General features: G+C 45.6%; 1 pseudogene; it reads left to right on the top strand.

Moving 5' to 3' along the window:
- Positions 1 to 4,384: 4,384 nt before the first annotated feature.
- On the top strand, positions 4,385 to 53,118 carry LOC138663815 (zinc finger protein 182-like; annotated as a pseudogene).
- Positions 53,119 to 72,089: the final 18,971 nt, after the last annotated feature.

Consider the following 72,089-nt stretch of genomic DNA (forward strand, 5'->3'; position numbering starts at 1 on the left):
ATCTCCTCTTCCCACAATCGCATACAAGATTTCTCTCATGCATCCCCCCTACTCTGGAACTCTCTACCACAACATATCACTCTCGCCTACCATCGAAATCTTCAAAAAGAACCTGAAGACCTACCTCTTCCGACAAGCCTACAACCTGCAGTAACCACTGATTGACCAAACCGCTGCACGACCAGCTCTACCCTCACCTACTGTATCCTCACCCATCCCTTGTAGATTGTGAGCCCTCGCGGTCAGGGTCCTCTCTCCTCCTGTACCAGTTGTGACTTGTATTGTTCAAGATTATTGTACTTGTTTTATTATGTATACCCCTCCTCACATGTAAAGCGCCATGGAATAAATGGCGCTATAATAATAATAAATAATAATAACATTGTGGCCATTCGCCGGATTCTCTGGCTAAAAGCGTGGAACGCTGATCCCGCTTCAAAGAAATCTCTCACTGTTCTGCCCTTCCAGGGTTCTAGACTCTTCGGTAGGGTTGAGCGACTTTTACTTTTTTAGGGTCGAGTCGGGTTTCGCGAAACCCGACTATCTCAAAAGTCGAGTCGAGTGGAATCGGCCGATTATTGCAAAAAGTCGGGGATCGACCGAAACACGAAACCCAATGCAAAGTCAGTGAAATTTTTTTTTCTCTCTCCCTCTCCCTCTCTCTCTGTCCCTGAACAGAAAAGCTGGTGTTACACATTGCTAATCACTACAGCGCACAAGCGAGAAGATGGCAATAGGCGTGCACGCCCCTAAGACCTATGTCATCACTCTGCCCACGCTCCTTCATTGGCTGAAAAAATGGCGCCAAACGCGTCATACGAAACGCGACTTTGGCGCGAAGATCGCCGACCGCATGGCCAATCCCACACTAGGGTCGGGTTTCATGAAACCCGACTTTGCCAAAAGTCGGCGACTTTTGAATTTGTCCGATCCGTTTCGCTCAAGCCTACTCTTCGGCATGCAGTTGGATCAAATGATCTCGGACGCTACAGGGGGTAAGAGTACCTCCTTACCCCAATCCAAGCCCAAACGTCCCTTCAACAGGAGGGGCCCCCAGTCCTTTCGCCATTTTCGGTCCTTCGCCTCAGGAAACTCCAACCAGGATCGTTCTTCCTCGCAGGGAGACCGAAGAAAACCTTCTTTCAGACCTCCACCACGCTGGAGAGCTAAGAGCCACCCCGCAAAACCATCGGGATCTCGGGGCCACAGGTTTTCTAACAAATGACGGGTCGCCCCACCTGGAAATCCCTCCAGGGTGGGAGGCCGACTTCTTCTGTTTTCAGAGGTTTGGCTGTCAGTAGTCGACGATGCCTGGGTCAGGGAGATCGTCACTTCAGGCTCAAGCAGCTGAACCGCCATCTTCGCATTCGGCGCTTCAGGATGGAATACGTATGCTCGGTGGTCGCTTCCATGGAACAGGGAGAGTTTCTGTGTTCCATGGATATCCGAGATGCGTACCTTCACGTTCCTATTTGCGTATGGCATCAGAGATTCCTACGATTCGCGATCCAGGGTCATCATTATCAGTTCACGGCCCTCCCCTTCGGTCTGGCGTCTGCGCCCAGGGTCTTCACGAAGGTCATGGCAGCTGTCATGGCCATTCTTCCTTCGAAGGGGATTCTGGTAATCCCATACCTCGACGACCTCTTGATCAAGGGTCCATCCCTTCGGTATTGCAGCCAGAGCCTCCAGCTTACTCTGGACACACTTCTTCGCATCGGCTGGATAATCAATTACCAGAAGTCTGATTCCAACTCAACGGCTGGCGTTCCTGGGCATGAAATTCGATACCTCTCAGGCTCAGGTCTTTCTTCCCAAAGAGAAGTTCCTTTCTCTTCGCCGGGGGGTCAGAGCTCTAAAGAGCCCAAATCCTCTGTCTCTCCGCCTCGCCATGAGGGTTCTGGGGAAAATGGTCGCTTCCATGGAAGCGGTCCCCTATGCTCAGTTCCACTCTCGTCCCCTCCAGCTGGCCCTTCTGTCTGCCTGGGACAGGAACCAACTTTCCCTGGATCGTCCGTTTCGCCTCTCGCCCAGGGTGAAACAGTCTCTCTCTTGGACGCTGTCCACCTCCATTCTGCGCGGGAGGTCATTTCTCCCTCCCCGCTGGCAGGTGATCACCACAGACGCCAGCCTCCAAGGTTGAGGGGCGGTTTTTCTCCACCTCACGGCCCTGGGCCGCTGGACTGCTCAGGAGGCGTGCTTCCCTATCAACCTCTTGGAAATCAGAGCCATCTTCCTAGCCCTCATCCGCTGGGAGTCTCTCCTCTCGGGAAAACCGGTCCGCATTCAGTCGGACAACGCCACAGCCGTGTCTTACATAAACCATCAGGGAGGGACTCGCAGCAGGCAAGTCATGGCAGAAGTGGCAAAAATTCTGCATTGGGCGGAGGGTCACGTTCCCTCTCTGTCAGCCGTCCACATCCCAGGAGTGGACAATTGGGAAGCCGACTTTCTGAGTCGCCAGGGCATCATGGCGGGCAAGTGGTCTCTTCTTCCCGCAGTCTTCAGCCAGATTTGCCAGCAGTGGGGCGTTCCAGACGTCGACTTGATGGCTTCCCGGGCAAACCACAAGGTTCCCCAGTACGTCTCCAGATCTAGGGATCTGATGGCCGTCGGATGCGACGCTCTCGTGATCTCGTGGACCCAGTTCCAGATGCCCTATCTGTTTCCTCCCCTCCCCTTGATCCCAAGGGTCGTAAAAAAGATCAAGACAGAAGGGGTTCCCGTGCTCTTAATAGCTCCAGTTTGGCCTCGCAGGGCCTGGTATGCGGAACTGATGAACATGCTATAGGACGTTCCATGGAGGCTTCCGGATCGTCCGGACCTTCTTTCGCAGGGCCCCCTCTTCCACCCGAATTCTCGTTCTCTGAATTTAACGGTATGGCAGTTGAGGCCGCGGTCCTAAAGGACGCGGGTTTTTCTCATAGCATCATCCAGACTATGATAAGGGCGAGAAAACCGGCTTCCTCGCGTATTTACCACAGGTGTTGGAAGGCCTTTTTCCGGTGGTGTCAGGACAGCAATCTGTTTCCTATGACCTTTTCCCTTCCATCCGTTCTCAGTTTCCTTCAAGCGGGTCTAGATTCGGGTATTTCCCTTAGCACCTTGAAGGGTCAGATTTCCGCTCTGTCCATTCTTTTTCAAAGAGACCTGGCCTCCCTGCCTCAGGTGAGGACCTTCATCCAGGGGGTCACTCATATAGCTCCCCCTTATCGTCCTCCTGTCGAGCCTTGGGACCTCAACCTCGTTTTGGACGCTCTCCAGCGTGCGCCCTTTGAACCGATTCAGGACATTTCCTTCTCACTTCTATCCTGGAAGGTGGCCTTTTTGGTCGCCATCACCTCCATTAGAAGAGTGTCGGAGCTGGCAGCATTATCCTGTCGTTCTCCCTTCCTAGTCCTGCATCAGGACAAGGTGGTTCTTCGTCCGGTTCCTTCCTTTCTACCAAAGGTGGTTTCGGCTTTTCACATCAACGAGGACATTGTCCTCCCTTCCTTGTGCCCTTCCCCGGTTCATCCCTTGGAGAAATCTCTTCACAAGTTGGATGTGGTCAGGGCTATCCGAATTTATCTCGCCAGAACTGCCTCTTTTCGTCAGGCCGATTCTCTGTTCATCGTCTCGGAAGTCCACAATTGCTCGTTGGATCCGTTCGGCGGTTCTGGACTCATACCGTGTTCAAGACAAACGGCCTCCGTCGGGGGTGAAGGCTCACTCTACCCGGGCTGTGGGAGCTTCCTGGGCAGTTCGTCACCAAGCTTCGGCCTCGCAGGTTTGCAAGGCCGCAACATGGTCATCCATTCACACCTTTTGTAAAATTCTACAAGGTGCATACTCAGGCTTCTGCGGACGCGAGCCTGGGTAGGAGGATACTGCAGGCGGCGGTTTCTGACCGGCCGACCTAACTCCTCTTTTTCTGCAGAATATCCCGCCCTAGGGACTGCTTTTGGACGTCCCATGGTTACCTGTGTCCCCCAATGAGGCGAGAAAGAAAGAGGGATTTTTGGTTCTTACCGTAAAATCTCTTTCTTGGAGCCTTCATTGGGGGACACAGCACCCTCCCTTGAAGTTGTACCGTGCTGGCTAACGTGCCGTCATTGTGGGTTGGTACATAGGTTGAGTTTTATATTACCTGTTCCTACTACTGCTTTTGCACCAACTGAGTTGCCTGGTGCCTGTCGAAGGGTGTATACTACCGGGGAGGAGTTACTTCTTCTTTATTTGCATAATGTCAGCCTCCTAGTGACAGCAGCATACACCCATGGTTACCTGTGTCCCCCAATGAAGGCTCCAAGAAAGAGATTTTACGGTTAGAACCAAAAATCCCTCTATTACATGGAATCTTTATGATTTTATATCAGCTCCATCTTCTCCTCATTCAGATTCCTACAATATTGGATCCTCTGACTGAAGATCTTCTATATAAGAGAATTTTCCTGAGTGACCATACAAGTATGGATAGAGACAAGGACAAGATGGCGGAAAGGCTATTGCACCTAACCCTAGAGATCCTCTTCCGGCTTACTGGAGAGGTGAGAGATTCTGATGACGTCACATTACATCATTCTTATCTATGGGAATAACAGATGGACAGAACTGGAGAGGTGAGGACTCTGGAAATGTCTGTAGTGAAATTTATTATTTTCTCTCCATAACCAGGATTACATAGTAGTGAAGAAGACCTCTAGTGAGCCTTGTCAGGACACTGTGTCTGAGGGATGGGGAAGACCCCTGAGCCCATTCATGGGGTCTCCACCTCATCCCCTGATACATGAGGATATCAGTGACCAGAAGATCCTAGAACTCACCAACAAGATGATTGAGCTGCTGACTGGAGAGGTGACACTGCTGGGAATGCTGGGACATTATACATTAACGCTATGAAGGGATTGAGGGGATGACTTTATTATTGTATGTGTCAGGTTCCTATAAGGTGTCAGGATATCACTGTCTATTTCTCCATGGAGGAGTGGGAGTATTTAGAAGGACACAAACATCTGTACAAGGACGTCATGATGGAAGATCCCCAGCCCCTCACATCACCAGGTAATAGACCTGACTAAATACACACGGCCTATAATTATCTGTATGTAAAGAATGAATTCAGTCCCTATATGTGTTTCCTCCAGTTCTATCCAGTAAGAGGACAACACCAGAGAGATGTCCCCTTCCTCTTCTTCCACAGGACTGTAAACAAGAAGATCTCGATGTTCCTCAGGATTATCAGGTAAATGGAGAGAAGGTGTAATGAGATCTCCTCTATGATGTGTAGATGACTGTGAAGGTCTTGTGCTCAGTCTTGTTTTATCCACCAGTATTATATGTTTTATACTTGTGTAATGAGAACGGTGGAGATGGCAGGATTAGAACTGATTGTAGATGTGACTTCTCTATCTGTCTGTGACTTGTACAATATTTGTCTCAGAGTGAAGATTTGACCCATATTAATACTGATGTTCCTCAGGGTTATCAGGTAGATGGAGAGAAGGTGTCATGAGATCTCCCCTGTGATCTGTAGACAGTTGTGAAGGTCTTGTGTTCAGTCTTGTTTTATCCACCAGTATTATATGTGTTATACTTGTGTAATGAGAACGGTGGAGATGGCAGGATTAGAGCTGATCATAGATGTGACTTCTCCATCTGTCAGTGACTTTTACAATATTTGTTTCAGGGTGAAGATCTGACCCATATTAATGCTACAGAGACACATGTTAGGGGTTATGAGTGGTGTAAAGAGGAGATTCCTACATATGACTACCCAGGTGAGTAGTAACTACTAAATGCAGTGAAGTCACAGATTCTTCATAGTCACTGGCTGTTATGATAATGGTGGAGCACGGCTGCAGTCCAATGGCCAGAGGAGCACGAGTGGGAAACACTAAGCAGTAGTTCCGGTTCTTGAAAGCAGGGCTAGGAATCATAGGAACAAGAGAGGGGGGTAGTGGAAACAGTCTGGGTAAGGCCCCGTTCACACATTCAGTATATATTCAGTATTTTACATCAGTATTTGCAAGCCAAAAAATGCAGAAGTGGTGCACGTGTTTATATTCTACTTTTTCTTCTGATTGTTCTACTCCTGGTTTTTGGCTTGCAAATACATCAGTATTTGGTCGGTATTTTACGCGTGAATATGGACAAACACAATTCTCAGGAGCTGTGCAAGGAACTAATCTAAAGGCTAGACAGAATACTCAAACAATACAGGCCTCTAGTGAGAATGAGTGGATATGCAGCACAATTATGAAAGTGAATAATAACAGCCACTAGGGGTCAATCCGCAGAAAGACATCAGAATTCTGACACCGGCTTTTCTCCTTTATTAGTGGTGTCAGAGGCCTAGCTAGGGGTTTGGTTTAGCGGATGGGAAACTTCTGAGTGGGCCCCTAACCATGTAACCCTGATTACAACTATGGTGGCGCACCCTAATAGTGGATGTAGGAGAAACTCCGCAGATCACTGCTCTGTTACTGAAAAAAATCTCTATACAAAGACAAACAAGGATAATACTTCCATATGGTGACAGTGGTAGATACCAGTCTTGCATAACATGTTAGGCTACGTTCACATTTGCGTTGTTGGGCGCAGCATCGTCGACGCAACCAACAACGCATATACACAACGCTGCGTTTTTTGATGCATGCATTGACATAAACTAGTAATGTTAATGAATTTTGGCGCAGGGAAAACACTACAAGTAGCGTCGTCCGCGCCCTGTCTGGTGTGTCAAATTGATGCATGCGTCATAAAACGCAATACAACGCATACCGGCGCATGTCCATGCGCCCCCCAGGTTAAAGATAGGGAAGCATGCGTCGGTATGCGTCGACGACGCTGCGCCCAACAACGCAAATGTGAACGTAGCCTAAGACTACAGCACAGTTACAGATGGTGACTTACAGTTGGCAATCTTTCTGGTGGAGTCGTTCACTTTTCCCATCTTTTCAAGCTAGCCCAGACCGATATGATGAATTCTCCAGGACTCGTCTGCAATGATTACAACAAAGACACATCTGACTGCTCACATTTCCTGCACCGTCTCCATTTATTCACAACCTCCTCATCCTGGTGATACCTCAACACTGAGCCACTGCTGCCATATGTGTCCCTATAACTGCACCTACTTTGTGGTACTGTGTGCCCTCTAATGTTCCTCCTACTGAAGCCCTAGATTTCCCTTTCTTTGCACTTGTAAAGTATGATGTCAACAAAAGTGCCTCACAAACACTAAGATACGCCCCATAGTGAATTCCGCCATAGTACTCTCCACACACACAGTATGATGACCCTACTGTACCCCATCCCGTAACTGTCCCTAAAAAGTATGGTGACCCCAACACAGTATGATCTCCGAACTGTGACTCCCACACACCTCTCTATGAAGTATAATGACCCCACACCTCTCCACACTGTATGATGGACCCTGCACAAAATTTCACTGTATAATAGTTTGCATACAGTTTAAAGACTCCCACGTAAGCCTCCAAATATTTTTGCAGCCCCACAAAGTCCTCCATACATTATAATGTACCCCATGTCCCATATAGTCTTATGCACCCCATGTCCCATACAGTATAATGCATCCCCACATGGTCCATACATTATAATGGGTCCCCTCCCCTTGGTCCTCACAGCATAATGCATCCCCCCATGGCCCATACAGCATAATGCATCCCCCATTGTCCATACAGCATAATGCATCCCCCCATTGTCCATATAGCATAACCTATCCACCCATAGTGCACACTGTATAAAGCATCCCCCCATGGTCCATACTGTATAAAGCATCCCCCCATGGACTATACAGTATATTACAGCCCCCAATGGTCCATATAGTATAATGTATCCACCCCCATGGTCCATACAGTATAATACATCCCCCCATGGTCCATACAGTATAATACATCCACCCCCATGGTCCATACAGTATAATAAATCCCCCCCCCCCCCCCCCATTTGCCATACAGTATAAAGCATCCCCCCTCCCTGGTCCATACTGTATAAAGCATTACCCCTTATGTATAAAGCACCCCCCATTGTCTATACAGTATAATACATCCCCCCATGGCCCATACAGTATAAAGTATCCCCCCTCCATAGTCCATACTGTATAAAGCATCCCCCCCCCCTGGTCCATACTGTATAAAGCATTACCCCTTATGTATAAAGCACCCCCCATTGTCTATACAGTATAATACATCCCCCCCATGGCCCTTACAGTATAAAGTATCCCCCCTCCATAGTCCATACTGTATAAAGCATCCCCCCTCCCTGGTCCATACTGTATAAAGCATTACCCCTTATGTATAAAGCACCCTCCATTGTCTATACAGTATAATACATCGCCCCCATGGCCCTTACAGTATAAAGTATCCCCCCTCCATAGTCCATACTGTATAAAGCATCCCCCCTGCATGATCCATACTGTATAAAGCATCCCCCCTCCATGGACCATACAGTGTAAAGCATCCATCCCCATGGTCCATACAGTATAAAGCATCCCATCTCCATGGTCCATACTGTATATAGCATCCCCCCTCCATGGTCCATACTGCATAATACATCCCCCTCATGTATATAGCACTCCCCATTGTCTATACAGTATAAAGCACCCTTCCCCCCATTATCTATACAGTATTCAGTACACACACACACACCCACATGGTCCTCAATACAGTTTTATCTGCACACGGTGTTCTAAAAATCAATAAAACACAATACTCACCTCTCCTCCTCGTTCCTCTGCTGCTTTGGTCTCCGCAGCTCCAGCTTGTCTTGTGAAATGTCGCACATCTTAGCGTACAGGACACCATCTTGTGACGTTATCGTGCTGAGACATCAGACTCTGAGGAAGCAGAGACAGCAGATGCTCCCTCCTCTAACTTGCTTTCATCTGTATCAGCTTTCAGCAGATGCCGATACAGTTGCTGGACGGGCTTTGTGTCAGCGCTTTCACAGCCCCTTCCCCCCCAGCTCAGGGACCCCATAACGGCAGAGCAGGGAGATTGTGTCTCCCTGCTGTGCTTCACAGTTTAACTGTATCGGCCGACCCATTTTTCAAATTTCGGAAAATAAATGAAGTGCAATCTGCTGTGTTGGAGGTGAGGCTGAACGTGAACAAAGTCCAATATAGTAGCCAAGAAAGGAAACAGCCGCACTCAATACATTTTGTAAAGTTGCAAAAAGTATGTGTTTATTACATCTACAGGAAAAATCACCACAGAAAGACAAAAATAAGTGGAAACAAGGTTACGTTTCGACCCTACCGTGGTCTTTGTCAAACCTCACTTAGGGGTAGGAAAGTTTATATAGTAGATCCAACTAAATTGAGAGAAGTCCCCGCTGGGGCTTTTTCATGGGAGTATGCAGTATATGGCGTGCCCACCACCGTCTGTGGTATATCATGTGGTGATATACTGCATTCACCCATGGAAGAATCCACCACATTGAAGGAGAAAAAGTGATCCGCACCACTAGAACTAGTATAGTCTAGTTTGCCATCTCGGTGTTTGATACTGCTGCAGGCATGTAACCTGAGACGTCGGGTGCTCACCAAGAAAAAATACAGTACTTTAAGTCCAAATATGTAGAAAGCAGAAGTGGCTTTCTACATATTTGGACATATTTTGGACATATTTATATTTGGACATATTTTCTTCATGCTTTATTGAAGAAAAACAAACGGTTAAAACATCTTCAACAGGAGAACGGGAGATGGAGTATGGGAGTGACAATGGCCGTTTCGCACTGTTGCACTTCTATGGGTCAACAGGTCAGAGGAAATGACGAAGGGTGGAATACCTGCTCGCAGGTATGCTCCTCCCACAAATTAATCCCTGAACATTAAAATGAAAAAAATATAAAAAAACAATCAATCTATACTTGCATATCTGAAACATAGTGAATAAAAACAAAAACCTGAGCATCAGAAGAAATTATAGGAAAATAGACATGTCGATCCTGCCATTAAAGCCCGTGGATTCCATTGTGCGAGTGCACAATTCACCTGGCTTCCTTCCTGAGGAGGAGTTTATGCAGATCTCCCCCTTGTGGGGGTAGAACAACTTTTTCTGAACCTGGGAATGACAAGACGTTGGGGTCTTCCCCCGGTGACATTCCCTGATATGACTAATCAAGCGGGGCACTCCTTTTCCCGAGGTGATGGAATTAAAATGTTCCCTGAATCTAATCTACAAACGGCGTATCGTTTGGGCAAAAAATTGCATGCACGACAAAATTGGTGTTGCATGAGATAGTCAAAAACACAATGCGAGATAGACCCAATATGTAAACAACGGCCCGTGATGTGATATCTGCAAAAAGGACAATGGCCACGCTTGTAGTTACCCTTTGGAACTCTCAAACCAACCGATCACTGCGCTCTTTTTTAATGCGATTCTGCACCAGAATCTCTTTGAAACTTGTGCTACGTCTGACTGAAATTGGTGGGCCCCTTGTCATAATCTCGGTGAGTTCCTTATCACGTTTCAGAATGTGCCAATTTTTTCTGATAAAGGACCGAATGGAATTATCCATAGGACCATACTGGAAGCAAAAAATAAACCTCTTCTCTTTTTTCTTCCTCTTTTTAGACGGTTTGTTCAAAGGTTCCCCTCTAACTCTATTGAGTGCGGTGTATCTGTATACCCTCTTTTTTTGAATCTATCATATAGTTTGGCCGATTGTTTAACAAACTCCTCATTAGTGTTATTAACGCTCTTTAGTCTCAGAAACTGGCTATAGGGTACTGATTGCTTTGTATAATATGGATGAAAACTGTCAAAGCGCATCAAAGAATTGATGGCAGTAGGTTTTCGATAAACCGTGGTGCATATAGCGTCATTCTTAATCTTAACGTCCAGAAATTATAGAGACAAACCACCAAATTAAGATGTGAAGGATATATTCATGGTGTTGGAACGGTTGACTCAATCCACAAAATTGCCAAATGTCTCCTGTGTACATCCCACACCATGAATATGTCATGCACATAGCGTATGAATAACTTAATGTGTTTCAAAAACATGATTATCAGAGGAATAAATGAATCTTTCTTCAAACACCCCTAGAAACAAATTAGCAAAAGTGCATGCTACCGGAGTCCTCATCGCAGTACCAACGTTCTGAAAATACTATGTGTCCAAAAACATGAACGCATTGTGTGTCGAGACAAAATTAATGCCCTCACAAACAAAATTAACAAAATCTGGACTTTTGTCAATGGTAGCCAAGATCTCTCTGATAGCCTCTACTCCCATGGTCTGAGGATAGAGGCACTCCACGTCTAAAGAGACTAAGGAGAACCCTGTTTGCCAAGTGAATTTCTGAATTATTCCCAAGAATTCATTGGTATCTTTTATGTAAGAAGGGTTGTCACCTAGAAGAGGTCTAAGAAGCCAATCCATGTATTGGAATAAGGGTTCGGTGAGAGACCCCATCCCAGAAACAATGGGACGGCCAGGGGGAAAGTGCATAGATTTACGTACCTTTGGGATATGGTGCCAGTGTGGTTTTTTTGGGAACTCCGGTAGCAATTTCTCAGCTTTCTTCTTTATTACCCCCAACTCTACATATTTTCTGAGAAAGAAACATAAGTAATTTCTCCTTCGCCTCATTGGGGGACACAGAACCATGGGTGTATGATGCTTGCCATTAGGAGACTGACACTAAGTTAACACAAAAAGCGTTAGCTCCTCCTCTGCAGTATACACCCTCGTGCTGGCTCCCAAAGAACCAGTTTTTGCTTGGTGTCCGTAGGAGGCACACTGTCGGGTCTGCTATTCAGACCAAAAACTATTTAATTTTTTTCAATTTTTCAATTTTTGATTTTATTTTTTACAATGGACGAAGGGGCGACGGATCCTTTCAAGGCTCCGATCTCCCCGAACCATCAACAGGCGAGCACAAAGAGTGTCACCCCTCCGTATACTCTCCTGCAACGTGGGATGCCACAACCGAGCTGATTCTTAGAGACAACAGGTCCCTTCAAGGGCACCGATCTCCTCACACCCATAACGGACGAGCACGTGGAGTGTCTCCTCCATATACCCTCTTCCGCAGCCAGGCCTATTGCCGGACATTCAGCCCTGTCCCATCCTAGGGGATTAACCCCTGGGATTTACAGAGGCCTACCTCGTGGCATCCGAGCATCCCCCACTGCACCGCCACTGTTAAAGCGGATGATACAAGGAGGTGTACAGTACCTCTCTACCTCCCTATTAAAGGGATGATGGATTGAGGCTTTTCCCCCTTACCCCTGCACCATCCAAGACCAGCAGCAGCGCAGGAGGACCTGCAGCAAGCTGCCTTACCTGCCACCCGGCAGCCTCTCCGGGTAAGTGCCAGGCCTGGAGGGCTCCTTTCATGCGGTCTGGGAGGACGCTAGGAAAGGGGGGCCCATTCTCATTTTGGGAGCATGCAGTGGCCGCCTTCTGTATTGGTACCTGCCGGCGCCGCAAATTTAGTCCGCGGCTTCGGCCCTGTTCTAGGCCGCAACCCCCAACTCTGCCCACGCTATGACTCGATGTGGAGGCTCCGCCCACCGGCACTGGAGCTTCTCGCACAACACGAGAAGCACCTTTCAGATCTCGGGGGCCCTCTTTCTCCCCCCAGACTGCCTTAGTACACACTCTATCTGCCATCAGGACCGGGGCAACAAGTGTCGCGCAGGGTCCACGCAGTCGGAGTAACGCAGGAGGAGCGTGGACACAGACCAGGGAAAGGGAACTCTGCATTTTACAAATTGAGTCCCTCTGTGATCCTCCTCCCTGCTCTAACCCCTTCTTTTCTCAGCAGCCCCTAATATTATAGGGCCACATTAGGGTGCCAAGGAAAAATGAACTTTGCAAATTGGTAAGTCTTACCCCTCAATTTTTTTTCGTTTTGGCATAAGGATTCACCATGTAAAATATGTTGACATTAAATTTAGATTTACCACTTGCTCAAGGCATGTGAATTATTCCATGTTTTTCATTCTCCACAATATTGTACACACAATAACCACTCAGTTTGTCATCATATCTTTAACTGACTATACTATTTATAATTTAAAAAACATAGAATGACAGTAAGCATTCTATTACAGTAAAATATGCATTACACAATTATGTACATTGTACATGTATCAGTACACTCATTTGGTATCGCCGCGTTCAGAAACGCCCGATCTTTCAAAATATAAAATCAATTAATCTGATCGGTAAACGGCATAACATACCATACATAACGCGGGATATGCATGATGATAAATTCTAAACAAACATTTAAAACTGCAATATGATGTGCCATTGAGCAACCAGTAAATGATAACTAATCTTAAAAAAAAACTTGCTACTTAAAGGGAACCTGTCACCCCGTTTTTTCAGATTGAGATAAAAATACTGTTAAATAGGGCCTGCGCTGTGCGTTACAATAGTGTATGTAGTGTACCTTGATTCCCCACCTATGCTGCGAAATACATTACCAAAGTCGCCGTTTTCGCCTGTCAATCAGGCTGGTCAGGTCAGGTGGGCGTGGTGACATCGCTGTTTCTTCCCCAGCTTTCCGTTGGTGGCGTAGTGGTGTGCGCATGTCCAAGTGCCGAATCCACTGCGCGCAGGTGAAGAAAAAGCGCGCGATCTGCGCTATTACCCTTGTCATCGGTGGGGGCGGCCATCTTTCTGAGGCCGCGCGTGCGCAGATGGAGTGCTCTGCTGCACGGGGCTTCAGGAAAATGGCCGCGAGATGCCGCGCATGCGCAGATGGAGGTCGCGGCGGCCATTTTCCTGAAGCCGAGATGCAAACTCGGCTTTGGGAAAATGGCCGCCGCGATCGCCATCTGCGCACGCGTGGCATCCCGCGGCCATTTTCCTGAAGCCCCGTGCAGCAGAGCACTCCATCTGCGCACGCGCGGCCTCAGGAAGATGGCCGCCCCCACCGATGACAAGGGTAATAGCGCAGATCGCGCGCTTTTTCTTCACCTGTGCGCAGTGGATTCGGCACTTGGACATGCGCACACCACTACGCCACCAACGGAAAGCTGGGGAAGAAACAGCGATGTCACCACGCCCACCTGACCTGACCAGCCTGATTGACAGGCGAAAACGGCGACTTTGGTAATGTATTTCACAGCATGGGTGGGGAATCAGGGTACACTACATACACTATTGTAACGCACAGCGCAGGCCCTATTTAACAGTATTTTTATCTCAATCTGAAAAAACGGGGTGACAGGTTCCCTTTAATTTTTACCATGCATTTCCTTGGCACCCTAGGCCACATAGACGGGTACATCATGTCCCAGCCTAAGGCATCTAAAAAGTCTAACAAGACTATGGCTATATTCTTTACTTCATGCTCCTCCTGCCAGTCTGCGTTTCCTAAGGCTCAGAGTTCACCACTCTGCAATGCTTGTGACCCCAACTGGACTCAGGAGCCCTACAGCGCCACCGAGCCCAGTGTACCTAGTCCCCTTGAGTGGGCTTCGTCACTGTCTCAATCCATGGCTTCGCTGGCCAAGGTGATTGAATCTCTCCGTGATCCTTCGGGGGACCAGAGCATTTGCAGAACTGATGTAGACAGATCCTCCCCAAGCCGGGAGCAGTCAGTTTGCAGGGGCCGTAAGCACTCTAAAAACCATCAGTCACCTAGAAAACGGATCCGTAGCACGTCTCCTGAGCAGACACGCCTCACAGCTCCATTTCACGCTCTCCCGCTCCAGAGTTCAGTAGCGAACGCGAGTCTGACTGCGAATCTGATGGTTCCTTAGACCCGGATTCGCCACACTTTCAGAAGATGGTGGATTCGCTTTTTGAGGCAGTCAACCAGACTTTAAAGGTTGAGGAGGATTCCGGCTCTGCTCCGGATCAGACTGTGTCCTTTAAGAGCACTAAACGCTCTCATAAGGCATTTGCTGTTCATCCTGAATTTAAAGCCATAGTTAATAGTCACAGAGAGCGATAAATTCTTCACAGGACAAAGGTCTCTTGAAGCCAAGTATCTTTTTTCAGCTGATCTGAAAAAGGATTGTGCGGAATCTCTGGTGGTAAAAACCCCAGTATCCCGGCTATCATCCAAAACTCTGCTGTATGTGCCAGATGGTTCATCCATCAAAAATCCCACGGACCGTTAGATAGAAAGTTTGGCCCGCTCTGTTTTTGAGGCCTCAGGTTCGGCTCTCTATCCATCCTTTTCCGCAGTATGGGGAGCTAAGGCTATATGGTTTTCTGGTCAGAGACCTTCGCTAATTCACCTCAGGACAGTAACCTTCCTCCAGAGGTGGCGCACCTTGCCAACCAAATTTCCCAGACAGGCGATTGCCTGGTACCTGCATCCTTGGATGCGGCCAGTTCTGCTGCTCAGTCAGCAGCCAATGCCATCACTATCAGAAGATCATTATGGCTCAGAGAGTGGAAGGCGGACTCTGCATCAAAAAAAGTCTCTCACCTTCCTTCTTTATCAAAGCGGTCGCTTATTTGGAGAAAAGCTGGATCAGATCATTTCTGATGCTACGGGAGGGAAGAGTAAATTCCTTCCCCCAACAGAGACTTAGGGGTCCCTTTCGGAGACGACAACAAATCCATTTCCGTTCCTTTCTTTCCACTCCAAGCTGGGCCACTACCACTACTTCGTCCAATTCAGGGCGTTCTCCACGAAGAGATGGAGGAACTCAGGTCTCGTACAGAAGTCCCGACCCAAACAATCAAGGCCTAAAGGACCTAGGTTCCAGAGATTTTCCTCATGCTATCCGCACATTCCGGTCGACACCGGCAGGGTAGGCGGCCACCTACTTCTCTTTCGTCAGGTCTGGCTTTCCGTCGTCTCCAACAATTGGGTCAGAGGTCTGGTGTCGTCCGGATACAAGATCGACTTTGCTATGCGCCCCCCATCACGTTTCTTTCCCTCCCATCCTCCCTCTTCAGAGGCAAGGGCAAAGTCTCTCTCCCAGGCCATAGACGCATTGTGTCACGATGGCGTCATTGTCCCCGTCCCAAAAAATGAAAGGTTTCAGGGTTTCTATTCAAACCTTTTCGTCGTCCCAAAGAAGGACGGAAAGGTGAGACCCATACTAGACCTCAAACTTCTAAACAAGTTTGTCAAGGTCTGTCATTTCCGCATGGAATCTCTGTGCTCAGTTATCACTTCCCTGGAAGAAGGGGAATTCTTGGCCTCAATCAACATCCGAGACACTTACAGTACTTGCACATTCCAATTTTTCCCCCTCACCAGAGATTCCTGCGCTTCGCCATTCGTGACCAGCATTTCCAATTCACGGCCCAACCCTTCGGCCTTGCTACTGCCCCCAGAGTGTTCACAAAGATCATGGCGGCCGTCATGTTCATCCTGCACTCTCAGGGCGTAATCATTCTGCCGTATCTGGACGACCTGTTGATCGAAGGTCCGTCCTTCCACGACTGCGCGGAGTCCATTCACATTACTTGCGATACCCTTTCTCGCCTGGGCTTGCTGATAAAGCAAATCCTCTCCGGTCACAGCCCAGCAGATTTCCTTTCTTCCCAGCGCTGTTTTCCCTTGAAATCCGGCGCCTGCGCTGTGTACTACTGTGTGGGGCAGGCACAGTGTGCTCTGGCCGTCTGACGTCACAGCCAGACTTGCAGACTGCGCGTGTGCGGCTGCCCTGCCTATGAATCCCTGCCCCGCACTGTGCATAATGCATAACACAGTGCGAGGCATGGAATCCCAAGGTGGGTGGCCGCAATGCCCGCACAGGCGCAGTCTTCAAGCCTGCCCCACACAGTTGTACACAGCGCAGGCGCCGGTTTTGAAGCGAAAACAGCGCGGAGGGGGTGGCGCCGAAAGCCCCTGAAGATTGGAGTGACTGCAGAGTACCTGTTCAAGCTGGGGAGTGAGGACCCGCCTCCATGGACAAAGAGAAGTATTTTTGCTAAGTTTCAATGCGCTTTATTTTGGGAATACATGAACAAAAAACTAAAAGAGCCACCTTGTTAGAATGCAGCATTACTGCTGCACAAGGTGGCTCTTTTAGTTTATAACGGCTGGAGGGGGGTGAAAGTGGCCCTTTAATGTTCTGGATATCCGTGCTATTCGGCTGGCCCTTCAACAGTTCCATCATCTTCTGGCGGGTCATCCCATCTATATCCAATCTGACCACGCCACGTCTGTGGCGTACATCAATCATCAGGGGGGTACCCACAGCAGGGCGGCCAAGTCCAAGGAAACTCTCACATCCTTCGATGGGCAGAGAACAACCACATGGTGATCTCAGCGATGCACGTTCCAGGAGTGGAAAACTGGACGGCGGATTTCCTCCGTCATCAGGGTCTCACTTCGGAGGAGTGGGAGCTCCATCCGGAAGTCTTCAACAAGAGCTGTCTTTGCTGGGGGATCCCAGATGTGGATCTCATGGCATCCAGACTGAATTCCAAGGTTCCCCAGTTTATAGCGAGGTCTCGAAATCCAAGAGCTATCGGTGTTGACGCTCTGGTTCTTTCATGGTGCCAATTCTGCCTTCCGTACATTTTTCCTCCTCTACCGTTACTCCACAGAGTAATCAGGAAAATCAAGGCGGAAGGAATAACAATGATCCTGGTCACTCCCAATTAGCCTCGCTGTGCGTGGTTCGCAGAGTTGGTATGCCTCGTCGCCGGCATACCCTGGAGACTGCTGGATCGCCCAGATCTGCTCTCCCAGGGCCCAATCTACCATAAGAACTCAGGGGCCCTGTGTTGAACGGCGTGGCCGTTGATTCCAGGCAGGGTTTTCTCAACAAGCAATTTCCACCATGGCTAGTGCCCTTAAACCCTCATCGGTATGCATCTATCATCGTACCTGGAAGACAGTTTTTTGCTTGTTGCAAGAATCGTGGTCTTTCTCCTCTCAGCTTCTCAGTTCCCACCATTTTAGAGTTCCTACAGGCTGGTCTGGACTCCGGGCTGGCACTCAGCTCTGTCAAAGTCCAAATCTCTGCCCTATCGGTCTTATTTCAGAGACGCATCGCGTCAAGACTTCAGGTTAAGGCCATGTTCACACTATGCGGTTTTTACTGCGGAACCGCGGCGATTTTGCCGCTGCGGGTCCGCAGCTGATTTCCATGCAGGGTACAGTACAATGTTACCCTATGGAAATCAGAAACCTTAGTGCACATGATGCGGAAAAACCCGAAAAAAACCGCGCTGAATTGCTGCGGAAAAAAAGAAGGACCATGTCACTTCTTTGTGCAGAATCGCAGCGATTCTGCACCCATAGAAATGCATTGATCCGCTTACTTCCCGCATGGGGCTGTGCCCACCATGCGGGAAGTAATGCGGATAATGTGCGGGTTATACCCGGGGTGGAGGAGAGGAGACTCTCCTCCAGGCCACGGGAACCATATTTGTATTAAAAAAAAAGAATTAAAATAAAAAATCATGTTATACTCACCTCTGAAGTCTCAGCGCTGCACGCGGCCGTCCGGTCTCAGGTTTGCTATGCGACCAGGACCTTCGGTGACGTCGCGGTCACATGACCGTGACGTCACCAAAGGTCCTGGTCGCACAGCATCTTTGGAACTGGACCGCCGCCTGCAGCGCCCAGGAGATCGGGACGTCAGAGGGTGAGTATATCATCATGATTTTATTATTTTTAACACTACTATTGATGCTGCATATTGCTGCATATGCAGCATCAATAGTAGGGGTAAATCCCGCAGCGGAACCCGCAGGACAAACCGCGATAAATCTGCAGGGATAACCGCAGCGGGTTTGCCCTGCAGATTTATGAAATCCGCTGCGGGAGAACCCGCAGGATAAAAAGGAACGTGTGAATGTGGCCTAAGACTTTTCTTCAGGGGGTGTCACATGTCGCTCCTCCCCATCGCATGCCTTTTATAACCTTGGGACCTCAACTTGGTGCTAAGTGCCCTTCAGGAACCTTAATTTGAACCACTTCAGAACATTTTGCTGGTCCTTCTGTCCTGGAAGGTTGCCTTCCTTGTGGCTATCACATCGATCAGAAGGGTTTTGGAATTAGCCGCCTTATCCTGCCAGGCGCCTTTACTTAACTTCCACCAGTACAAGGTTGTCCTCAGGCCGTCGCCAATCTTTTTGCCAAAGGTTGTTTCGTCCTTCCATCTTATCGAGGACATTGTTCTTCCTTCCTTTTGTCCAGTCCCTATTCACAGAGTTGAAAGAGCGCTCCACACTTTAGACCTGGTCAGAGCTCTGCGAAGGTACGTCTCAAGGACAGCTTCCTTCAGAAGAACAGATGCTCTGTTCGTTCTCCCGGAAGTCACAGGAAGGGTCTTGCCATTTCTAAGGCCACGATAGCCAGGTGGATTCGTTCCACCATCCAGGAGTCATACGGAGTCAGAAGTCCGCCCATCCCAACAGGAATCAGAGCACACTCCACTCGAGCGGTGGGGACTTCTTGGGCCATTCGTCATCAGGCAACAATGGAGCAGGTCTATAAAGCTGCGACTTGGTCCAATTTACATACATTCGCAAAGCACTATAATATTCACACTCAGGCTTCAGCGCATGCAGGTCTGTGCAGAAGAATTCTGCAGGCAGCCGTGGCACACATTTAGGCAAGTTGTTGCATGAAGCCTAATCCTTTGTGTTGTTTCCCACCCAGGGACTGCTTTGGGACATCCCATGGTCTTTGTCCCCCAATGAGGCGAAGGTCTTTGCCTGTTATTTTAAGTTGACATGTTGTACTCTTCTATGTTACTGTTTGCTCCTACTGCTTTTGCCCCAAACTGGTTCTCTGGGAGCCAGCATGAGCATGTATACTGCAGAGGAGCTAACTTTTTTGTATTAACTTAGAGTCAGCCTCCTAGTGGCAAGCAGCATACTCCCATTGTCTGTGTCCCCCAATGAGTAGCTCTGAGAAAAGGATTTTATGGTGAGTATACAAAAATTCCTGTTTTTCAACTTGTTTGTAAGGTCTCTCTGAAGTTTCAAATATGTGACATATATCGGATAATTGTCTATTTGCCTCTGACAAATAATACGACCTAGGCAATAAGACCGTGTTGCCGCCTTTGTCAGCGGCTCTGATTACTGTTTCCGTCCATCCTTTAATGTCATCGAAAGCTTGTTTTTCCAATGCCGTTTAATTAGAGGGGGCCTTATGATAAAACAAGGGCTTCCATCTCCTTTATCACCTGTGTTTCAAAGAGATCGATCATATTACCAGGGGACACCGGAGGCATATAATTAGATGCTATGCCACCCGTAAAAGGTTTCTCCATAGTTGTCCCATCATTATTAATCTTACAAAGAGAACCCTGTGAGTTAGTCACATCCAACAACATCATTGCGTTTTCTCTATTGTCCGAAAGTGCAGCAGTGCCAGCTAAAAAGTCCAAAGGACTTATTTGACAGCGACGTTCCCTCCCTAACACTGCATCATTACTAGGTTTTGACATAAATAATTTATGGAGATGGATTTTCCTGACCGCCTTAAAAAGGTCTATTTTATAATCGGTCATATTAAATTCTTCCTGAATGCAGTAACCTAATCCTTTTTTACAAAAGGGCAATATGCGAAGGATCTAAATGATGGTCTGTCAAATTGATGATCGTATCTTTAGAGGGGATCATTGATGTTTCTTTCTCCATGAAACATGCATCCTCTTGCGATACCGGATGATACTGTCTCTTCCTACCTCCTCTCCGCGTTCTGTGTCTAAAGGGAGATTGGTAGCCCCAGCATCAGAAGTATTAGATGATCGCCTTTCAGTAGCACTCTCCGAAGCAATTTGATCTTCACTAAAACTGAAGTACTGCAGTACTTTGCTCTGCCCTCAATAGGGCAGACAAAGTACGCCTGCGCCGGAGCCGCAGCAAGAAGACAAGAAGAGGACGTCATTGTAAGAAGATGGGAGGCCCCGGACCGCGACGCCCATTGGATCGGACCGCCCGCCAGGTGAGTATAATCTAACCTCTTTTTCTCATCTTTCAGGATACATCGGGGGGCTTATCTGCAGCATTACAGAATGCTGTAGATAAGCCCCTGATGCCTGTGGACTTAGCTCACCTTCGATTTTGGGGGTGACAGGTTCCCTTTAAAGACTCTTAAACCACTGGGGACCCTCCCGCATTCAACACATGATTTCAAAGAATTATTCATCCAAAACAGTCTAATTTCTCTCTCTGCAAGATTCATTAATGTAAATTCTAAAGATTTGGTGCTCAAGGTGTATATCTCATAACTTTGCTCTCACTCCTTGAAGTATACATCCGCATTCTCCCATCCAGCTAAGCTTTCTACATATTTGCTCCCATGGAAGAGCCCCATCGGGGACTTCTCTCAACTTACTTGAATCTACTGTATAAACTTACGTACTCTTAAGTGAGGTTTGACAAAGACCCGGGTAGGGTCGAAACATAACCTTGTTTCCACTTATTTTCGTCTTTCTGTGGTGATTTTTCCTGTACATGTAAAAAACACAGATACTTTTTGCAAATTGACAAAATTTATTGAGTGCGGTTGTTTCTTCTCTTGGCCATTTTTCAAATTTGACATGTCACTTTACGTGGTGATAACTTTGGATGCTTCTTCTGATTTCAATGATTCTGAAATATTTTTTTCTGTGACACATTGTACTTTGTTTTTGGTAATTTTAGATGATCTCCTTAATAAGATTTGAAGTATATATACGTCATGAAGATGAGGGACTTGCTGTCCAATGCAGTATATATATGTCACGTCATTCATTTGACCACCGTGACTAAATGCACGTTGGTCACTTCGTAGCCAGGGGGAGGGAGGTGCCACCCTCCCGCAAATACGATTGGCTGTTAAGAATTTAACAGCCAATCACAGAGATTTCAGTGTTTCAGGTAATGAAATTGCCTGAAACACTGATATCCAGCTATAATAGGTGCTGCAACAGCACCGATCATGGGCCGGAGCTTAGCAATGGTAGCGTCAGCAGCACAAGCACTGATTGGTGCAATCGGACAATGATGCCAATCGCACCAGTCAGTGTGCAGTGATGCTGTCTGACCTTATAGCGATGGCCCTGGACTTGCTAATTCCAGCTTGGAGTTGAAGCGCAGTTACTGTGTTGTTCTACTGCCGGATCTTCTAGGGCTTGTGGTGCCACAGACTACCTTTGCCTGTGCCATCACTGCTGCTGCTGTTCCTGAAAGAAGACGATCTTGATCCTTTCCTGACCTGTTCCTGTCTCCAGCTTTTTTTAATCCACTTGTGGAGACACGAGGGTCAGTGGGTGCTCTCCTCCGCTGACTTGGCTGAATGTCCATTTTTCTTTCCCGTGGGCCTAATACTACTCAGAGAGAGTGAGGCTAACACAATGGCATGATACTTTATCAGATTACCAACAGTCAATAACATATAGTACAGTCCCAGCAAGTATATAAGATGGTGTATAAGGGTGTTTCACCCTTCTGCTGGCTTGCTGGGAATTAAAACATCTTTGCGTTTGGGGCTTCCAGGGCAGAGAGGAGTAGCCACAAGCTTAGGAAGCTGACAATACATTGAGGTATGTGGCCAGGTGACCTGATTGTCCCAGCCACGGATCTCCAAATGTTTCCGTAGGTCCAGTGATGGGCAGTTAATCAAATCCGTATTCTACCGGCTGGAGCCATGGTGCCTTGACTGATGACTTGTAGAGTCTCACTGTAGAAGGAGATAGGTTCCTTTTATACCCACAGCTGTCTTTCAGGACCATATCCACTGGTTTGGGGGGAGGTGGGAGGAGATAATCCCTCATTGTTTCAGTGTTCAATTATCCTGCATATTTTGTCCTTCAAAGTTTGCAGAACAACAAGGTACAGGGACTGATACAATAGGTAGTCAGCAGGCATTCATCAAATTAACAAATATCGATTGTTCAATTAACCTTCACCTTTGTCCTTGAAGGATTTCAGAACAAATAGCTGCAGGAAGTGATGCAATAGGAAGTCAGCAAGCAATCAACAAAAATCAGTTGAATCTACAGCAAGTCATTTTTCAGGCTCATATGAACAATATCTAATTCCGTCCATTACACTATCAAATCCCACAGGAAGTGAACAGAAAAACACAGATTCAAAATCATATTAAAATAATCTTTTATTAAATAATTTGAGATGTAAACTAACTACAATTAACCATGTCCATGTCCCTCCACCCCAAGGCACTTGCCTCACACGCTGTAAGTAGAACTCTCTTCTATTTGGCATCACATGTTTAGTACTCGTGGCAGATAGGGTTCTATAAGGGAGTTATGAACATATATATTAGAACATGAGAAATCTAATTGAATGGATCATGTATTTGTATTACCGCTAGATGTTTTCATATTCCTCTGAGAATCGTTTTGTGTCACTTATAATTATTGGGAATTATTTGTAGTCAAACTGCTAATGATATTTGACAGTGATTGCGAGCCATTTAGTTTTCACTTTATTGTATTGATAGAAGGTGTTTAATGAGACTAGTAGTCCCTCACATCTGAGGTAATAGGTTTTTTCTGGTTAATTGTAGTTAGTTTACATCTCAAATTATTTAATAAAAGATGATTTTAATTATATGATTTTGAATCTGTGTTTTTCTGTTCACTGCCTGTGGGATTTGATAGTGTAATGGACGGAATTAGATGTAATGCGATGCACAGTAGTATTGCTGGATCAATTTTGTGATAAGTATCATATGAACAATAGCTTATGTCCATGTTCTGAATAATACATCTGGCATAATTAAGAATTAATGCGGTGTTGTCACACCACCCCAATATCACCATCCCAATACCCCTGTCTTCCCTTTTCCCCCTGTGTCTCCTTAACTTCTTCTCCGCTCCCCCTTCTGCCACCAATTGTTACATTTTTGGCAGTGTTTTTTTTGTGTGTGTGTTTTGGAGCTTCCGAACTCTGATCAGTGACACAAATCACTGATCGGTACCCATGCTCGCTTTTTTCCAGGAGGTTTTTTTCTGACTATTTTTTTATCTTATTTTTCACCACATTCGTGCGTGCATCCTACAGCCGCCGAGCTCTGGTCATGACGAATATCACTGACCGGCATCTGGTTGGATTTTTTGTATGTGAAAATGAAATTGAATAAAAAATAATTTAGATTAATTGATAAGACTAGATTAGGGACATTAAAAATTCAACGTAGTAATCTGTGTCTACTACAGTATTTTTTACTGAATATAGTCAGGGTTAGTTTAAGTGTGTAAAGTGAAGAAAAAAAAAAGAGTAAAAAATAAATTAGATTAGTTAATAGAGCTAGATTAGGGCCCATGTTATCCACAGTAAAAATATACTGTAATAAACGCTTACAGTGCCTTGTGAAATAATTCGACCCCCTTGAACTTTTCAAATTTTTCCACATATCATGCTTCAAACATAAAGATACCAAATGTAAATTTTTGGTGAAGAATCAACAACAAGTGGAACACAATTGTGAAGTTGAATGAAATGTATTGGTTATTTTAAATTTTTGTGGAAATTCAAAAACTGAAAAGTGGGATGTGCAATATTATTTGCCCCCTTTACTTTCGGTGCAGCAAACTCACTCTAGAAGTTCATTGTGGATCTCTGAATGATCCAATGTTGTCCTAAATGCCTAATGATGATAAATATAATCTACCTCTGTGTAATCAAGTCTCTGTATAAATGCACCTGCTCTGTGATAGTCCCAGGGTTCTGTTTGAAGCACAAAGAGCATCATGAAGACCAAGGAACACAACAGGCAGGTCCGTGATACTGTTGTGGAGAAGTTTTAAATCTGGATTTGGATACAAAGTGATTTCCAAAACTTTAAACATCCAAGGAGCAGTGTGCAAGCGATCATATTGAAATAGAAGGAGCTTCATACCACTGCAAATCTACCAAGACACGGCTGTCCCTCTATACTTTCATCTCAAACAAGAAGACTGATCAGAGATGCAGCCAAGAGGCCCATGATCACTCTGGGTGAACTGTAGAGACCTACAGCTGAGGTGGGACAGTCTGTCCATAAGACAACAATCAGTCGTACACTGCGCAAATCTGGCCTTTATGGAAGAGTGGCAAGAAGAAAGCCATTTCTCAAAGATATACATAAAAAGTGTTGTTTAAAGTTTGCAACAAGCCACCTGGGAGACATCCCAATCATGTGGAAGACGGTGCTCTGGTCAGATGAAACCAAAATCAAACTTTTTGGCAACAATTCCAAACGATATGTTTGGCGTAAAGGCAACACAGCTCATCCCCCTGAACACATCATCCCCTCTGTCAAACATGATGGTGCTTGTGGCAGCATCATAGTTTGGGCCTGCTTTTCTTCAGCAGGGACAGGGAAGAAAGTTACAATTGATGGGAAGATGGATGGAGCCAAATACAGGACCTTTCTTGAAGAAAACCTGTTGGAGTCTGCCAAAGACCTGAGACTGGGACGGAAATTTGTCTTCCAACAAGACAATGATCCCAAACATAAAGCAAAATCTACAATGGTATGGTTCACAAATAAACGTATCCAGGTGTTGGAATGGCCAAGTCAAAATCCAGACCTCAATCCAATCGAGAATCTGTGGAAAGAGCTGAAAACTGCTGTTCACAAACGATCTCCATCAAACCTGACTGACCTCGAGCTGTTTGCCAAGAAAGAATGGGCAAGAATTTCAGTTTCTCGATGTACAAAACTAATAGAGACATACCCCAAGCGACTTGCAGCTGTAATCAGAGCAAAAGGTGGCGCAACAAAGTATTAAGTTAAAGGGGCCGAATAATATTGCACGCACCACTTTTCAGTTTTTGAAATTCCACAAAAATTTAAAATAACCAATACATTTTGCTCAACTTCACAATTGTGTTCCACTTGTTGTTGATTCTTCACCAAACATTTACATTTGGTATCTTTATGTTTGAAGCATGATATGTGGGAAAAGGTTGAAAAGTTCAAGGGGGCCGAATACTTTTGCAAGGCACTGTATAAGCACTTGGTAAGAATTATCATTTTAATTAATACAACTCTGCCCGCCACAGACAAGGAAAGTCGGGACCATATCTCAAACTTTTTCCTCATCATATCTCCCACAGGGTATATACTATCCTTAACCCCTCTCTGACCTTAGACGTACTATCCCGTCGAGGTGCCCTGGGCCTATCTGACCCTCGACGGGATAGTACGTCATAGCAATCGGCCGCGCTCACGGGGGGAGCGCGGCCGATCGCGGCCTGGTGTCAGCTGCCTATCGCAGCTGACATCCGGCGCTATGTGCCAGGAGCGGTCACGGACCGCCCTCGGCACATTAACCCCCGGCACACCGCGATCAAACATGATCGCGGTGTGCCGGCGGTATAGGGAAGCATCGCGCAGGGAGGGGGCTTGCTTCGGGCTTCCCTGAGACCCCCGCAGCAGCGCGATGTGATCGCGTTGCTGCGAGGGTCTCTTACTTCTCCTTCCTCGCTGCAGGCCCGGATCCAAGATGGCCGCGGCATCCGGGTCCTGCAGGGAGGGAGGTGGCTTCACAGCGCCTGTCAAAGCAGGCACTGTGAAGCCTGCAGCTGTGCATGTCAGATCGCTGATCTGACACACTGCACAGCAAGGTGTCAGATCAGCGATCTTAGGGTATGTGCACACGTCCGGATTTTTCGCGTTTTTTTTGCGGATTTTCCCGATAAAAACGCTATAAATCCGCATAAAAAACGCTCAAATAATGCATCCTATCATTTAGAATGCATTCCGCATTTTTTGTGCAGATGTATGCGTTTTTTTCCGCAAAAAAAACGCAATCCGCAAAAAGAATGGCCATGCTCATTCTTTTTGCGGATTTTCTGCGGATTTCATGCATTCAGGAAAAAAAAAAAAAAAAAACGCAAAAAATCCGCGCAAAAAACGCGAGAAAAACGCGAGAAAAACGCGCGGAAAAAAACGCGATTTTCTGGCAGATTTCTCCGGATTTTGTCAGGAAAAAAACCTGACGTGTGCACATAGCCTCACACTATAACATGATGCCCCCCCTGGGGCAATGTTATAGTGTAAAAAAAGAAAAATATTCCAATGTGTAGAAAAAAAAATTTTTAAATTCCCCAAAAATCCCCCCCCCCCCCCCCCCAAAAAAAATATTGTTCCGTTAAATACATTTCTTTATCTAAATTAAAAAAAACAATAAAAGTACACATATTTAGTATCGCCACGTCGGTAAAAACCCCACCTATAAAACTATATCACTAGTTAACCCCTTCAGTGAACACCGTAAAAAAAAACGAGGCAAAAACAACACTTTATTCTCATACCGACAAGCAAAAAGTGGAATAACACGCGATCAAAAAGACGGATATAAATAACCATGGTACCGCTGAAAACGTCATCTTGTCCCGCAAAAAAACGAGCCGCCACACAGCATCATCGGCGAAAAAATACAAAAGTTATAGTCCTCAGAATAAAGCGATGCAAAAATAATTATTTTTTCTATAAAATAGTTTTTATCGTATAAAATTGCCAAAACATAAAAAAATTATATAAATGAGGTGTTGCTGTAATCGTACTGACCCGAAGAATAAAACTGCTTTATCAATTTTACCAAACGCAGAACGGTATAAACGCCTCCACCAAAAGAAGTTCATGAATAGCTGGTTTTCGGTCATTCTGCCTCACAAAAATCGGAATAAAAAGCGATCAAAAAATGTCACATGCCCGAAAATGTTACCAATAAAAACGTTAACTCGTTCCGCAAAAAACAAGACCTCACATGAATTTGTGGACTCAAATGTGGAAAAATTATAGCTCTCAAAATGTGGTAACGCAAAAAATAACTTTTTGCAATAAAAAGCGTCTTTCAGTGTGTGACGGCTGCCAATCATAAAAATCCGCTAAAAAACCCGCTATAAAAGTAAATCAAACCCCCCTTCATCACCCCCTTAGTTAGGGAAAAATACAAAAATTAAAAAAATGTATTTATTTCCATTTTCCCATTAGGGTTAGGGCTAGGGTTAAGGCTACAGTTAGGGTTGGGGCTAAAGTTAGGGTTAGGGTTTGGATTACATTTACGGTTGGGAATAGGGTTGGGGTTAGGGGTGTGTCTGGGTTAGAGGTGTGGTTAGGGTTACCGTTGGGATTAGGGTTAGGGGTGTGTTTGCATTAGGGTTTCAGTTATAATTGTGGGGTTTCCACTGTTTAGGCACATCAGGGGCTCTCCAAACGCGACATGGCGTCCGATCTCAATTCCAGCCAATTCTGCGTTGAAAAAGTAAAACAGTGCTCCTTCCCTTCCGAGCTCTCCCGTGTGCCCAAACGGGTTTACCCCAACATATGGGGTATCAGCGTACTCAGGACCAATTGGACAACAACTTTTGGGGTCCAATTTCTCCTGTTACCCTTGGGAAAATACAAAACTGGGGGCTAAATAATAATTTTTTGTGGGAAAAAAAAAGATTTTTATTTTCACGGCTCTGCGTTATAAACTGTAGTGAAACAATTGGGGGTTCAAAGCTCTCACAACACATCTAGATGAGTTCCTTAGGGGGTCTACTTTCCAAAATGGTGTCACTTGTGGGGGGTTTCTACTGTTTAGGTACATTAGGGGTTCTGCAAACGCAATGTGACGCCTGCAGACCATTCCATCTAAGTCTGCATTCCAAATGGCGCTCCTTCCCTTCCGAGCCCTCCCATGCGCCTAAACAGTGGTTCCCCCCCCCACATATGGGGTATCGGCGTACTCAGGACAAATTGGACAACAACTTTTGGGGTCCAATTTCTCCTGTTACCCTTGGGAACATACAAAATTGGGGGCTGAAAAATATTTTTTGTGGGAAAACATGTTTGTTTTATTTCTACGGCTCTGCATTATAAACTTCTGTGAAGCCCTTGGTGGGTCAAAGTGCTCACTACACATCCAGATAAGTTTCTTATGGGGTCTACATTCCAAAATGGTGTCACTTGTGGGGGGTTTCAATGTTTAGGCACATCAGTGGCTCTCCAAATGCAACATGGCGTCCCATCTCAATTCCTGTCAATTTTGCATTGAAAAGTCAAACGGCGCTCCTTCCCTTCCGAGCTCTCCCATGCGCCCAAACAGTTGTTTACCGCCACATATGGGGTAACAGCGTACTCAGGACAAATTGTACAACAACTTTTGGGGTCCATTTTCTCCTGTTACCCTTGGTAAAATAAAACAAATTGGAGCTGAAGTAAATTTTTTGTGAAAAAAAAGTTAAATGTTCATTTTTATTTAAACATTCCAAAAATTCCTGTGAAACACCTGAAGGGTTAATAAACTTCTTGAATGTGGTTTTGAGCACCTTGAGGGGTGCAGTTTTTAGAATGGTGTCACACTTGGGTATTTTCTATCATATAGACCCCTAAAAATGACTTCAAATGAGATGTGGTCCCTAAATAAAAATGGTGTTGTAAAAATGAGAAATTGCTGGTCAACTTTTAACCCTTATAACTCCCTAACAAAAAAAAAATTTTGGTTCCAAAATTGTGCTGATGTAAAGTAGACATGTGGGAAATGTTACTTATTAAGTATTTTGTGTGACATATCTCTGTGATTTAATTGCATAAAAATTCAAAGTTGGAAAATTGCGAACTTTTCAAAATTTTCGCCAAATTTCCGGTTTTTTTCACAAATAAACGCAGGTAATATCAACGAAATTTTACCACTATCATGAAGTACAATATGTCATGAGAAAACAATGTCAGAATCAACGGGATCCGTTGAAGCGTTTCAGAGTTATAACCTCATAAAGGGACAGTGGTCAGAATTGTAAAAATTGGCCTGGTCATTGAAGTGCAAACCACCCTTGGGGGTAAAGGGGTTAAGGTCTCCAATCGGATTTTGATTAATTATGATGCCTAAATACTTAAATTTTTGTACTACTTGTAAACCACATAACAAGGGTACAGTTATTTTATCTACTAGCGGCATAATCACAGATTTTCTCCAATTAACCCCTTAATGACAGCTAATACGTCTTTTAACTGACCTGAGATATAAGAGAATAGCCTCCCTATACAGGTGACAATCCAGTAGCTGTCGGCTGTACACTATAGCTGAGAACTTGCTGCATCAGCCACGATCAGTGTTTGCACCGTGCAAATCTGTTTAACCCCTTAGATACTGCTGTTAATAGTGACTACATTATTATAAATGGTTAACAGTGTGGGGGCTTCCTCTTTATCCCAGTTGGTGCCCTCAGATCTTGATTGTGTGGTCCTGATATTTGCGATGGCAATTCACGACCAAATAGTGGCCTTAGAGTCTGTCGGCTGTTGTAATCTGTTCAGAAGTTAGAAGCATTTAGGTGGTAAAAATACACATTTTCATTTTTGTCATGCCACTTTGCATTAATTCCTGAAAATCACCTGAAGGGTTAATAAACTACCTGACAGCAGTTTTCAATATGTCAGGGGGTGCTGTTTTTAAAATGATATAACTTTTGGGGGTTTCCCAATATATGGGACCCCTAAAGTCACTTCAAACCTGGATAAGTCTCTAAAAAACTAAATTTTGTAAATTTCCTTGAAAAAATGAAAAATTACTGCTACATTTTTAAACCTCCTAAAATGCTAGCAAAATAAAATAACATTTTACAAATGATGCTGATGTAAAGCAGACATGTGGGAAATGATATTTATTAATGTTTTGCTGTAGTATGACTATCTGGATTAAAGGGATAATCATTCAAAGTTTGAAAATTGCACATTTTTTTTTACATTTTTCTCAAATTTCTGATATTTTTTCTAAATAAACACAAAACATATTGACCTAAATTTACCATAATAGTATAATGTGTCACAAAAAAAACATTCTCAAAATCACTGGGATTTGTTGAAGCGTTCCAGAGTTATTACCACATAAAGTGACACTGGTCAGATTTCAAAAATTTGTCTCCGTCACTAAGGGGTTAATTTTAAGATCAGACAATTCCCCAAAACAATTAATAAGGTCAATTGCCTTTGGAAGAGATTGCTCTATTTTATCCAGAAAGAGTACCAGATCATCCACATATAATCCCACCTTATCAACCCTAGAATTTATATTGATTCCCTCCACCACAGGATCCTGTCTAATTGCAAGTGCAATTGGCTCAATCGCGAGAGCAAAGAGCATTGGGGATAGTGGGCAGCCCTGTCTAGTTCCCCTTCCCAGGTCAAAATACTCCGATAGCAAGCCATTAACAAGGATATTAGCTCTGGGCATATGATAACGTAGTTCAATCCACCTGCAAAATTTGTCTGAGAAACCAAATTTCAGAAGCACACGTTGCAAAAATTTCCACTCCATTGAGTCAAAAGCCTTTGCAGTATCTAAAGAAGTTATCGCCCAAGGCTTTTCATACTTGTGTCCTATCTGAGTTAGAACCTGCACCCTTCTAATATTAGAGGAGGTGGATCTTCCTGACATAAATCCAGATTGATCTTCATGTACTATGCTTAAGGTACCGTCACACTAGACGATATCGCTAGCGATCCGTGACGTTGCAGCGTCCTGGCTAGCGATATCGTCCAGTGTGACACGCAGCAGCGATCAGGCCCCTGCTGTGCTGTCGCTGGTCGGGGAAGAAAGTCCAGAACTTTGTTTCGTCGCTGGACTCCCCGCAGACATCGCTGAATCGGCGTGTGTGACACCGATTCAGCGATGTCTTCGCTGGTAACCAGGGTAAACATCGAGTTACTAAGCGCAGGGCCGCGCTTAGTAACCCGATGTTTACCCTGGTTACCATCGTTAAAGTAAAAAAACAAACACTACATACTTACCTACCGCTGTCTGTCCCCGGCGCTGTGCTTCTCTGCTCTGGCTGTGAGCACAGCGGCCGGAAAGCAGAGCGGTGACGTCACCGCTCTGCTTTCCGGCTGCCCGGCGAACACAGCCAGACCAGAGAAGCAGAGCGCCGAGGACAGACAGCGGTAGGTAAGTATGTAGCGTTTGTTTTTTTACTTTTAGGATGGTAACCAGGGTAAACATCGGGTTACTAAGCGCGGCCCTGCGCTTAGTAACCCAATGTTTACCCTGGTTACCGGGGACCTCGGGATCATTGGTCGCTGGAGAGCTGTCTGTGTGACAGCTCTCCAGCGACCAAACAGCGACGCTGCAGCGATCCGGATCGTTGTCGGTATCGCTGCAGCGTCGCTAAGTGTGACGGTACCTTTAGTATTACTGCTTTAAGCCTATTAGGTATACGTTTAGTGAGTATTTTATAGTCTGTGTTGAGCAGAGATATGGGGTGGTAAAAGCCACACTCCTCAGCAGGTTTATCTGGCTTTGGTATTACAACCATAGTGGCATCATAAAAGGATTGGGGGAGCAAATGTCTTGCAAGTGCTTCAGAAAGGGTTTGCAGGAGAACCGGCCCTATCTGATCTAGATATTTTTTATATAGTTCTATGGGCATGCCATCAGGCCCTGGAGCTTTCCCATTGGAGAGAGACATGGCTGCTTCCCGAATTTCCTCCAATGTGATATCTCTATCTGAAAAGGCCCGATCCTCACAAGAAAGTTTTGGAAACTCTATATGGTCCAAGTATTCGTCAATATCTCCTATAGTATGATTCATTTGGGAGTCCTATAACTCTTTAAAACATTCGTCAAATCTGTTTGCAATTTGGTCAGATAAAAGCAGCGGAGTTCCCTCCACTGTATTGATGGCCAGAATGGATGGAGACATTTCATTTTGTTGGACCATATATGCCAAGAATTTACTCCACTGGTTTCCTAATTCAAAATAAGTCTGTTAAGAAAAAAAAGTTTTCTCTGGGCTTTCTCCTTCAAATGCGTCAGGTACTCCCTCCCTTTACCAAGGCATCTATGCAATAAATCATGAGAGGGATTATTGATATATTCAGGATCCAACAATTTACATTCCTCAGCCAGTCTCTGCTCCCCAATGCAGGATTCCCTTTTAATATATGAAATTGTAGATCTGACACATCCCCCAAAAAAGGCTTTAAGTGTTTCTTACACTACTAATCTATTGGGGAAATCAGCATGGTCTGTTACAAATACCTCTAATTGGTCTACTATTCTATCATGTTCCCCTATAAGGGATAACCAAAATGGGTGTATGCGGAACCTCTTCGGTCTGTTGGGGCCACTTAAATGAAAGCATATCATGGAGCATGATCTGACACTGCCCTAGGGAGCTACTCAATTTCACGCAGATCTGATAGTACAGAATTATAGTATGCATGATCAATTCTGGACAAACAACGAACAGCTGGCATGTAACAGAATTCCTTCTTAAAGGGATGCTGCTGTCTCCACAAATCAACCCAGCCCATCTCCCTTATAAAAGCCTCCAACATAGTAGTGTCCGGACTACTAGGCCTAGAGTTTGCAACGCTCAGTCTATCCAAATAGATGTTAAGAACCATATTAAAATCACCCATGCATAACTTCTTAGCATCAGGATACTGCAATACACAAACCGCAGCTTGCTGAAGTACATCCATTTTAGCCAGTGGCGGGTTATTAAGCAGTACATAAGGCACCATATCTATAAATAATAATAATAATAATAAATCTACTATATAATTGTCTAAGGGTCACTTCCGTCTTTGTCTGTCTGTCTGTGTATCTGTCACGGAAATCCCAAGTCGCTGATTGGTCGCGGCAAAACAGCCACTACCAATCACCCGACGGGCACAGTCCGGCGGCAAAATGGCCGCTCCTTATTCCCCGCAGTCAGTGCCTGCTCCATACTCCCCTCCAGTCAGCGCTCACACAGGGTTAATGGCAGTGTTAACGGACCGCGTTATGCCGCGGTGTAACACACTCCGTTAACGCTGTTATTAACCCTGTGTGACCAACTTTTTACTATTGATGCTGCCTATGCAGCATCAATAGTAAAAAGATCTAATGTTAAAAGTAATTAAAAAAAATAAAAAATGGTTATATACTCACCGTCCGTCGGCCCCTCGGATCCAGAACAGACCTTTCCTGCTCCTCGCGACGCTCCGGTGACCGCTCCATGCATTGCGATCTCGCGAGATGATGACGTAGCGGTCTCGCGAGGCTGCTACGTCATCATCTCGCGAGACCGCAATGCACTCTTGGGACTGGAGCGCGCGAGGAGCATCGGTAAACGCTTCCGGGGGCCTTCCGGAAGGTGAGTATATAACTGTTTTTTATTTTAATTCTTTTTAACAGGGATATGATGCCCACATTGCTATATACTACGTGGGCTGTGCAATGTACTACGTGGGCTGTGCAAAGTACTACGTGGACTGTGCAAAGTACTACGTGGGCTGTGCAAAGTACTACGTGGGCTGTGCAAAGTACTACGTGGGCTGTGCAAAGTACTACGTGGGCTGTGCAAAGTACTATGTGGGCTGTGCAATGTACTACGTGGGCTGTGCAATGTACTACGTGGGCTGTGCAATGTACTACGTGGGCTGTGCAATGTACTACGTGGGCTGTGCAATGTACTACGTGGGCTGTGCAATGTACTACGTGGGCTGTGAAAAGTACTACGTGGGCTGTGCAAAGTACTACGTGGGCTGTGCAAAGTACTACGTGGGCTGTGCAATGTACTACGTGGGCTGTGCAATGTACTACGTGGGCTGTGCAATGTACTACGTGGGCTGTGCAATGTACTACGTGGGCTGTGCAATGTACTACGTGGGCTGTGCAATGTACTACGTGGGCTGTGCAATGTACTACGTGGGCTGTGCAATGTACTACGTGGGCTGTGCAATGTACTACGTGGGCTGTGCAATGTACTACGTGGGCTGTGGAATGTACTACGTGGGCTGTGGAATGTACTACGTGGGCTGTGCAATGTACTACGTGGGCTGTGCAATGTACTACGTGGGCTGTGCAATGTACTACGTGGGCTGTGCAATGTACTACGTGGGCTGTGCAATGTACTACGTGGGCTGTGCAATGTACTACGTGGGCTGTGCAATGTACTACGTGGGCTGTGCAATGTACTACGTGGGCTGTTTAACCCCTTTACCCCCAAGGGTGGTTTGCACGTTATGGACCGGGCCAATTTTTACAATTCTGACCACTGTCCCTTTATGAGATTATAACTCTGGAACGCTTCAACGGATCCCGGTGATTCTGACATTGTTTTCTCATGACATATTGTACTTCATGATAGTGGTAAAATTTATTTGATATTACCTGCCTTTATTTGTGAAAAAAAAAATTTCGCAATTTTCCAACTTTGAATTTTTATGCAATTAAATCACAGAGATATGTCACACAAAATACTTAATAAGTAACATTTCCCTCATGTCTACTTTACATCAGCACAATTTTGGAACCAAAATTTTTTTTTGTTAGGGAGTTATAAGGGTTAAAAGTTGACCAGCAATTTCTCATTTTTACAACACCATTTTATTTTAGGGACCGCATCTCATTTGAAGTCATTTTGAGGGGTCTATATGATAGAAAATACCCAAGTGTGACACCATTCTAAAAGCTGCACCCCTCAAGGTTCTCAAAACCACATTCAAGAAGTTTATTAACCCTTCAGGTGTTTCACAGGAATTTTTGGAATGTTTAAATAAAAATTAACATTTAACTTTTTTTCACAAAAAATTTACTTCAGCTCCAATTTGTTTTACTTTGCCAAGAGTTACAGGAGAAAAAGGACCCCAAACCTTGTTGTACAATTTGTCCTGAGTACGCCGATACCCCATAAGTGGAGGTAAACCACTGTTTGGGCGCATAACAGAGCTTGGAAGCGAAGGAGCGCCATTTGACTTTTTAATGCAAAATTGACTGGAATTGAGATGGGACGCCATGTTGCGTTTGGAGAGCCACTGATGTGCCTAAACATTGAAACCCCCCACAAGTGACACCATTTTGGAAAGTAGACCCCCTAAGGAACTTATCTAGAGGTGTGGTGAGCACTTTGACCCACCAAGTGCTTCACAGAAGTTTATAATGCAGAACCGTAAAAATAAAAAATAATTTTTGTGAAAAAAAATGATATTTTCGCCCCCAATTTTTTATTTTCCCAATGGTAAGAGAAGAAATTGGAACCAAAAAGTTGTTGTACAATTTGTCCTGAGTACGCTGATACCCCATATGTGGGGGTAAACCACTGTTTGGGCGCATGGGAGAGCTCGGAAGGGAAGGAGCGCCGTTTGACTTTTCAATGCAAAATTCACAGGAATTGAGATGAGACGCCATGTTGCGTTTGGAGAGCCACTGATGTGCCTAAATATTGAAACCCCCCACAAGTGACACCATTTTGGAAAGTAGACCCCCTAAGGAACTTATCTAGATGTGTGGTGAGCACTTTGACCCACCAAGAGCTTCACAGAAGTTTATAATGCAGAGCCGTAAAAATAAAACAAAAATTTTTTCCCACAAATATTATTTTTTAGCCCCCAGTTTTGTATTTTCCCGAGGGTAACAGGAGAAATTGGACCACAAAATTTGTTTTGCAATTTGTCCTGAGTGCGCTGATGCCCCATATGTGGGGGGGGGGAACCACCGTTTGGGCGCATGGGAAGGCTCGGAAGGGAAGGAGCGCCATTTGAAATACAGACTTAGATGGAATGGTCTGCAGGTGTCACATTGCGTTTGCAGAGCCCCTAATGTACCTAAACAGTAGAAACCCCCCACAAGTGACCCCATATTGGAAACTAGACCCCCCAAGGAACTTATCTAGATGTGTTGTGAGAATTTTGAGCCCCCAAGTGTTTCACTACAGTTTCTAACGCAGAGCCGTGAAAATAAAAAAAAAAATTCCCCCCAAAATTATTTTTTAGCCCCCAGTTTTGTATTTTGTCGAGGGTAACAGGAGAAATTGGACCCCAAAATTTGTTGAGCAATTTGTCCTGAGTGCGCTGATACCCCATATGTGGGGGGGAACCACCGTTTGGGCGCATGGGAAGGCTCGGAAGGGAAGGAGCGCCATTTGAAATACAGACTTAGATGGAATGGTCTGCAGGTGTCACATTGCGTTTGCAGAGCCCCTAATGTACCTAAACAGTAGAAACCCCCCACAAGTGACCCCATATTGGAAACTAGACCCCCCCACGAACTTATCTAGATGTGTTGTGAGAACTTTGAGCCCCCAAGTGTTTCACTACAGTTTATAACGCAGAGCCGTGAAAATTAAAAAATCCTTTTTTTCCCACAAAACTTATTTTTTAGCCCCCAGTTTTGTATTTTCCCAAGGGTAACAGGAGAAATTGGACCCCAAAAGTTGTTGTCCAATTTGTCCTGAGTACGCTGATACCCCATATGTTGGGGTAAACTCCTGTTTGGGCACACGGGAGAGCTCGGAAGGGAAGGAGCACTGTTTTACTTTTTCAACGCAGAATTGGCTGGAATTGAGATCGGACGCCATGTCGCGTTTGGAGAGCCCCTGATGTGCCTAAACAGTGGAAACCCCACAATTATAACTGAAATCCTAATCCAAACACACTCCTAACCCTAATTCCAACGGTAACCCTAACCACACCTCTAACCCAGACACACCCCTAACCCTAATCCCAACCCTATTCCCAACCGCAAATGTAATCCAAACCCTAACCCTAACTTTAGCCCCAACCCTAACTGTAGCCTTAACCCTAACTGTAGCCTTAACCCTAACTGTAGCCTTAACCCTATCTGTAGCCTTAACCCTATCTGTAGCCTTAACCCTAACGGTAGCCTTAACCCTATCTGTAGCCTTTACCCTAACTTTAGCCTTAACCCTAGCCCTAACCATAACCCTAGCCCTAGTCCTAACCCTAGCCCTAGTCCTAACCCTAGCCCTACCACTAACCCTAGCCCTAACCCTAGCCCTAACCCTAGCCCTAACCCTAGCCCTAGCCCTAACCCTAATGGGAAAATGGAAATAAATACATTTTTAAATTTTTTTTTTATTTTTCCCTAACTAAGGGGGTAATGAAGGGGGATTGATTTACTTTTATAGCGGGTTTTTTAGCGGATTTTTATGATTGGCAGCCGTCACTCACTGAAAGATGCTTTTTATTGCAAAAAATATTTTTTGCGTTACCACATTTTGAGAGCTATAATTTTTCCATATTTGAGTCCACAGAGTCATGTGAAGTCTTGTTTTTTGCGGGACGAGTTGACGTTTTTATTGGTAACACTTTCGGGCACTTGACATTTTTTGATCGCTTTTTATTCCGATTTTTGTGAGGCAGAATTAGCAAAAACCAGCTATTCATGAATTTCTTTTGGGGGAGGCGTTTATACCGTTCTGCGTTTGGTAAAATTGATAAAGCAGTTTTATTCTTCGGGTCAGTACGATTACAGCGACACCTCATTTATATCATTTTTTTTATGTTTTGGCGCTTTTATACGATAAAAACTATTTTATAGAAAAAATAATAATTTTTTCATCGCTTTATTCTGAGGACTATAACTTTATTTTTTTGCTGATGTTGCTGTATGGCGGCTCGTTTTTTGCGGGACAAGATGACGCTTTCAGCGGTACCATGGTTATTTATATCTGTCTTTTTGATCGCGTGTTATTCCACTTTTTGTTCGGCGGTATGATAATAAAGCGTTGTTTTTTTCCTCGTTTTTTTTTTTTTTTCTTACGGTGTTTACTGAAGGGGTTAACTAGTGGGCCAGTTTTATAGGTCGGGTCGTTACGGACGCGGCGATACTAAATATGTGTACTTTTATTGTTTTGGTTTTTTAATTTAGATAAAGAAATGTATTTATGGGAATAATATTTTTTTTTTTTCATTATTTAGAATTTTTTTTTTATTTTATTTTTTACACACTTGTAAAATTTTTTTTTACTTTTTTACTTTGTCCCAGGGGGGGACAATACAGATCGGTGATCTGCCAGTTTGCACAGCACTCTGACAGATCACTGATCTGTCAAACAGTGCTGCAGCGTTACCAAGTGCCTGCTCTAAGCAGGCACTTGGTAAGCCACCTCCCTCCCTGCAGGACCCGGATCTGCGGCCATCTTGGATCCGGGATTTGCTGCAGGGAGGAAGGTAGGAGACCACCGGAGCAACGCGATCACATCGCGTTGCTGCGGGGGTCTCAGGGAAGCACGCAGGGAGCCCCCTCCCTGTGCGATGCTTCCCTGCACCGCCGGCACATCGCGATCATGTTTGATCGCGGTGTGCCGGGGGTTAATGTGCCGGGGGCGGTCCGTGACCGCTCCTGGCACATAGTGCCGGATGTCAGCTGCGATAAGCAGCTGACACCCGGCCGCGCTCCCCCCGTGAGCGTGGCCGATCGCCTATGACGTACTATTCCGTCCTTGGGAAGTAAAGCCCACCCCACATGGACGGAATAGTACGTCTAATGGCAGAAAGGGGTTAATATACTACGTGGGCTTTGCAATATACTGTGTGGCTGTGCAATATACTATGTGGCTGTGCTATATTCTACGTGGGCTCTGCTATATATTACGTGGGCTGTGTTATACACTACGTGGGCTGTGTTATACACTACGTGGGCTGTGTTATACACTACGTGGGCTGTGTTATACACTACGTGGGCTGTGTTATACACTACGTGGGCTGTGTTATACACTACGTGGGCTGTGTTATACACTACGTGGGCTGTGTTATACACTACGTGGGCTGTGTTATACACTACGTGGGCTGTGTTATATACTGCGTGCGTGGGCTGTTATATACTACGTGAGCTGTGTTATATGCTACGTGGGCTGTTATAAACTACGTGGCTGTGTTATATGCTATGTGGGCTGTTATACACTCCGTGGGCTGTGCTATATACTCCGTGGGCTGTGTTATATACTATGTGGCTGTGTTATATACTACGTGGCTGTGCTATATACTCCGTGGGCTATGCTATATACTCCGTGGGCTGTGCTATATACTCCGTGGGCTGTGCTATATACTATGTGGCTGTGCAATATACCACGTGGCTTTGCTATGTACTACATGGCTGTGCTATTTACTGCGTGGGCTGTTATATACAGTGGGGCAAAAAAGTATTTAGTCAGTCAGCAATAGTGCAAGTTCCACCATTTAAAAAGATGAGAGGCGTCTGTAATTTACATCATAGGTAGACCTCAACTATGGGAGACAAACTGAGAAAAAAAATCCAGAAAATCACATTGTCTGTTTTTTTAACAATTTATTTGCATATTATGGTGGAAAATAAGTATTTGGTCAGAAACAAAATTTCATCTCAATACTTTGTAATATATCCTTTGTTGGCAATGACAGAGGTCAAACGTTTTCTGTAAGTCTTCACAAGGTTGCCACACACTGTTGTTGGTATGTTGGCCCATACTACATGGCTGTGCTATATACTACGTTTCCGGCCGCAAACAATCAGCGACAGGCACAGTCCGGACGCGAATTGGCGCCGGATTTGAACCACGCTTCGCTAATTGGTCGCGGCCGGCCGAATCCTGTGTATAAATTTCATTATTCTAAAATCTTCATAAATAAACTGCATACATATTCTAGAATACCCGATGCGTTAGAATCTGGCTATCATCTAGTATTCTCTATAAATGCATAAATAAAAATAAATATTCCTTCCGGGGGTCTCTCTTAACCTTTTGAATCGACCATCGCAGATATTTATGTATCATAATGACTACCACCCTAGAACAGGACGTGTGTGTAGCATGTTTCTGTCATTGTATCCGAGGTTTAATCATTCTGGATATTGTGTCTGGTGTTAGGTGGGTTTCTTGAAGACATATTATCTGAGCCTGTGTTTTACGTATTTGAGAGAATACCATATTCCGTTTCCTAGTGGTCCCCAGTCCCCTAATGTTCCATCAAAGTAGTTTAAGTGACGCTGTCACGGATCGCTGCTCCGTGGTGTCACTTATTCGTCACGTGTCTGCTCTCACACGTGACTTTGGGTTGTGCCTGCAAGGGTTAATCTATCTCCCCACTCTCTGTCCAGCATTCAACCTCTGTCCTATGCTGTAATGGGAGCATAAATCACACACCTTGTGAAATGGTTCCCAGGGATACCTTCCCTCAAGCAGCATTTAGCATCTCCCCTCCAAGACCTCAGAGGTGTCAAGTGTTCCTTTGTTCTTGGCTCTAGCTAGACCCCCTGGTGAGATATGGAGACAGAATTCCTACTCTTCCCAAGGAAGTACATATTAACACCTAGGTGCCACTGGCCTTCAGGACAGATGCTACATTATCAATAGACAGATGTCAGAGGTCACTACACACATATAGATATATATAATATATATACGCACATATTCCACCACACCTCCCTCCTTATGAATGTGCATGGGGGTTGACTTACAGGTCAGCTCCCGAGCACGTATCTGGTTCTGTGCCATCTTGGCGAGAAAGGCCATCGGCATTGCCATGATCAACTCCCTTCTTGTGCTGAATTGTGAAATCATATTGCTGAAGTATCAAACTCCATCTAAGCAATTTCCCATTGTCCCCAACTACTCGGTTGAGCCAACTCAGTGGGTTATGATCTGTGATCACGGTGAAGTTGCGCCCATAAAGGTATGGCTGCAGCTTCTGCAGAGCCCACACAATTGCCAAACATTCTTTTTCAATGGTGGCATAAGCCACTTCTCTGGGCAGGAGTTTCCTGCTTAGGTACAGAATTGGGTGTTCCTCTCCTTGTTGGTTCACCTGGCTGAGAACTGCACCTAGCCCATAGGTGCTGGCATCTGTCTGCACTACAAACCGGCGAGTGAAATCTGGAGCCTGCAGGACGGGTGAACTAACCAATGCCGACTTTAGGGCAGAAAATGATTCCTCACACTGAGGACTCCAGGAGACAATTTTAGGAAGTCTCTTCCTGGTCAGATCAGTTGATGGTTTGGCCAGAGTACTGTAGTTTGGTACAAACCTCCTATAGTAGCCAGCCGTACCCAGGAAGGACAGTACCTGCTTCTTGGTTCGTGGGGTGGCCCAGGCTGTAATGGCTTCTACCTTCCCTGGCTCAGGTTTTAGCAGTCCTCCCCCCACCCGGTGTCCCAGGTATTGAACTTCCTGCATGGCTACCTGACACTTCCCTGGCTTAACGGGAAGACCTGCAGTTTTAAGCTTTTGCAACACCTGCGAAAGATGTACGAGGTGTTCCTCCCAAGAATCACTAAAGATGTAACATAGTAACATAGTTAGTAAGGCCGAAAAAAGACATTTGTCCATCCAGTTCAGCCTATATTCCATCATAATAAGTACCCAGATCTACGTCCTTCTACAGAACCTAATAATTGTATGATACAATATTGTTCTGCTCCAGGAAGACATCCAGGCCTCTCTTGAACCCCTCGACTGAGTTCGCCATCACCACCTCCTCAGGCAAGCAATTCCAGATTCTCACTGCCCTAACAGTAAAGAATCCTCTTCTATGTTGGTGGAAAAACCTTCTCTCCTCCAGACGCAAAGAATGCCCCCTTGTGCCCGTCACCTTCCTTGGTATAAACAGATCCTCAGCGAGATATTTGTATTGTCCCCTTATATACTTATACATGGTTATTAGATCGCCCCTCAGTCGTCTTTTTTCTAGACTAAATAATCCTAATTTCGCTAATCTATCTGGGTATTGTAGTTCTCCCATCCCCTTTATTAATTTTGTTGCCCTCCTTTGTACTCTCTCTAGTTCCATTATATCCTTCTTGAGCACCGGTGCCCAAAACTGGACACAGTACTCCATGTGCGGTCTAACTAGGGATTTGTACAGAGGCAGTATAATGCTCTCATCATGTGTATCCAGACCTCTTTTAATGCACCCCATGATCCTGTTTGCCTTGGCAGCTGCTGCCTGGCACTGGCTGCTCCAGGTAAGTTTATCATTAACTAGGATCCCCAAGTCCTTCTCCCTGTCAGATTTACCCAGTGGTTTCCCGTTCAGTGTGTAATGGTGATATTGATTCCCTCTTCCCATGTGTATAACCTTACATTTATCATTGTTAAACCTCATCTGCCACCTTTCAGCCCAAGTTTCCAACTTATCCAGATCCATCTGTAGCAGAATACTATCTTCTCTTGTATTAACTGCTTTACATAGTTTTGTATCATCTGCAAATATCGATATTTTACTGTGTAAACCTTCTACCAGATCATTAATGAATATGTTGAAGAGAACAGGTCCCAATACTGACCCCTGCGGTACCCCACTGGTCACAGCGACCCAGTTAGAGACTATACCATTTATAACCACCCTCTGCTTTCTATCACTAAGCCAGTTACTAACCCATTTACACACATTTTCCCCCAGACCAAGCATTCTCATTTTGTGTACCATGTGTAAGATGGCTATATCATCAAGATAAGCGATGGCAAAACCATCACATCCTTCCAATAAGTGATTGACCAACCTCTGGAAGGTGGCAGGGGCATTCTTCATACCAAAGGGCATCACCAGAAACTCAAACAGCCCGAATGGCGTTATAAAGGCAGACCTCTCCTGAGCTTCTCTGGTCAGGGGTATCTGCCAATATCCCCTACTCAGGTCCATGATGGTAAGGTACGATGCTTTAGATAGCTGCTCTAACAGCTCATCTATCCTCGGCATGGGGTAGACCTCACATGTAGTCAATACATTTAATTTCCTGTAGTCTACACAGAACCGGGTAGTACGGTCCTTTTTTGGGACAAGAACCACAGGCGAGGCCCAGGCACTCTGGGATTTTTGTATCACCTTGAGTTTCAGCATCTCCTCTACCTGTTCCCTCATGTGTGCCTTCACCTCTGCCGACACACGGTACGCCGACTGCCGTACTGGGGGATTAGTACCAGTGTCCACATGGTGAACTGCTAAGTGTGTCCTCCCAGGCTCCCCTGTGAAGACTTCATTGAACTCGCTGAGCGCCCCCATCAGCTCAGACCTCTGACTGTGGGGTAGCTCAGGGTTAAACTCTGCTGACTCCAGGTACTCCATGCAGGCTACAGACAGGTAAGACACAGGCCTCCCTGCCATGATGAGCCTTCAACATATTTACATGAAAGACTTTCTGACGCTTTGCATGCTCATCTAGGGTCACCACATAATTAACATCATTCAGCCGCTTATGTACAGTATATGGTCCCTCCCATGCGGCCTGCAATTTGTTCTGTAACATAGGGACCAACACCCAAATCTTCTGCCCTTCCTCGTAGGCCCTTAGTCTGGCATTACGGTCGTACCAGACCTTCTGGTTGATTTGGGCCTGGGTCACGTTCTCATGGACCAGGTTGCTCAGTTTCTGCATTCTCTCTCTGAGCCGCAGTACATATTCGACCACTGAGACTCTAGTAGTGCTGGGGTCGTCCTCCCAACAGTCCTTAATCAAATCAAGTGGCCCCCTGACCCTCCTCCCATAGACCAGTTCAAAGGGGGAGAATCCAGTAGACGCCTGGGGTACCTCTCTGTAGGCAAACAGCAGATGGGGAAGGTACCGCTCCCAGTCTCTCCCTTCAGTCTCCACCAACATTTTGAGCATTTGCTTTAATGTCCCATTGAAGCGCTTGCAGAGTCCGTTGGTTTGGGGATGATAGGCGCTGGCCACAAGATGCTGTACTTGTATTCTTTCACAGAGGCTTTCCATCAGATCAGACATGAACTGGGTTCCCTGATCGGTCAACATTTCCCTGCGGAAACCCACACGAGAGAACACAGTCAGTAAAGCATCCGCCACTTTGTCTGCTCGGATGGAGGATAGTGCCACAGCTTCCGGGTATCGTGTAGCATAGTCCACCACTGTGAGGATGTACTTTTTGCCAGAGCTGCTAGGGATTGCAAGTGGCCCTATGATATCCAAAGCCACTCGCTGGAAAGGTTCATCGATCACAGGCAGTGGTATCAATGGAGCTTTCTGTATATTCCCGGACTTTCCAACTCGCTGACAAACTACACATGATCGGCAGTAATTGGCAATATCTGTCCCCATCTTGGGCCAATAGAAGTTATGTGTCAGGCGAGCTTTAGTCTTTTGTATTCCAAGGTGTCCGGCCAAAGGAATTTCATGGGCAATCCTCAATAATTGTTCCCTAAATGGATAAGGGACGATCAGCCGCCGTTCATAGTCCCAAGATTCTGTAGTATCCGTGGGGATAGTCTCTGTATACAGTCTGCCCTGGTCCCAGTATACTCTCTCTTTGCCAGAAGCAGCAGGGGGTTGGTCTGCAAGACATCTGAGCTCCTCCAGACTGGCATCTGTCTGCAGGGCCTCCTGGAAGCTCTGACGGTCAGCCTGCAGGCCCCGGCCTAGTGTGACTGCCAGGCTCTGGTCTGAAGCTGAGTTTTCAGTGTCTGTTATCAGGGACCTTGGTGGGTCTGCCATGTATGGAGGCTCCGGGACCACAGTATGGGCCTCCTGTTCTGGCAGTTCTGTCTGAGACTCATCCTCTAATCTCTGGGCCTGAGTCTGAGCGGCAGCCTGACTCCGGGTCACAGCTGCCACATATTTACAGTCCTGTGCATTGGGACATTTTCCCTCCTCGCACGGGATCTCAGGTGGGTCACTTTCTTCCACCTTCTCTGCATCATTCACTTGCAAGGGAGGAACATAGTGGGACACCATCCTCCCCAGGTCCGTGCCTAGCAACACATTGGTGGGAATAGCCTCTGATACTCGCACTTCTCTCAGTCCTTTCCCTGCTCCCCAATCCAGGTACACACGGGCCATGGGCACGGCGGGGCTGACCCCTCCAATCCCGGTTATAGACATCGTCTTTCCTGGTATGATATCGGCAGGGGTTATCATGGCTGGATGCACCAGGGTCACCTCTGCCCCAGTGTCTCTGAGACCAATGGTGACTTTATTGCCAACAGTGACAGATTGACAGTTCTCATTTGCCCTCACATCAGAGCCGGCTACAAAGAGGACAGACGGTGGGGGCACAGTCGGCTTTGTGGTGGTAGTTGGTCGTTTCTCCCTATCAGGGCAGACAGCGCTAACATGTCCCACTTTGTTGCAGGAGAAGCACCGGCGTGCATCGCCTAGAGAATGTCTATTTCCCGGGGCCCCATAGGAGGTGGGCTTGGACAGCACTGGTGATCGGCCGGCAGAGGGAGAAGGGTCCCCATTTCGCTTACCTCCCCTCCAGCTGAATCCCGATGGCTTCCGCACCTCAGGCATCCTGTTAGCCACATAGCTGTCCGCAATCCTTGCAGCCTGATCCGCAGTTTGTGGCTCCCGATCACACACAAATTGTCGTACATCCGTGGGGCACATGTGAAGAAATTGATCCTTCACCATAAGATCTGTTAAGTCCTCAAAACTGTTGACAGAAAGTGCCCACAACATCCGCATAGCTGTCAGTTGATCCACGTTGTAGGTTCTGGAACTTTCTACGATACACTTCTGGTGTCAGATTGTATTTCCTGATCAGGGCCTCCTTTATGGCCTCATAATTCGCATCTAGCTCTGGTGGGAGGCCAGCAAAAACTTCCAGGGCTTTGCCTCTCAACCCTGGGGTTAGATACTGTGCCCACTGCTCACGGGGTAGATGGTACTGCCTGCAGGTTTTTTCAACCCCCCGCAGGAAAGTATCTAAGTCCGTATCCTTCTCCATCACAGGGAAGTTTTCAAGACTTGGCCTCCTTGGATTTATGTCCTGGGAGGGGGTTATCTGAGGACTGATACCCCGCTCTAGTTGAGCCATCTGAAGCTGGAAAGCTCTCTCCTCCCGGCGTTCTGCAGCCTCTCTCTCAGCCTGTCGGTCTGCAGCCTGTCAGTGCTGTAGAATAAGCTGCATGCGCAGATTGGGATCACTTGTTCCCAGCCGTTGTAAGTCCATTTGCAAAGTACAGTCCATAGGCTCATCAGCACTGGCATTGCTGACATTTCCATCAGGCATCTCCGGTGCAAGAGCTGGCATTGCTGGGTCTCTCTGAGGTGGGCTCTCTCCTTGCCCTGATGTTCCAGCACTTTGCTCTATGTCCTGCTCGACCAAGGCACGTATCAGCAGTTCCTTGGATCTGTCGGCTCTCTCTATTCCTCTCTGCTCACAGAGGTTGGTCAGAGCTTCCTTGCTCTGCTTCTTGCACTGGGCTGCCATATCGATGAACAGCCTTTGCCAAATAAAAGATAGAAAAGAAAAACGGGGAGGGGAAACTGTTTGCAAGTATGTCTAAGTAAGCACTGAGTTGAACCTTGAAGAACTGGTGCACTCCTCGCAAGGATACCAATTCTTTAGTACAGGGAATAATTACTTAAACCCTGCACTAATGCTCTAATAGAAATAATTCTATCCCACTGCTCTGCCACCAATTGTCACGAATCGCTGCTCCGTGGTGTCACTTATTCGTCACGTGTCTGCTCTCACACGTGACTTTGGGTTGTGCCTGCAAGGGTTAATCTATCTCCCCACTCTCTGTCCAGCATTCAACCTCTGTCCTATGCTGTAATGGGAGCATAAATCACACACCGACCCAGGCCACACACCCGCTCATACGCGCTGCCACCACTCATCGAAGACACAGGCGATGAGTCCCAGAAATAACTAATCAAAATATGTCTATCACTCATAAGGCTCACACACCTCTAGGCTATGGATTCTTTAGAACATTCAAGGTTCAACTTATTAAAGTTTATACTTTAATAGAAAAAGGTTAAATGCTTACAAGAAAATGGTATAAAAATATGATAATAAAAAGACATACAACTTATGCAAAACAGTATAAAATAAAGAGGAGAAAACTTACAGAAATCATCTAACTTGTAGTCTGCTTTCTGCTCCCTGAGGGGGGGGGGGGGGTGAGTGTAGTTGTGGAACACATCAGCTTTTCAGGCTGCCCTCACATGTGAACACCATTCTCTGTCTGCAGCCTAAATTTATAACTTTGGTCTGAGGTCAGGTTTCTAGACCGGCCCCTCAGGCCAATATCATAACTGCTGCCTGTTTGATTGGGCCACGGCCGCGTACTAATGAATATATATTATTTTCCTCTGGAGACATGTGTGAAATGGTTCCCAGGGATACCTTCCCTCAAGCAGCATTTAGCATCTCCCCTCCAAGACCTCCAGAGGTGTCAAGTGTTCCTTTGTTCTTGGCTCTAGCTAGACCCCCTGGTGAGATATGGAGACAGAATTCCTACTCTTCCCAAGGAAGTACATATTAACACCTAGGTGCCACTGGCCTTCAGGACAGATGCTACATTATCACTAGACAGATGTCAGAGGTCACTACACACATATAGATATATATATAAAATATATATACACACATATTCCACCACAGACGCCATATAGACTTTGTAGAGAATTTTTGCACAGAATAATACTCACTTTTGGAGTGTTCATATCCATCACATACAAACCATTCCTGGACTGTAAAGTATAGGTGCAATGCTGGTCATTAACTAAATTTCCAATTGAATTAAAGGGAACCTGTCACCCCCAAAATCGAAGATGCTGTAGATAAGCCGATGTATCCTGTATCCTGAAAGATGAGAAAAAGAGGTTAGATTATCCTCGCCCAGGGGCGGTCCCGGTTCTGTTCTGGTCCAATGGGCATTGCGGTCCGGTCCGGGGCCCTTCATCTTCTTACAATGACGTCCTCTTCTTGTCCTCACGCTGCGGCTCTGGCGCAGGCTTACTTTGCCCTGTTGAGGGCAGAGCAAAGTACTGCAGTGCGCAGGCGCCGGGAAAGGTTAGAGAGGCCCAGCGCCTGCGCACTGCAGTACTTTGCTCTGCCCTCAACAGAGCAAAGTACGCCTGCACCGCAGCATGAGGATAAGATTAGGATGTCATCCTATGAAGATGGGAGGCCCCGGACCGGACCACGATGCTCATCGGACTGGACCGCCCCCCCCCCCCCCTCCCAGGTGAGTATAATCTAACCTCTTTTTCTCATCTTTCAGGATACATCGGGGGCTTATCTACAGCATTACAGAATGCTGTAGATAAGCCCCTGATGCCGGTGGGCTTACCTCATCTTCAATTTTGGGGGTGACGGGTTCCCTTTAAGAAACATTGACCAGTAATTATCATAAAAGTACGTACAAGAGATGCCTATAAACGTCTCCAAACTGAAGCATAGGCATAATTAGAATTCTCATACTCTTTTTCCATCAATCCGAACCACCAATGACAAGTATATCAGATGTAGTGCATACCTTAAAGTGATTTCCCCAACTCCCCTCCCCCCCTCCATTTCTCCCCCCCCCCATACCTCGGGAGGGCACCCACAGAATTATTGGTCCGATCCCTTAGTTTTTACTAGACCCCAAGGATAACCAATTTCTCAGACCAGGAAGCATGACATTAGCTCCCCAGAGATGGGCGCCCTGCCATACCCCATTACAGATTCTTCTGTCAACCTCCCTTCGAACAGGATCTTGGGTGGCTATATACTCAAGACATCACCACAATCCCAAAGGGAAGTCTATTCAGAAGGGGGGAGATGTGACAATATCAGCTCAACTATTAACAAATCTATATGGAAATAAGCAGTAATAAAAGTGTAACAATTAGCCATTACAGTGACCCAGTCCAGGCATGAGTGTAAGTATTGCAAGAGATTAAGAGCAATAGTATGTTAAGGTCAAGTCAGTGTTCACCATCAGGAGTGTAAAGTTCAGCGCACAAAATAAAATTTTACCATATTGACATGGATTATTATTACTACTTCTGGCGACTTTCTCTCTTGGAGATCCACTCCTGCTTCCGTCGGGTTCTGAAAGAAAAATACTCTCTCACCATCTACTACCCTAAGCCTGGCTGGGTACGCCATTGAATAAATCACATTGGAACTTTTCAGGCGTCTCTTAACCGAAGTTAAACGAGGCTCTTCCTTTCTGCAAATCTGCTAAAAAGTCTGGAAACAACATTACAGTGACACCTTCATGTTTAATAACTTGGGCCTTTTGTGCCAATTGCAGGATATTATCTCTGTCTTTCCAGTTGAAAAATCTGGCCAGTAGGGGTCTAGGAGGAGCCTCCTGGAGGATTTGGTTTCCCAGGTACACGGTGTGGTATACTTAGGCAGGAGTTCGGTGTTGGTGCAAATGCCGGGGAGAGCTCAGCGATGCACGCCTCAGCGTCCTGGCCACGCCCCTAAGTTTTTGTGTTTTTTTACTAAACTTTTATATTTTCTTTTTTTATTTTTATCTCCTTCTGGATTCTTTTCTTCTATTTTATCCTTTCTTCTAGTCTAAATTTAATAATAAAAAAAATTCCCCAAAAAGTCACACAAACACCTAAATAAAATTTGATACATACACCACGCACATGAAAAAATGTTTTGCTTGTCCTTAACAAGGTATTCAGCTAAGGAGACATAAGTCTTCCTTGCCTCCGACACTGAGAGTGAGGGAGAGGATGCTACCTTCCTTTTATTTTTCCTTCTCCTCTTCATCAAATGATACTGAACCGCCACGCAGACTCCCTTGGATAGAAAAAGAGATCTCGCCCATATTTAGTCACCCCGTATAGACCTCACCTCACGAAAATTATAAGCCACAGATTCCTGATTTTGTGGTGCAATCAGGAATCCAGTTTGACATTACTGGCTCCATAGAAATTGACTTTTCCAAAGTCTTTTTCACTGACAATTTTTTACTTCTCATTGTGTCCCAGACAATTCTGTACACCCAACAATTTTTATCCCAAAATCCCACTTCATCATTTGACAACTGGACCTCTGTAGACTCCATGGAAATGAAGTTTTGGTACCTTGTTCTCCACATGGGGAAAGTGAAGAAGACCGAAATTCATCAATATTAGATCACTGCCTCACAGATGGTATAAGACTTACGCGTTTAGCAACAAGTTTTTATATGGTAAATTTAAATTTACAGAACCTATTTTGGGGGTAAAAAAAATCACTTTTGAAAGTACTTTGAGAGGCCTAGAATTTAGAAAATACAAAATCAGGAGTCCTCAATAAATGGGCCAGGATCACAAAAGCATCAAATACTCAAGCCGGAAGCTGAGAACGCAGAACTGAACCAGAGGAGAACAAGGCTGAATCTGGGAGCTTCCAGCAATATACTTTAAGCTTTAATAGCGAGTGTTGCTTTTCAATTACTGAAAGCGGGGAGGTAATTATTACAGTTGGACAGCACACACACCCATACTGCCAGACTGGATGGTAGTATTAGTCCCGGCCATCCTATTCTTAGTGGCTGGTTCCAACGTCTCCTCCATCACTTGGGCCGCCTGCAGAATGAATCATGGTCGCCACTGGTGATAGAAGCGGACATTACAGGAGCAGATTCCAGAGGATATGTGACACACCATTTGTAATGTTACAGAATGGCAGAAAACCAGAGCAGTAGAACACATCATAAGGTGACTCCATTTAGTAAATCATAACCATCAGTTATTCTATAGGAGTAATGACTATTTTGACACCTGAGTGGAGGTTTTTTTTTTGCAGCATAATTAAACTTTTTTATTAGTATCATTTTCACCTACATAACATTTTTTGGTGGCTTTTTATTCCGATATTTGGTAGGCAGAATTAACAAACAGTTGATCACTACATTCCACTTGTTCATGCTATGATGTCTTCTATTAGACTGTGAACTGTCATTGTCTTCATGAATAATTCAGTTTTACTACATAGCTTCTCATTTCTATGGACATTTTGAGTAGAAATGTTCAAAATATGAATTTCAGTCATATTTTATTAAAAAAATAATAATTTGTTTTATTCTTGGCAGATGACTGTACCGGGAGATCAGAGGAACAATTGATATCTTCAATTTTTAATTCAGATAACATCGGGATCACACAGGATACAATTGAAGTGACTGCCATTACTCCAGATATACCATCATCCCTTCACAGCAAATATCTATTGTCTGATCCTTTGGAAAAGGTCTTATCTTATGATTCATTACACACTACTAATACAGCTAATAGTCAGAAAAGAGGCATTAAAAAAAGAACTGTTCTTAAAGCAAAGAAGACAATTTCAGAACATGGACATGGTTTTCCCCTTGAAACATCTTTTGTTAAACATCAAAAAATTCACATAGAGGAGAAGAGATTTTCTTGTTCCAGATGTGGGAGAAATTTTAATCAGGAATCAGATCTGGTTAGGCACCAGATAACTCATATTGGGGAGAATCCATATTCATGTTCAGAATGTGGTAAATGTTTTAAAGTGAGATCAAAACTTAACAGACATCAGAAAACTCACACAGGTGAGAAGTCACATCAGTGTTCGGAATGTGGGAAATGTTTTAACCGGAAATCTTATCTTGTTATTCACCAGAGAACTCACACAGGGGAGCAGCCATATTCATGTTTAGAATGTGGAAAATGTTATGGACACAGATCACATCTTGTTACACACCAGAGAACTCACACAGGGGAAAAACCGTTTTCATGTTCAGAATGTGGGAACTGTTTTGTATATAAATCACATCTTGTTAGACACCAGAGATCTCACACAGGGGAGAAGCCTTTTTCATGTTCAGAATGTGGGAAATGTTTTAGCCGGAATTCTTGTCTTGTTATTCACCGAAGAACTCACAGTGGGAAGAAGGCACATTCATGTTCAGAATGTGGAAAATGTTATGGACAAAGATCACATCTTGTTACACACCAGAGAGTTCACAAAGGGGAAAAGCCTTTTTCATGTTCAGTATGTGGGAAATGTTTTGTAGAGAAATCACATTGTGTTAGACACCAGAGAACTCACACAGGGGAGAAGCCTTATACCTGTTCAGAATGTGGGAAATGTTTTACTAGTAAACCACTTCTTGTTGCACATCAAAGAACTCACACAGGGGAGAAACCATATTCATGTTCAGAATGTGGGAAATGTTTTTTATATAAATCATATCTTGTTAGACATCAAAGAACTCACACAGGGGAGAAGCCTTTTTCATGTTCAGAATGTGGGAAATGTTTTGCACGTAAAGTACATCTTAATAAACACCAGAAAATTCACACTGGGGATAAACCATATTCATGTTCAGAATGTGTGAAAAGTTTTTTATATAAATCATATCTTGTTAGACATCAGAAAACTCACACAGGGGAGAAGCCTTTTTCATGTTCAGAATGTGGGAAATGTTTTACAAGTAAATTATTTCTTGTTGCACATGAAAGAGTTCACACAGAGGAGAATCCATATTCATGTTTAGAATGTGGGAAATGTTTTTTATATAAATCATATCTTGTTAGACACCAGAGAATTCATACTAGGAAGAAGCCTTTTGTTCAGAATGTGAGAAATGTTTTACCCAAAAATGGCACCATCTTGAACATCTAAAATCTCACACGGAGGGACCCATTATCAGACCTAGAATGTGAAAAATGAAAGTATATTTTGTTGACCATCAAAAAAAATGCTCACAGGGAGAAACTACAATAGAGAAAATAAGTATTTGATACAATGTCGATTTTGTTTGTGTACCTACGATAAAAATTACAGACCTCTCCATTCTTTGTAGGTGAGACAACTTGGGAAATCGGCAGTGTATCAAATACTTATTATTTTCCCCATTGTATATATGTTACTGACAAAAACCACATAACAGACAGTCTTATAATAAAATGCGAAGGGAAATTACTTTACTGCATTTCTTGGACTATTAGATGCATTTTTAACACATAAAAATCTGGCTAATAAGTTAGCCTCTCTTGTAGTCTGGAGGCAGTCTCCTGTGATGGAGGATAACACCGAGACAGTGTAAATGTGCATATGTAGCAGAGCTGTGTGTATGTAAATGTGTAGCTGTAGCAGAGCTGTGTGTGAATGTAAATGTGCAGATGTAGAAGAGCTGAGTGTGCATGCACTGTCCAGCATTGTTTTGTGTGGGTGTGTGTGTATATATATATGTGATCTGCAGTGTTCATTTATGTCAGTTCTGTGACATTATATGTAAATATAACACATTGTGCAGAGAAACACTTATAATAGGTTTACTTCCCTATTCTACCCTAATGCATTACAGTTAGTGATATTGACCCCGCCACTTTACACCATGAGGGAGGATTTAATTCGTAGAAAATAGGAAAAACATTTTTCTACTTTCTAAACCTGGGGCGCGTCTTATGGTAAAGTATGTCTGTAATGCTGGTGGATAGGGACCCTCTGCGCCGCAGGCCGGGCTTACCCTGGAGGGGCGTAACTTTGTGTCTATTGAATCTTCATAGGGCCTCTGATCTTAAGCACTGGCTGGGCTGCCATTTAGACACCAGGTAGCATTCCAGGGCAGTCCCCCGAGTCTACACCAGCTGACCAAAATTTCAGAAGTATGATGTATAGGAGTGCGAGACAGAAGCGTAGTCAGACAGTCTGAGCTTGGGGCAGGCATCATTGGTTCACTGTATAAAGCCAGAATCAGGGATGGAGAAGTTAAACAGATTGAGTTAACAGGCCATGTCGATAACTGGAGACGGTATATGGAGATACACATAAGCAGGGTGCTAGCAGGCTAGTGACCAATGTTGGGGCAATGATAGCTGAGAGGAGCTGACTAATATAAACCCTACTGGCATGGGAGAGGCCAGGGAACCTAATCTCTGCTGGACAAGGGGCTTGAAAAAGTGGTTTATGACCACCAGTTTTAGGAGTGATTCATGGAAGGAATTGGGATATGTAGGCTCACTAGGAGCTGAAGTCTGTAGGTCACTGGATTCTTTGCCTGAGAACCTTGAATGGCCCAAGGTACCGAGGAGCAAGCTTATAAGAAGGCACCTTCAGGGAACTGTTGCGAGATGACAGCCAAACTATATTTTGGGATCAGTAATGGGGCGTAGAGCCTCTCTTCTTGTCTGCATGGTATTTTATCTTGGACTTGACCTTAAGGAGGGAGGTCTGCGTCTGCTGCCATATCTGAAGGAAGTTGCTATGAGAAGAATTAGCCTCTGGTACCTTGGAGGAAGCAGACATAGGAGGCAGAACATAAGACTGAGGGCTAGGGATGAACGAAGAATGGAGATGCTCAAGAAGACTCCCCAATGTGGTTGTTCTAAGAAAACTACCCAGGGTAGTAGTTTAGCAGCTTCCAAAAAGCTCTCCAGAATTTAGAAGTGAACTGAATGCCACGATCTGAGACTATGTGGAGAGGAAGGCCATGAGGAGGAAAAAACATCCTGGAAGAACTGCGTGGCAAGCTTAGGAGCGTGGGAAGACTGACTAGTGGATTGAAATGAGCCATTTTGGAAAGCTACTCAACCACGGCCCAAATGGTGTTTGAACCCTCAGCAGATCCGTGATGAAATCCATGGCTATGTGTTGCAAGGGGGTGGAAGGAAGTGGCAGTGGCAGAAGGAGACCAACAGGCTTGTCCTTGGAGGACTTGTTTCTGGCAGACTGTGGACAGGCAATCCCAGTTACAAAGTCCTGGACATCATTTACCAGCGGTTGCCACCAGAAGTGGCATGCAATCAGCTGAGTGAACTTGCGTATGCCCATATGGCCAGACAACTTGGATTTATGACCCCAAGACAGAATTCTCCTCCTCTTACCAGTAGGGCAAAAGTCCTGCCTAGAGGAATGTCTTTTAAAAGAACTGGGGCAGCTTAAATAATCCTAGTCGGGTCAATCATATGCCGAGGCTCCTCCAGGGAATCGGTCACATCAAAGGATCGAGGCGGTGCATCAACTTTGACATTCTCCATGGAACGGAAGTGTAATTCAAAGTTTAAAATGAGCAAAGATGATTTCCCACCTGGCTTGACGAGGATTCATCCTCTGGGTGGACTGCAGGAAGGTCAGATTTTTATGGTCCATGTATATTATTACTGGAGTGCTGATACCCTCCAGTAAATGTTGCATTCCTTGAGCTCCATTTTAGAGAATAAAAACTGACTTCCCTGAAGAAGTTTTTTTACAGGAGTTCTGCCTGAGCACCAATAGATGAGGCATCTACCTCAAAGAGAAACTGCTTGTTGGGATCATAGTGATGCAACACGGGAGCGTATGCAGAGGCCTCTTTCAAATGCTGAAAGGCTGACTCAGACCAATTTCTGGCATTGCCCCCTATAAGGAGATAGGTGCCATAAGGAATGAGAAGTGCCAAATAAATTGCCTGTAGAAATTGGCAAAACTCATGAAGTATGGATGGCACTCAGACCTTGAGAAAGAGGCCAGGAAACAGCAGAAATCTTCTCTGGATCCATTTCGAGACATCGGTTGGAAGCAATGTAGCTGAGGAAAGGCAAAGAGGTTTTTTCAATGACACATTTGAACAAATTGTCAAACAAATTGTTTTCCCAAAGACGCTGCAGAACTTGACAGATGTGTTTTCTGTGGGAAGGTAGATTAGGGGAGAATATCAGGATATCGTCCAAATCAACCCCAGAAAATTAGAGGAGATCTCAAAAGATGTTATTAACGAGCGCCTGAAACACGTTGGGTGCATTTCAAAACCAGAAGGGAATGACGAGATATGTGTAGTTCCCATCAGGGGTATTAAAAGGCCATTTTCCATTCATCGCCCTTACAGGCACGAATTAAGTAGTAAGCCTCTCACAGATCCAATTTAATGGCGATCTTAGATTAACGGATTTTGTCAAATAGCTTAGAAATCAAAGGCACAGGGTACGTGTTCTTAATAGTAATTTTCTTAAGACCTCGATAGTCTATACAGGGGTATAGGGAACCATCCGTTTTAGTCACGAAGAAGCAGCCTTTGAAGAGGACTTACGGATGAATCCCGTGTCTAAATTTTTTTTGATATATTAAGACATGGCTCTAGTCTCAGGTAGAGATAGGGGATACACCCGCCTCCGGGTTAGTGAAGTGCCAAGAAGAAGATCAATGGCACAATCATAAGGTCTGTGGGGATGCAGGACCTCAGCCTTCTTTTCACAAAAGAAGTCGGCAAAAGTACGATAATGGATGGACCGCAAAGCAAGCTTGGAAGGCCCAGGAGGCAGAGTCTTGGGTGTGACAGGTTCTGCCCGAAGTTCTACCTCAATGGAGGCAACAGTCAGGGGATGATCCACCCGTTGTGTAGGAAGCCGAATTTGACAGACCAGATCCAGGTGAATAAAGTTGCCCTCAGAGCTGGAATACGGCAGCAGTAGAAAGGAACTTCTCCTGCCAGGTCAAAATAACTTCAGTAGCTTTGAAGAGTAGTTACTGTTACTTAGGGTCGTCTCTACGGCCAACCCTAGATGCTGGGGTTTCCCGGTCTTACAAGTCTCTTACCTCCACCATACATACAAATGTTCTCTCTATACTTCTGCTGTCGTTCCTGTGTAGAAAGTTTGGCTTTCTCAAACCGCATCGGCTCAGTGGCTGGTGGTGCAACTTGCGGTAGCAAAGGGAACTGGAAGTTTGAAGCAATACTGGGTAGTCTTCTGACATGAGGAGATGCTGAAATTTGTTCCTGAGCTCACTCATGGAAGCAGAGATCTATCGTAGTGGCCAGGTGTATAAGGGCGTCCAGCGAAGATGGTAGGTCTCTGCCAGCCAACTCATCCTTGAAATGACTAGATAGGCTTTGACAGAAGGTCGCCACCAGGACCTCTTCATTTTAAGCCAGCTCCACCACCTAGGTATGGAATCATAAGTCATACTGGGCCATGGTATTCATGCTCTGTCTTAGAGACAAAAGGGATGAAGCAGCAGAGGAGGTGTGGCCTGGAACCTTGAATACCGCTCGGAACATCTCCAGTGACCTCCCAATATCGCTGGTGTCCTGAGCTACACCCTTAAATATGGGGTTTTCCAGGGCTTGTTCAGACAGCAGAGAGACTATAAACACTGTCTTAGTCTGGTCTGAAGGAAAGAAGTGAAGGTGGAGTGTGAAATAGCTCGGACACTGTTGAAGCCTTGGCTCTCCTTGGGGTCTCCATCGTAGTGGGATGGAAACTGGGGCCTAGCAGTTCCACCACAAATTGGAGTAGTAGATGGTTCCCATGGAGAGGCTGAGTGTCCAGAGGAGGGTTGGCAACACATGGTAAAAGCGAACATTGTGGAGGACACACCCTGCAGCTGGTTTGCCACCATATTGATGGCCCGCAACAGCTGGTCTTAACACTCACACTGAGAGTGGACCTCCTCATACAATACTTGTACTCTGGGTCTTGATTTTTGAGGCAGGTCCATGGCCCGAACAATATGTGATACTGGTGGGTGTGGACTCACTGTGCCATGGGCCAGTCTTACCCTGGAGAGGCATGACTGAGTGTCTACAGGGTCTTCACTAGGGCCTGTGATGGTGAGGGTAGGCTGGGCTGCCATTAGGCACCAGCTACCGCTGCAGGGAAGTCCCCAGGACTGCAGCTGCCGACCGGAGGATCAGAGGCATGGGTACGAAGTACAGGAGAGCGAGACCAAAGTGTAGTCGGATTGTCCGAGGTCAGGGCAGACAGCACGGGTTCACTGCACAAAGCCGGAGTCATGGATGGAGAAATCAAACAGTGGGTAAACTAGTTGGGCTGATAACAGGAAACAGAATATAGAGATATGCATAAGCAGGGTGCTAGCAGGCTAGGAACCAAAGTTCAGGCAAAAAAATTGATAGGAGGAGCTGCCTAATATAGACCCTGATCGTACAGGATAGGTCAGAGAACCTAATCTTGGCCGGACACAGCAGAGTTAAATTCCTGCAGTGACCGTCCACTCATCCTTAAGCCAAGACAAGCAAGGGAGGCAAGAGCCAAACTCAGCAAGACAGCCTCATAGATGGAGAAGCCATGCAGTGACCACAGTGAGTAGGGCATCACTGAGGATGCATGTGAGTTACAGCCATGACAGCATCTTATAATCTGAAAAATGCAGAATTACACTTATATAATTATAATTTAACATAAATGCAAGTTACTAATATCTTTCATCTAATAGGCAAATTAAGAGCATGCCTCTGTGTGCACTGAATATTATATATATATATATATATATATATATATATATATATATATATATATATATATATATATATATATATATATATATATATATATATATATATATATAATATTCAGTGCACACTCTGTGGAGAAATATTGCAACAATCACCCCCACCACCCAAAAAATATCTAAAATGTCCTCTTTCTTCTTTTTATCTCCCAATCTCTGTGATGTGCCATTTATTCGTTATTTTCAGCTCACAATCTCCATGTCTGAACGAAGTCTATAACTTCTCAACATTACAGTAGTAAACATGTTCATACTACACATTACTAGTCACATCTGCGATCCATTCCTTCTTTGTAGGAACATCTGATATGATCCATTTATTAAATCCTATTCTGTGCTAAGTATAGTAGTTTATTAACCATCATTGGGAACTGATTCCCTTCAAGACCAGACATGGAACCTGACGAGTCACCCATTTCATCCAAACCTTCTGATTCATAAGTTTCAAAGCTCCCAGTTGAGAAGTCATGATAAAGATAAGGAAATTTGAAGTAGACTTTTGGAGATGAAGCCTCTTCAGTCTCAGCTCTTTACACAAGGTCTTTGAACTCATTTTTTATAATATTAAATGCTTTTTCTTTTGTATCAAAATTGTAGTATTTGAGATATAGGATATTACTTTGTAAAGGTAAATTACAATAAAATGTCTACAAACCCGTTTTTCCTTCTCGCACTCTCCTGTACAGAAATGTTAGGGCTCTTGCAACATTACATATCTTATACAGAACAGATATAGCACTTTCTCCATAGTTCTTTATACAAGGACATGTAGATCATTCAAGATCCTCATATTCAGGCAGTTTCTATTCTCAAACGCTCTTTATATGTACAAGATCAGTGAGTCTCATTATACCGAGCAGAGAAGCTCCAGGGACAAAGACCCGCCTCATACTAACACGCTGGGGGCCAGGGCTGGAGTATCCAGCCATGAAGCCCCGGATTCTCTCATTTTTGGGTCTGGCATTTCTTGTAGAATAAATCACTTTCTCATACAGTCTTATAGTAATGACTTTGCTATTATATTTTGTAGGAGGGCTCATCTGACGCCATCTTATGTTATCAATTTATGTGTAAGGAACAATAAACGTCCTACCATAGTTTTACCATGTGTGTCCAGTGTCAGTTCTTCTAATAAAATACTCATAATACTTAGATTTAGATAGCCGCATTCTATAAAGATTAGAAATCTTATCTGTTCTCATGAATTAGATATTGCACTTAGCGTCATGTCTGACTGCAGTACAAGTTTTTAAATCCTGTTTTGTTCAGTAAAGTTGTGTCGTACTTGATGTGAAGTAGAAATAATGTGGAGAAAGTGGCGCAAATCAGGTGTTATCTGACAAACAATTAGAATAATTCTCAGATTATGCTCACCTGATCCATAGATATATGTGTTTTGAAAAGTTGTTCAGCTTCTGCTGATCTATGGGTAGTTAAACCAATGAAACAAAGATATGGAGAATTTGTGTATTCCCTCAGCGCTGACGTTTATTGGAGACGTAAGTTACCAAGAAATATTAACCCCTTTACCACCTTGGATGTATCCATACGTTCCTGTCACCTTGGTCTTATTGACCTGGGAGGCATGGATACATCCCAGCGATTTTGCGTGCACACTAGCTGTGTGCTTGAGATTGCCGCCAGATGTCGGCTGATTCTGAAAGCTGACACCCTGACCGCTCCGGGCACTTTAACCCCCTACTCCTGGAGCAGCACGTCCACGCTGAACTTTCCTCCCACCTCTCATCTAACTTGCTCTTTGATAATCTGGTTTCCGTCCCCATCATTCCACTGAGGCTGCCCTGACCAAAATTACTAACGACCTACTTATTGCCAAAGCTAACGGACAGTACGCTATACTCCTCCTTCTAGACCTGTCCTCTGCTTTCGACAGTTGACCACTGCCTCCTACTACAGATCCTCTCTTCCTTTAGCATCAAAGACCTCGCCCTATCCTGGATCTCCTCATACCTTTCCAACCGCACATTCAGCGTCTCCCACTCCCACACTACCTGCTCATCCCAACCTCTCTCTGTTGGAATCCCCCAAGGCTCTGTTCTAGGACCCCTACTCTTCTCAATCTATACACTTGCCCTGGGACAACTCATAAATTCCCATGGATTCCAGTACCACCTTTATGCTGATGACACTCAGATCTAGCTCTCTGGTCCAGCGATCACCTCTCTGCTGTCCAGAATCCCGGAGTATCTATCAGCCATATCCTCCTCCTTCTTTCGCTTCCTCAAACTCATTTTTGACAAATCTGAACTAATCATCTTTCCTCCATCTCACAGATCTTACTTTTTTTTAACTCAAATAGATTTTTATTAAGCATAAAATCACAATAAACATTTTACAACAATACAGGGATTTTGAAAATATTCCACCCCCCCAGCAATATATCCCAACATTATCAACCCCCCTTTCTCCCCATTTAGACAGCTCATGCTCTTCCCTTAGCATATCGTATACCGGCATATACTTTAGTATTATATGATGACTCCTACTGTCGCCTTATAAACAAACATCCCAAAAGGAAAAAATCTCCCAGAACGTTCTTCCCTCATCCCTCCCCTACCCCAAATCCAGCTAAGGCGTCCACAGTTTATCATATAACTCCACTTTCCCTCTTTTCTGGTAAACTCCTTTTTCTAGGGTAATAACATGTTTCACATATTGAAGGTATTCTCCTCTCGAAGGTGTATCCTCTTTAATCCAGTTTCTTGCAATGACCTTCCGAGCCATGTATAATAGTCTAGCAATTGCTACCTTCAAATTTTTATGTTATCTACTCTTATCTCCTGTTACGCCGAAGGCAACGGGTACAAGGAGTGGACCCACCGGACCGTGGAACCGAACCTCCCCCGAGCGAGCACTCCAGAGTGGGACCAACCCCTATACAGGGACTGTTAGGAGGCAAGCACAGGGACCTCAAGAACCACGGAGGCCAGGACCAGGGATCGGCTCAAAGAGAAGGCAAAAGGGAGAACCGAGGAGCAGTACAAAGAGGAAAGGAACGGAGGGAAAACCTGGGTGAGAAGAAATGGGAGCTGAGGACTAGGAGAGCCAGAAACCTGAGGGAAGACCCAGAAGAAGAGATGAGAACAGGTATGAGGAAAGGAGGACACTGGAACGGTGGAACGGTGGAACACGGGAGCAGGAACTGAAAAAAAGAACAAGGGGTTAAACAGCAACTGTCTGGCAAAGCACAGGGAAACTATGCGACCTAACTATGGCAAGAAAACACGATAATCAGGTGCCTCCACTAAGGAAGGAGGGCCTCAAATACCTGACGCCAGACACCGATAGGCCAGGAAGTACTGCCGGGTCAGGTCACGCAGGAAGAGGAGAGAGAGGGAGCGCGCGCGGTCAGATCCTACTGCGCCTGCACAACCCACAGGAGTGCACAACTGAGTGAAGAGAGGATTCGTGCCGGGATGCCAGCACCGAGCCCCGGAGTGAAGAAGATGCAGCGGGGAGACAAGGGGCCCGGCGGCAGAAAGCGGAGCGTCAGGAGCCGAGGTAACATCTCCTCTACATATTCCAACAAACACACCACCGGTTCCCTTGGGACCACACATCTATAAAGGCCCCTTCACATTAAGCGACGCTGCAGCGATACCGACAACGATCCGGATCGCTGCAGCGTCGCTGTTTGGTCGCTGGAGAGCTGTCACACAGACCGCTCTCCAGCGACCAACGATGCCGGTAACCAGGGTAAACATCGGGTAACTAAGCGCAGGGCCGCGTTTAGTAACCCGATGTTTACCCTGGTTACCATCCTAAAAGTAAAAAAAACAAACAGTACATACTTACCTACCGCTGTCTGTCCCCGGCGCTGTGCTCTGCACTCCTCCTGTACTGGCTGTGAGCACAGCGGCCGGAAAGCAGAGCGGTGACGTCACCGCTCTGCTATCCGGCTGACCGACGCTCACAGCCAGTACAGGAGGAGTGCAGAGCACAGCTCTGGTTACCAGTGAAGACCTCGCTGGATCGGTGTCACACCAGCAGGGGCCTGATCGTTGGTCGCTGTCACACATAACGATTTTATTAACGATATCGTTGCTACATCACAAAAAGCAACGATATCGTTAACAATATCGTTATGTGTGAAGGTACCTTAAGCCCCCTCTATTCAACTGATAATCCCCAATCAGAAAGCAGCCAACCTCGGTCATGCCCAGAGCATGTGAAACATTCCAGCATTGTCATTCTTACACCTAGGGCACTCCGAGTCAGACCGCAATCCGGCCTTACACAAAACATCTGGAGATTTTACACTCTTATGTAGGATATAAAGCTGAGACAGTCTGTACGGTTCATTCAGTGACCGTTTTGGTATCCATTCTAACACAGACATCCATGTTTCATCCTCTAAATGGCCTAATTCTCTTTCCCATTTAGTCCTAGGGCCAATCGGGAAACCCAGTAAATGAGTATGTAGTAGATCTCTGTGCAAGGTGGAAATAACCCCTCTCGTCCCCTCTCCACACACATACTCCAACACTAAATCGCCTTGAATTTTAAAACTATCCCCCCTGTTCTGGGCATTAAACGCATGTCTCACCAGAGCATATTGATATCCCCAGAAGCTCTAATACCAAACTCCGATTGTAGCTGGGAAAAGGATTTCATCTCTCGCCGCTCTAGAACCTGATAGACATATCGTATCCTCCTGGACTGCCATTCTGGCAAACATCCCATTGCCATAAACTCTGGTAAATTATTATTATTAAACCACAGCGGGGAGAACCTGGTAAGACAGGTGACTCCACGAATTTGTCTCTTCCCCATAATTTATATATCAGGAATAGCGTTGGATAGATTTTCCCAAGTGCCTCCAGAGACCCATCTTTCAAGCACTGTCACCCTCTCTATCAGCTGTTGTACAACGCTGGAAGACGCCTCACCCTCACAGACCTTTAAGTGCTGGTACTGAGCCGCCAGGAAGTATATTTCAGGGTTAGGCAAAGCCAAACCTTCATCCTTAGGTCTCTGAAGCGTCTCCAACCTAATACGGGAATGCTGCTTCCCTCACACCAAATTCCTAAATAAGGAGTTAATCAGCTTAAATTTCCCACGTGGTATCCAAATAGGTGAGTTATGGAGAATATACATTATCTTAGGCATGAGAATCATTTTAATAAGATTGACTCGGCCCACCACTGAAACGTGCAATTAAGACCAGGCCCCTACTTTTGCCTTAAGAACCCCCAACATGGGAGACAAATTCTTATCACAGATCTTCCTTACCTGATCCATCTATCACAATAAATGACATCATGCTTTCCCCCCTTACCATAAGTTCTCTGCCTCGGAGTAACCCTTGACTCTTCCACCTCCTGTCGCCTCCAGCTCAAAAATATTTCCAGAATCTGTCCTTTCCTCCCCTCAATCTACTAAAATGTGCATGCCCTCATCATCTCCCGCCTCGACTACTGCAACATCCTTTTCTGTGGCCTCCCTGCTAAGACTCTCGCACCTCTCCAGGCCATCCTTAACTCTGCTGCCCAACTAATTCATCTCCTCGCTACTCCTCCGCTTTTTTCCTCTGCAAATCTGTTCACTGGCTCCCATTCCCTCAGCGTATCCAGTTCAAATTACTAATACTGACCTACAAAGCCATCCATAACCTGTCTCCTCCATATATCTCTGAACTAATCTCCCGATATCTTCCCTCACATAATCTCCGGTCCTCCCAAGACCTCCTCTCCTCCACACTTATTCGCTCCTCACTTAATCACCTCCAAGATTTCTCCCGAATATCCCCCATCCTCTGGAATTCTGTGCCCCAACACGTCCGACTATCAAACACATTTGGATCCTTCAGACGGAACCTGAAAACCCACCTCTTCAAGAAAGCCTGCAATGACCCCGCTGCCTACTCACCACTACTGAACCTACCGCCTCACCAATAAAAATACACTAGAAACCTATGAAACTGTCCCACTAGTTAACCCCTTTAGTGAACACTTATAAATAAAAAGGCAAAAAAAACATGCCTTATAATCATACCGCCAAAAAAAGTGGAGTAAAAAGCAATCAAAAAGCGGACACCCTGGGAATAAAGCCACCGCGGATCTACTTACTCGGCATTTTTTGTGGCCAGGCACTCATAAGGATATTTGGGAGTATGTGGCCATCTGCAATATCTGTGTGCTTTCTAAGACCTCTCTTAATCGTCCGTCAGGGGCTCTCCAACAATTGGAGATTCCCAACAGACCTTGGACTTGTTGATTTTATTACAGATGTACCCGTGTCTGTAGGGAACACTGTAATCCTGGTGGTGGTGGACAGATTCAGTAAAATGTCTCATTTTATTGCTTTGCCTAATATTTGGCACAAATTTTCATCAAGGAAATTATTAGACTGCATGGGTTTCCTACCGACATTGTTTCTGATCGTGGGGTGCAGTTTATCTCCAAATTTTGGAGGGTGTTTTTCACTCGTCTAGAGCTCCATTTGTCCTTTTCTTCTGCTTTTCACCCACAGTCTAATGGGCAGTCTGAACGGGTGTTAGGTGCCGGGATTCTCCCACTGCATAGGGTAGATCCCAAACCTTGTCTGCCTCTGTGGTCTCCCATTCTGCTTCGGCCGCAGTGGGAGCTGTTGAGCAAAGATGTTGGTCTCAGCGTCTTGCCCAGACTCGTGCTGTTCGCTTGGTTACTGCTGGCTCTCCAGCCAAAGCTTTAGTAACTAGCAATAGGCAGCGGCGTAACACGGAAAATCAGTACAATATACTGATGCATTGGTATCATACGCCAGAGGTTTTACATAATAATTACCCGGCCACGTCGGATAAATGCTGGAGATACCTGGGGGCTGTGGACTCATTGCCACATATATTCTGTGATTAGTATAGTAATACAAAAAAAGATGATATAAGGTCAAACAAATACCGTATCAAAAACACTTGATTAACAATTAATCAGCACAGCCATAGGCAGTATTTCAGTGCAAATACAATAAGACTAGTGGTAAGAACTAATGGGGCCATAATCTTATAAAAGCCGCCGCAGAGATTACCCACCGCAAAGTAGACTGCCAGTCCTGGGGACGCGCCTCCGCCCCAACGCGCGTTTCGGAAACCAAACCTTCGTTGCGGTGGATAATCTCTGCGGCGGCTTTTATAAGATTATGGCCCCATTAGTTCTTACCACTAGTCTTATTGTATTTGCACTGAAATACTGTTTATGACCGTGGCTTATAAGGATTTTTTCTCTGCCTCCACTCGTAGACATAATTCCCCACCATTAATTAATATTATTTTCTTAATTTTTTCACATTTTGTATTGAGCAATTAGCTATAAGTAATTGGTAGTTGGTGAATTTTTTAGTAGACTTGCGTCTCCTGAGAACGTGCCTCCCGCTATTCTTACAATACCCTCACTAATGTCGCCATCTTTGTGTTACCTCTCTCACACCTGTTGTCTTAGTTTTTATTAATTGTTAATAAAGTGTCTTTGATACGGTACTTGTTTGACCTTATATCATCTTTTTTTGTATTACTATGTTCATTTCATGATGGGTCTGTACAGGGGTGAACCTAGCCTCTCTGCTGCCTGGGGCAAACTGCAAAATGGCGCCCCCCCCCCGTAGTAAATTTTTTAAATCAGTAAAAAATGGTGCGTCTTCTATAACAGACCACACCTCCGTGTCCCGAAACGCTTAGCCAATCACAAGTGCCACACACAGGGCTGTCCGGGGCTAATACGGGCCTTCCCATTGGGTTGGGCGAGGGATGTGAGAGTGGGAAGGGGGATGAGTATGGCTGGATGCCTGTATGTACCAAGGGGTGACATTAGACGTGGTGTGGAAGTTATGACCAGTCAGTCCTGCAGCAGAGACATATGTGAATGGTGCAATGCATCCTGCACTTGGGGCGTACATAGAAATGATGAGGCCCCATAGCATTAGTTCTAATTGGCCCCTAATCCAGACCCCACCGGCCCACGTACTGTATTGTCCACTTCCAAATTTCTACATTCCAAAAAATGGTAACACCACTATGTAAAAAGGAAGTCAGTGACCCCCAAGATGCGTACTAAGCTGCTATATAGTAGTATAAGAGGCTCACCTCCGGTAAAATACAGACTAGAACAGGACAATCTCCTGAGAAAATTGTTTACATCTAATGCAAATGAGGAGATTTTGGTGCCCCCCTATGACAGGTCTATTGGCCAATGAATGAAGTATATAAATTGTATTCTCCACTCTCTCCTCCTCTTTAGGCTGTGTTCACAGGAAGGTTTTGTTGCATTTTTAACTTGGTTTTATGCTCATTTGAACCTGCATGTTTTATAGCTGAGAACGCGCATTGGTATTTATTGGCGGAGAGTGAAACCTGCACAGGTTTTGCTGCGATTTGGAAAGAACGAGCACCAATTCTTTTCAGCGCTTTTGCAGCGTGCTATGGGTGTGTGAACATAGTCTTAAGGTACCTTCACACATAACGATTTCGTTAACGATATCGCTGCTTTTTGTGACGTAGCAACGATATTGTTAACGAAATCGTTATGCGTGACAGCGACCAACGATCAGGCCCCTGCTGGGAGATCATTGGTCGCTGGGGAATGATCAGGACCTTTTTTTGGTCGCTGATCACCCGCTGTCATCGCTGAATCGGCGTGTGTGACGCCGATCCAGCGATGTGTTCACTGCTAACCAGGGTAAATATTGGGTTACTAAGCGCAGGGCCGCGCTTAGTAACCCGATATTTACCCTGGTCACCATTGTAAAAGTTAAAAAAATAAAAACAGTACATACTTACATTCCGATGTCTGTCGCGTCCCCTGGCGTCAGCTTCCCTGCACTGTGTCAGCCCTGGCCGTAAAGCAGAGCGGTGACGTCACCGCTGTGCTCTGCTTTACGGCCGGCGCTTACACAGTGCAGGGAAGCTGACGCCGGCGGGGGACGTGACAGACATCGGAATGTGAGTATGTGTTGTTTTTTTTTAACTTTTACAATGGTAACCAGGGTAAACATCGGGTTACTAAGCGCAGCCCTGTACTTAGTAACCCGATGTTTACCCTGGTTACCCGGGGACTTCGGCATCGTTGAAGACCGTTTCAACTATGCCGAAGTTGTTCCCATGATCGTTGGTCGCTGGAGAGAGCTGTCTGTGTGACAGCTCCCCAGCGACCACACAACGACTTACCAACGATCACGGCCAGGTCGTATCGCTGGACGTTATCGTTGGTAAATCGATTAGTGTAACGGTACCTTTAGGGTATGTGCTCAACATCTGGAGGGGCTGCGTCTTGGAAGCAGTGTCTCCGGACCGGTGGGAAGCTGCGGGTGATCGCAGGGAGAGCGCAGCTGCCCTGTACTCACAATCTGCATCTTCTCCCCGCATTCACCCGATGGCGATCTCTTCTGACTCCGCAGCATGAAATGAACATGCTGTGGTGATGTGGAAGTCCCAAAACCTGCACTGCAGCTTAAATAACGCTGCGGAGGGGAGAAACAGAGTGAGGATGGGATTTCTAGAAGACTGGTGTCTTCTTCTCATACTGAATTGGAATGACAACAAAAAAAAATCACAGAATGCTGAGTAGCAGGGTATATTGGACGGCATGCAAACATTCAAATCAGTGGGTGGGGGCAGAACATTGGACTGCACTTGGATGACATCTGAGTGCAGTCTGATTTCCGCAAAGTGATAAGATAAAGAAGATAGAGAATTCTTTCCTCCATCTTCTCCTCAGTGTGCTCCGATTCTCTCGTGAGATTATTGGACCATGTTAAGCCGACACTCTGATCAGAGGCATTAACTTAATACCATTATCCAACAGAGGAACTACACAAAAGAGTCCACCGCAGTCATTAGGTCATTGTGCTATGTCAGCAATACATATTGTTCTCAACAAATCTCTGATATCAGCCTGCGTGTTCGATCTGTAATAGTTTAGTCAAACAAAAAAGGAGACTAGGGGAACCGACATGATTCTCAGTCAGAGAGGAACCTAAACCCGGACTCATCACTACATCTATATATAGTGAAATGACCGTGGTCACCACTGCCCAGACTATTAGGTCCATTGCTAGCATGACCAGAGCTCTGGAATCCTGCACGAACCTTCAGGAGATGTTCCACAGAGCGGACATTCTAGCTGAGGTGTGATAATGTGAGGGGCGATAACTGCAGAACATACAGGTGCTGGGTACCAGAGTGCACAGCGGTCGTCTGCACAGATAACATCATGCACACCAGCACCGCACTGCCTGCACCCCAGCACATTACTGAAGAGGACTCTGGATCTTCAGAGGAGTGCACATCACACACACCAGCACCGCACTGCCTGCACCCCAGCACATTACTGGACAGGACTCCGGACACTCAGGGGAGCACACATCACATACACCAGCATTGCCTGCACCCCAGCACATTACTGGACAGGACTCCGGATACTCAGGGGAGCACACATCACATACACCAGCATCGCACCGCCTGGACAGGACTCCGGATACTCAGGGGAGCACACATCACATACACCAGCACTGCACCGCCTGCACATTACTGGACAGGACTCCGGATACTCAGGGGAGCGCACATAACATACACCAGCACCGCACTGCCTGCACCCCAGCACATTACTGGACAGGACTCCGGACACTCAGGGGAGCACACATCACATACACCAGCATCGCCTGCACCCCAGCACATTACTGGACAGGACTCCGGATACTCAGGGGAGCGCACATCACATACACCAGCACCGCACCGCCTGCACATTACTGGACAGGACTCCGGATACTCAGGGGAGCGCACATCACATACACCAGCACCGCACCGCCTGCACATTACTGGACAGGACTCCGGATACTCAGGGGAGCGCACATAACATACACCAGCACTGCACTGCCTGCACCCCAGCACATTACTGGACAGGACTCCGGATACTCGGGAGTGCACAGGTTACACTGTGCTGGATATATGCAAAGGATTGTTACTGGGGGGAATTTATTATGTGGCATCCTGCCAAGCAGAGACAATTGTGGGTTCAGGCCTGGTCATACTCAAGAATCACAGGCAGTATATCGCTATACACTCATTTATAAACAGAGACACATATACTGTACACTACACACACTATTACATACACAAGAAACCTCTGCATTCATTCACACACAGGAAAGCAGACACTATACACACTATTACATACACTATAAATGACATCTAAATACATAATTGTTTAAGGGGTACTTCCGTCTGTCTGTCTGTCCTTCTGTCACGGTTATTCGTTCGCTGATTGGTCTCGGCAGCTGCCTGTCATGGCTGCCGCGACCAATCAGCAACGGCCACGGTCCGATTAGTCCCTCCCCTACTCCTCTGCACTCACTGCCTGGCGCCTGCTCCGTAATCCCGCTCACACAGGGTTAATGGCAGCGGTAACGCCCCGCGGTGTAACAGACTCCGTTACCGCTGCTATTAACCCTGTGTGTCCCCCAACTATTTACTATTGATGCCTATGCAGCATCAATAGTAAAAATATGCATGTTCAAAATAATTAAAAAAAAAACAAAAAACCTGCTATACTCACCCTCCACCGCCTTTCTCGCTCCTCGCCATGATCCCCGGACCGCTGCATTCCAAGCGCCAGCCTCCGGTCCCGTTCCAGGGCTGGTGTGCGGCAAGGACCTGCCGTGACGTCACGGTCATGTAACCGTGACGTCATCATAGGTCCTGCTCACACCGGCCCTGGGACTTGCAATGGAACTCGGCTTCAGGAAAATGGCCACCGCGATCTCCATCTGCGCATGCGCGGCATCCCGCGGCCATTTTCCTGAAGCCCATGGCGACCTCCGGAAGATGGCCGCCGCCACCGATAATCCCTGGACACTGCTACAACGCGCCGGCGGAAGGTAAGTATGTGTTTATTTTTTATTTTTTTACCCTGTGTCATACGTGACTGGCCAATATACTACATAGCTGGGCAATATGGCTGTGCAATATACTACAAGGCTGGGCAATATACTACGTGGCTCTGTGCAATATACTACGTGGCTGCGCAATATCCTACGTCGCTGTGCTGTATACTACGTAGCTGGGCAATATACTACGTCGCTGTGCTGTATACTACGTGGCTGCGCAATATCCTACGTCGCTGTGCTGTATACTACGTAGCTGCGCAATATCCTATGTCGCTGTGCTGTATACTACGTGGCTGGGCAATATACTACGTAGCTCGGCAATATACTACGTGGCTGGGCAATATACTACGTGGCTGGGCACTATACTACGTGGCTGGGCAATATACTACGTGAGTGGGCAATATACTACGTGACTGCGCAATATACTACGTGACTGGGCAATATACTACGTGGCTCGGCAATATACTACGTGGCTCTGCTGTATACTACGTGGCAGGGCAATATACTACGTGGCTGGGCAATATACTACATAAATGGGCAATATACTACGTCGCTGGGCAATATACTACGTGGCTGGGCAATATACTACTTAAATGGGCAATATACTACGTAAATGGGCAATATACTACGTGGCTGGGCAATATACTACGTGACTGGGCAATATACTACGCGACTGGGCAATATACTACGTGGCTCGGCAATATACTACGTGGCTCTGCTGTATACTATGTGGCAGGGCAATATACTACGTGGCTGGGCAATATACTACGTAAATGGGCAATATACTACGTCGCTGGGCAATATATTACGTGGCTGGGCAATATACTACGTCGCTGGGCAATATACTACATGGCTGGGCAATATACTACGTGACTGGGCAATATACTACGCGACTGGGCAATATACTACGTGGCTGGGCAATATACTACGTGGCTCTGCTGTATACTACGTGGCAGGGCAATATAATACGTGGCTGGGCAATATACTACGTAAATGGGCAATGTACTACGTCGCTGGGCAATATACTACGTGGCTGGGCAATATACTACGTGGCTGGGCAATATACTACGTGGCTGGGCAATATACTACGTGACTGGGCAATATACTATGTGAGAGGGCAATATACTACGTCGCTGGGCAATATACTACATGGCTGGGCAATATACTACGTGACTGGGCAATATACTACGTGACTGGGCAATATACTACACGACTGGGCAATATACTATGTGGCTCGGCAATATACTACGTGGCTCTGCTGTATACTACGTGGCTGGGCAATATACTACGTGACTGGGCAATATACTACGTGGCTCGGCAATATACTACGTGGCTCTGCTGTATACTATGTGGCAGGGCAATATACTACGTGGCTAGGCAATATACTACGTAAATGGGCAATATACTACGTCGCTGGGCAATATACTACATGGACATGCATACTCTACAATACTCGATGCATTTGCGTCGGGCCACCATCTAGTTCCATATACTCAGGTGTGCTGCAGCAGAGTAGTCACTGCTTGCCCCATCCCAGGTCACCAGGGGCAGAGGACACAGGAGGACACAGGGAGCTGCTGCCTCCTCTAGGAGTCTGTGCAGACAGGATCTGCCCCTCCTCCTCCTCCTCTGGTCCGACTGCCTCCTGTGCTCTCAGAGGAACTAGGAAG

The sequence above is a fragment of the Ranitomeya imitator genome, chromosome 2, assembly GCF_032444005.1.
Source record: "Ranitomeya imitator isolate aRanImi1 chromosome 2, aRanImi1.pri, whole genome shotgun sequence".
NCBI lineage: Eukaryota > Metazoa > Chordata > Amphibia > Anura > Dendrobatidae > Ranitomeya > Ranitomeya imitator.